The sequence below is a fragment of the Cebus imitator genome, unplaced genomic scaffold (genome assembly GCF_001604975.1).
Source record: "Cebus imitator isolate Cc_AM_T3 unplaced genomic scaffold, Cebus_imitator-1.0 Scaffold26, whole genome shotgun sequence".
Classification (NCBI taxonomy): Eukaryota; Metazoa; Chordata; class Mammalia; order Primates; family Cebidae; genus Cebus; species Cebus imitator.
The window spans coordinates 1,872,992-1,945,080 of NW_016107341.1; the positions used below are offsets into that span (position 1 = coordinate 1,872,992).

A 72,089-nucleotide genomic window follows, 5' to 3' on the forward strand; every position below is an offset into this window, starting at 1 on the left:
TATGTCCTGGGGCAGATTTTGTAAGCACTAAAGTTTTGGTTTGCTAAATCAGGAAAAGAATAAAACTCCATTGGCATTTTTACAGGTTTAAAGCCGTAAGACAAGCTGTTAATTTTTTTAAAGAAGAAAACACAGAACTATTTATCTGTCTTCATGTCTATTTCTATCTTATAACCATCAGTCTAATAATAGGTCAGTTATAGATGTCTAGATGTCTGATTTCTAAGGTAGTAATGTGCAGACATTGCAGATAGCTGGTACATAGCCAGTAGGAGGGGCAATCCCTATCATTACCAAAATCTGTCAATTAATTCTATTAAGTGATATTTACTTGTATGCTATGATGCTGTAGAAAGACTAGAAAAAGGTAATGCAGCAATTCAAAAGTCAAAAGTCACCAAATCAATCTAAAAATTCAAATGGAACTAGACTGTCAAGTGGGAATGCTAGAACTGGGGAAAGACTACCAGCTTTCTTAGAGTATGGAAGATCAAAGACAGAGGTTCACTTCAAAAATATTGATGCTATTATGAAGATGGATAATGACTAATTCTTCTATAAATCTAAAGACTTCGGAATAATTTAGGTTACTTTATTATAACTCCTTGTACTCAAGACAACTTTGAGTTTCCAACTGAGAGATTAGGTATCTCATTCGTCAGCAACTTACATTGCAGTCATCAGTTGGATAGGAGTAGTTACGTGCCACTTAGGGAGTCAAGGAATAGAGTAAGTAAGCCTCCATGGTCACTTTGTCATCATCTTCTAGCTGTAACAGCACATGAAATCAAACTACAAAGAAATGTATTTATAAATAGATAATTGTGCCTAAAAATGAAAAACTGCCTCCTTCATGAAGCCATACTGGTTTTATTTATTATTTTCTATTGTTTCCTGATAATTTAACCTTTGAGACAGCATCTGTATCCTAAAACTGACCCTTAGGTGTTTATGTTTATAAATATTCAGCAACTGGGTGGCCTATTATTGTGGGTTATGAAGTAAAAATCAAGAATTTGTAGATTCTTTGTCCTGTATATTTGTCACCATGGCCTTGGGCAAGTTGTTAAATGTCCATAATACTGAGTGATGCAAGTCATAATTCAAGGTGTTAAAAATTGAATGAGTAATGAAAATTTCTCGCTTTTAATATCTTATATTCTTTAAAGGTGGACATGCTGAAAGCCTTTCTCTTCTTTTGAGTTCAAAGAAAAATCTTTCAATACATAATATAATGAGATATTATTCTTTCCTTATTAGTGACAAGAAAACATATAATTCAGTGCCTATCATTATAATGGTTTAGGTTGAAGATAAAATTCTCAAAGGAAGACATAAAAATTTAAGCCTCTTTTCCCCCAATTTATAACAAAACCTTCTGGTTTTGTAATGGAATACTAATCTCAGTTTATGAAGGCTGTTGTGTTCTTGTATTTCTACATTTTTTTTTACCCTCAAACCCCAGTTAACAGTTTTACTGAAATAATTCCTGGCTATATTTGCTAAAATTATTTTTGTTGCTTAGATTTTACATTGAGTCAAATGGCAATAATGCCAACATTTCAGTAGGGATTAATAAAATTACAGGATTTATCTTCCATTGTCAAGAACTGTAGAGTATAAACCTTGGAAGACTGAATTGCCTTGCAGTGGAGCAGAGAAATGGGAGGTGGGGACAGATGTGAAAGGGGATGGAGGTGTGGCCTTTGCAACACTGATTGAATAACTTGCCAGGAACCATTTGTGAGTCAAGTTTTCACTGTTTTTATTTCATGCTTTCCTTTTTAACATTTTACATAATAATATCCTTGTGACATTATATTTATTCTCTTTAATTATAATCAGCATTATTTACATTTGCTCATTCTCAGAAATTGAAAGAAAAGAAAAATCCCACTTGTAGACATTAGAAACTTAACGCCATGTAACTATAGAGCTATTCTGTAAAACCAATGAACAATCAACCGAACCCCATAATCCTGTGTCTGAATGATTTTAATTATTCACTATTTTAAAATTTGTAAAAAAAAAAAAAAAGACTACATCTTGTTTGGTGAGTTTCCAAAGTATAAATGACTATTGTTATTTCTTTGCTTATTTCATGCTTAAATTCTAACAAGGACACTTGGAGTAATAAAAAATTCTTTTGCTAAAAGCACATTTGGATAAAAATATTTATAATTAACAGAGTTTTAAAATGGACCTTTGTGAAGTTATCTGCCTTCCAAAACTTGCAGTTTAGGTGATGCTCTGGTGTGCCAGCTAGCCTTGCCCTCTCTAAAGCAGACACCTAAGTAGCCCTGCAAAAATATCGAGAAAGGGTGCTAGATCTCCCTGGGTCCCATGTCAACTGTGAAATTCTTTCATTCATCTTCCATTCACCTGTTTGTGGAACTGTACTTGCATCATCAATGTAATTTCATAGCTTTAACAATGAACACTTTTGTAATTAATGAGCTCTATTCTTCACATTATTCCCTGTGTTTATGGCAGAAAATAGCTTGTTAGTCTCTGTTGAACTGTACTTGAAATTCTGCTTTAGCTATTGGGAAAACAGTGACAATGTCTGCTTTTCTAGAATATGACTATTACACGTGACATTAAATAAATTTGCTTTATGTGACCAGGTGGTGGTGATCAGATTCAGTCCTCCACTGCCAGGTCATTTGCCTACTATGTTTTAGAACCTTTTATAATTTGCCATTTGGTAACTAAGTCACTAAAGTGATATAATGTAAAGAGCAGAATCAAGGATTTGCATAGCCTTGACCAAATTACTTAAATCTCTGCTTCTGTCTCCTAATTTTTAAGATGAGAAATTTAAGATGGACATTGGGAAATATCCAACATCCTTATAATGCACCATATGTTTCATAGCTTTTGTTGGTATTTTGTATCCATGTTGTTTATGGGAGCACTTTGCTCCTTCTCTTACTTCTCCTTCCTTTCCATTTTCTTCTTCTATTCTTATTCATTTTAATCGCGCTTATGCCTATTTATATTACATGACATCATCAACGTTAATACAGGTTATTATCTTTGTATTTTGCAGATGTCCATTTATAACATGGCCTCCAAAAACTCATGTTTTTAATGTTACTTTAAAAAAATCCTTAGTGGGATACAGTTGATCATGATCTATACATTATTTATACATTATGTATACTAAATACTATACATTGTATACATTTTTCTTCAAAAAAGACCCAAACTTTTCAAAGAGGTCCTGGTTCAGAGACCTCCAACTACAGGAGGCTTAACTGATTAAGACTGATGTTACAGTGCTCTCAATTCTATCTTGGTGTTTGCTTTGAAGCCATGCTTTTCAAAGGGAACCCCCAGCCTAGGCTTGAACATGGAAAGCATACAAAGACAGCATTGCCACCAGGAGACACAGACTTCTCTGAGGATTTTGACTAAAGGACTTCCTGCTGGTTTTACTAAGACTTCCTTAGCCTGCTCAACTGTCTGGAAAGCTTTTATACAACTTTTTCTCCCTATCCTTCACTTAGGTCCCAAAACTCTTTCAGAAATTCTCTGTTTCCTCTCCATTTTTCTTCCACACAGGCTGTTCTCAAATAATACCCTCACACATTTAATCCCATCTTGGCATATGCTTCTCAGAAACCCTGGACAAACACAGGTCCCAAATGATAGAGATGAACAATTACCTCAATATTTAAAAACTAAAATATAGAATCTAAAGAACCATATACTTCAGAAGTATTGAGGTTAAATAAAATATAAAGACAAGGCAATCAACAAATAACAAACAGGTTTATACCCACCCTCCAAAATTTTCTTGTGTCCTCTCTGTGTGGAGGAAGAATTCACTATTTAATTCATTTCTACTGCAAGTCCTAGACCTGCATTGGTGCAATACATACACCATCTCAATGCTCATACCAACATCTTTTTGGCAAATAATAAAAAGTTAAACTCAGAGTGGCTAATGCTGAACATACACAGCTATGGAATGGAGTGGAAATCTGAAACTCAGTTGCAAACTCATTCTTAGTTCTTCACTCCACATTCTGTTGTGCGATGGTGGATTGCAAGATTAAGAAAATAGAATAGCTGCACATTTTTCATATTGTTTTGTTTCACATGGCTTGCTCTAACTCATGGTTGCTAAACAAAAAACAACAATCAAATTAATTTTGATGAGTGCATTTATGTCAAACCTAGTCCCCAGGGACTTGTTCTTTTGTGAAGGGTTGATTTTGTTTATTATTAAAAAGATATGTTTGTCCTCAGAAGGTAATATGGGACTACTGATATGTACAGGGATATATTTAGAATGCAAAATGAACTTGTTAGAATGAAATAAACTTAGAACAGCAAGATGAAGTTTAAATGAGAAAACATGTGGCCCTGATTTTGAGTTCAAAAGATAATTTTGTAAGTACAGGATGTGACTGCTCAAAGATGAGACCATTCTTCTTCTGAATGTAATATATGGGTTGGTCTTCTGGAATGACAAGAGTTCATGGAAAGGTCCAAGATGTTATATGACCACAATCTCAAAATGAGCCAACCGTGTTACTCTGATACCTAAAAAAAAAAAAAAAAAAATCTACTTTTTGACTGTGCTAATTTACATATTGCAGTATAAAAGAAAGTTAAACACACAGATCTGGAAGATGGTTCCTGGTTTTGGGCACCAATTTTAAGAGGAACTTTAATAAACGTCAGTGTTATGGAAAGCATGCTGAAACAATATCCTGGATTAGTGTTATGATTATCCATGCATTCTACAAATATTTAAGTGCACGCTATAAAACAGAACTGAGCTGGATAATGGGATGAAAAAATGATCCTTGCTTTCAAGGAGTTCAAGACTTACCACAGGCTATCTGTGCATTTAAGTAAAGAGAAAGTCTTACAGGAAAATGCAAGTTGCCTTCAAATATTTGAAAACATTTTGATAGGTAAGGTTTAACTTTTTTAAGCCTGGGTCTATTAAGGCTGGTTTCAGCGAAAGGAAACCAGACTCCTGAAAAACTGATGAGAAATTTTTATGCTCCCAATATGATACTTAAAATAATCCTTCCTCTTAGGCAAGAACGTCTAGCCCCCAATCATAAACACAAACATGGCAAATCCTACAGTAACCTTTGGCTTGGAGCTTGACTACCCTCTCTTCAGAGGAAGCGTGGTACCTATTGTACTGTCACTTTCTCTGAACACTGAGCTGGCAAGAGAGGACTTAATGTTATTATATTCCAGCCCCTAATCACTCTAGAAAATAAGTGAAGACTTCTAAAGGTCACCTTCCTAGAATCTGACATCCAGCCTGATACATTGCTTTGTACTGCTTCAGAGAATGGTAGGCAACAGATAACCCAAACACCTCTTTTCCTATAACTGTTACCTCTTTCCTATGAATACTGCCTCAGTGGGTCTGCTGAGCTGTTTGTCTTCTTTTCATCAGATGTATATAAAAAGAAATATGTTGCCTAATAAAAATTAAGCACTCAAAAATGTTTGTCAAATATGATATGTAGAAATTAAACTATAATCAGTGGGTAGAAGTTGCACCCAATACATTTTCACAGAAATAAGAGAGAATATTATAAAATTAGAAATAATAGACCAGGCTCAGTGGCTCATGTCTGCAATCCCAGCACTTTGGGAGGCCGAGGCAAGTGGGTCACCTGAGGTCATGAGTTCAAGACCAGCCTGACTAACAACGTGAAAACCTGTCTCTACTAAAAATACAAAAATTAGCTAGACTTGGTGGCAGGTGCCTGCAGTCCCAGCTATTCGGGAGGCTGAGACAGGAGAATTACTTGAACTTGGGATTGGAGGCTGCAGTGAGCTGAGACCTTGCCACTGCCCTCCAATCTGGGCAATGGAGTGAGACCCCATCAAAAAAAGGAAGAAAAAAGAGAGAGAGAGAAGGAAGGAAGGAAGGAAGGAAGGAAGGAAGGAAGGAAGGAAGGGAGGGAGGGAGGGAACAGAGAGAGAGAAAGAAAGAAAAAGAAAGAGAAAGAAAGAGAAAGAGGAAAGAAAGAAAGAAAAGAAAAAAGAAAAGAAAGAAAAGAAAGAAAGGAGGGAGGGAATCTCTCTTTAAATACTCATTTATAATAAAATAACAATAATAATCAACTTCATTCATTGTTTACTATTTTATAGTACCCCAAACAATATAGTTAAAGCAGTACAGCCAAACCTCAAATCTTAAAAGTCATGACTAAGGATTGTAAAAATACTTTGTTCATAAGGTGAAAAGCTATAAATGGCTTATTTCAAAAGAGAAAATGTTATTGTACCTATGAGACAAATAAGTAATCAAATTTTTGTGAAAAATGAATGGAAAAAAATATACCATCGTCTCTGATCCCATAGATTTCTCCTTTATTTGATATTTCCTTTTCTGAGGTACCTAAGCTGTATCTCCTAAATGTTTTAGCTAGGAAGCAGGAATCTAACGTGTAAGATAAAGTCATCTTTTTCTTTTTTTCACAGTAATTTTTCAAATAACATCTTAAAGTTCTAGAATGGAAAACTTTTTTTCAAATAAATTAAGTACCAACATTATCAGGTATTTACTCGCTTATTATAGTGTCTGGAAGAGGTAGTCACATGTACCTAGAGCTACTCTTTAATATGACAGAAACTTGGGAAAGTCAAATTTTGAATAATAAGTTTCCTTGATATGACATCTAAACATGTGATGCTTATAGAAATGTTTGAAATAAAATTCTCACTCTTTCTCCAAGGCTGGAGTACAGTGGCACTGCCTCAGCTCACCACAACTTTTGCTCTGGGTTCAAGCAATTCTGCTGCACTACAGGAACCCTAAGCCTATGTTTATAAACGACAACAGTCAGTGTAACACCATGTTGGTTCATCTTGAAACTCAGTTAAGTGGAGGGAGATTAAGGAAGCTCTTCTGTAATTGTGAAATGATAAAGTGTTAATGACACAAAATGTTGGCAAATTAGCCATTCGATTTAATACAATTTTTTTATGCTTCTGCTTATATAGATGCAAGCTTAGATATAACCATTAATTATTATCAATATTTCACAAAAGAAATACTCTATTTTTAATATAACAATTTTCCTTGAATCAATAATATGTCAAATACATGGTACGACACCAATTTTCAGTGTAAATTCAGAATCTGTTATTGTTTTTGGGCCTACTGAAAATTGAAAATGCTTTTCTTTGCTCTGGTTCCAAGTCTTTCAGGAAAGTATCTATAGGTAAGTGTGTACCTCAACAACAGCGATGACAATGAATCTTTCTTATTTCATGAGTTCACTTGATTTAAAAGTATTCAGGAAAAAGATCATTCAGAATGCCATTAGGAATCTTAATGAAAATAGACAGGTTCTGAGTAGTCTGCAAGTTATATATCTAGTTTCAGGAGATTTTTTTCATGAATGTATTATGTCAGAAACAGGTTAAAGATCATATTCATGCTTGGCTGTTGGTCGAACTGTTTCTTCTTGAATGATATTTACCTTTAATTTTGAATGCTGTCTACTATATAAAAAAAAAAAAAAACTAGCGTTTTAATCAGTTTAAGTATTTTGATAAATATAGTAACCATTGTATAACCTGCACACTTGTAAAGTATCACTTAAATTTCATTTTTTAAAATGTTTGCTAAACATGTTGCTAGAACATACTTGATGCATGAGACATTATCCCCAGTATAAATCCTCTCTGATCTTATTTTGCCAATAAAGCAAGCAAGCAAGCAAGCAAGCAAACAAACAAACAAAACCTGGAGCAGACTTTTAGGATAAAATAAAACATCAAATAGCACACATTTTCTTAATCTCTGGCACCTGTGGATAGGATGTCAATCCTAGTATTAAATCTTGAAGGGAAATTAGAGAGTTACTGGATAGAAATCAGTATTTTATTTCATTTAGATCATAATGTGACTTTATTTTAGGGTCTATTTCCTTACTATTTACTAGTATTCTGCCTTTGGGATAAAAATGGAATCTCATCTAAGTGTTTACTAATTTAAGTTCAACTATATTTATAAGGCAGCCATGCCAACTCAAGGTGGCCCTTAAATGTTTCAAATACAGAAATTACAGATATAAAATATTACAACTACTGATGCAGAACTTTCAAAAATGACCTGGAAACACTTACATTGAGTTTTATTTAGTAATAGATTTACTTTGAAAAAAAATACTGTTTGTGGCTTAAAACATTTGAGCTAGACTATTTTTAAAGCTTACAAAATAGTGATATAAATGCATCTCAGATTTTTTTTGAGTCCTAAAGAAGTTACCAACATGATGATTTCATACAGATATAAATATGCATGGCAAGTGACCCATACATGTGTGGCAGAAACACATATTTCCACATTGTGAAGCAATGAAAAACCTCACAAAGGTTATATAAATTTAAATCAATAAAACTATTTGCAGCACCTTTTTCTTTGTCTTAACTCATTCCAGCTTTGGCTCCTTCTTTGTCTTTGCTCAGCCTCTCTCTTCCTGAGAAATATGCATATAAAACCATTTTGGAAAGCAGATGCTAATAAACACACAAGTCTTAATTTCATGACACATGCCATATCTCCTCCATGGTAGGAACTTTCACTATTATCTGGAACCATTCCTTCAGCATTAAAACATGGCTAAGGATTTATCTCTTCAAAGAAACTTTGACAGAATAACCTAAGCAATTTAATTCACTCCAACAAAATTATCTTCCTTGAATCTAACCTAGTTATGTTTGTCTTTTGAACCTAATGAAAATATTTTATCAATATCCTTAAGCAAAAATCACCTATTCAATAACAACTTAAAAATAGGCTTATTACTTTTATGCAAGAAGGCCTCTTATATTAAACCTTGTTTTCAAAGCCCCAAATCCAGCTTCACTCTCCATTTGCTGAATTGTATGTGGCCCATTTGAAATTCCAAACTTACTCATCCTCCCCCATGGTGATATAAGCACTGGTCCAGTAAAGATTCCTGAATAGTGAAGTGTCAGTGACTGGTACTCTTCCCACTGCAGCACCAAGCCTTGATCCAAATATTTAAGTCATAGTTTTCTAGAGAGAGTCAAATACTGGAAATACCGTATACATATCTTAAATATAATGGGCAAGATACAGGACCGAGAATAACATTCACAGAACATGAGGTTCACATTTTTGGGGGAATAGAATCAAGTAGTTATGGAATCATGAGGAGTAAAACCTCTGACCTGATTGCCAGATATTCTAGGTATTTGCACTTCCATCTTCAAATTTGGAAGTGGGACTAAATACTTGATTATAGAATCAAAGACATAATAGACTCAGAGTTTTTGAAAACCAAACACTACCAACATTCTATGATCTTCTTGTAGTTTCTGTAATAAACATTAATCTACTAAGTTAACTAGTATTTTATCTAGAAATTTTATATTTCAGTACTTAAATAAATAAAAGCACCAAACCTATAGTGCAATACACATAGAATGTGGTACAATATGAAACATCATTAGAAAGAGACTGATGTATGTATGGTGAAATGAAAATTTTGATGAGATATCTTAAGTAAAAAGAAAAAAAAAAGATGTTCAAGATGTCATGTATAAAATTAGCATATGTTTATTAAATATAACATATAGAGATGAAATAAATATTAAAAATATATTCACAAAATTGTTAACATTAGATACTCTTAATAACATTAGTTTGAGTCACTAATAGTTTTAATTTTTTACTTCAGATATATTTTATTTCTTATATTTTTATTGTGTAAATTACTTTTTAATGATACACTAACCTTAAAAATATACTAAAATCAAAATATATTACTTAATAAACTCTTAAATATTAATAAAAATAGGAAATTCCTACATGCAATTGCTATCAATGTATTTCAAAATTTCATCTTCAGATATAAAATACCTTACTTTTAAAAATTATATAGAGTACTATTATTTATAAGTTCAGTCTAGATTGTTCTTCTCTTTTTCAGTTTGAATTTACGTGATATTTTCATGATCACGTGTAAAGCTTTTATATGCCCTTAGCGACATATGTCCTTAGGGGTAAGGGTGGAAAACCCTGCAACTACTATTTGTCAAATACAGTATTATGAATTAGCTGCCTGTCTGTGTCCGTCTCTTTCTCTCTCTCTAGCTTTCTGTTTCTCTCTCTGATTTTCACAGATACCCATAAAAACACACACACCAAATTTTCCTCCAAGAAATGGAGGAAAGACCATGTCAAAGGGACAGTTGAGAAGGAATTCACTTGTCTGACACCAGCCCATTCCCAAAATAATCCTGTTCTTAGCACTGGTCCTGGATTGCTAGTTAAAATATTTTCCTTCTAAGCACCTGGGTATTTTTCTGCCATTTGATCTAATTTGAGGCCTCTAAAATTTACCTTAATTGTTAATATTAAGCATTAGAAAGAACATAACCTAGTTCTTGATCCAGTTTCCGAAGAAAAGGATTATTTTCTGCAATGCAAATTTGCTATTATCCAACGAACAACTTCGAGACTGTAAATTTAAAGAGTGCTGCCTTTATCCATGTGTTAAAATAAAAATCACGTTGGAGACTCACCCCCCACCCACCATCAATTAATAGAGACCTGCTTATTTTATGTTTCACCTGTTTCAGTACAGATGATGGAAACTAGATCTGGCTAATTTACCCACAAAAAAAGGAACTTACTAATAGCTAGATTTAAATTTAAGAAGCAATGGATATTATCTACATTAAGATAATTTTCAAATACTAATGAGAGCTAAAAAGGAATACTTTCCTATGTTTGAACAGGAAGACTCAGACTTAATATTATGCCAATTCTCTTGAATTTAATCTAAAACTTCAATGCAACTTTCATAATTTATCAGTAAGAGTTCTCTTTAACTAAATTAGCAAATTATAAAGTTCACATGAAAAGTAAATAAACAGGCAAAAATATTTCTTAAGTAATTCTTCTGACCCAAAAGGGAAAAAAAATGCATTGACATGGGACTAACAGTACACATATTATGAATATTTTAATATCTGAATCCATGATTATGTATAATTAAACCTTAAAATTAGCAGAAAGCAAAAACATGAAGATGAGAATCCAACAGTTTTAGTGATAACCAATAGAGCTAAATAGTGATGTCTATTCCATCTCCATTCTCCCAAACACACACATTCAAAACACACAGTCTTGAAAACACTGTCCTTTCATTACATGCCATTTCATTTTCTATCCTTGAGAGTTTCTACCCTCGAGACTCTTCAGCTGAATAACGTTCTTTCAGGTGAGTTTCAAATACTGAACCACTAGCACATCTTAAAACTAAAACTACATGCAAAGACCTCAAGGAAGAATCAAGTATTGACGTCAGTTTCACTGCTGAAATTTACTGAAAAGAAAGACTATACATTGGATATAGAAGCTTTATTCATAAAAGCCTAAAACTTAACCCAGATGTTCATCAATAGAAGATCTCATAAACAAATCATAGTATATTTATACGGTGAACTAAACTCAGAGAAGCAAAGCAAAATAAAAATTTACTGGTAAATGAATGGATCTTAAAAACATAATTTTGAATAAAAGGAACAAAACACAGAAGAATATATGCTGTATGATTTCATTTAGACAAAATCCAAGAATACAGAAAACTCATCTATAGTAATAGAAATTACATAGCGATTTCTTAGTCATGGGACGTGGGGGGGGATTTTCTGAAAAGGGTCATGGGAGAACCTTCTGGAATGATGGAAAATCTCCATATCTTGATTTTGGGTGGTGGTTACACAAATATATACAATTGTCAAAACTGATCAAACTCAACACAAGCCATATAAAGTACATCACTTTAGACAAAAGAAAAGAGAAATCAAGCATAAAGCAAAATGGATGTGAATTATAATGTATATCCTTGGATAGCCAAAAAACCACATCTCTCTTTCCACTGAAATAATTCCAGTCTTACCTCTCCCTGTCCCTGTTTTGTGACCGTACCCATCATCCTACTTATCGCCTCCACCAGTACTGAAGCCTCTTTCGTTTATTTTACCATTTTCCTAGTGGTATGAAAAGCTCCTAATCATCAGAAGACAGTCTCAGATTTCAACTTAATGAACCCATAATCGTGTATAATTAAACCTTAAAATTAGCAGAAAGCAAAGACATGAAGATGAGAAACCAACATTTTTAGTTATAACCAATAGAGCTGTGGTGTCTATTCCATCCCCACTCTCCCAAACACACACAAACACACATATACACATAGTCTCTGCATTTGACTTCTTGATGAATCAACGAATTTGGGCTCTAAGGTTTAAATGAAGCAGAACCATATATATATTAATTGTTATTTCATAGCATACATTGGCCCTTATAAAATCCTTACCTCAAACGTTATTTTCTCCCAGTTAAAACCTTAGCCTCAAATAGATATTTACTGCTCTGTGCAGCCAGCTGCTTCTGAGTTTAGGTAAGGGTAGTAAGTCTCATGGACATTTTCTCATTTTTATGTGAAGTGACTCCCTTAGTAACAATGGTGTGAGAAATACAAGCCATATAAAAGAGAGCTCTACTAAGCCTATGGTACTAGCAGAGACATAAAAGATGAGGAAACCAAATCTAATTTCAGAATAGGTACTTTCTGTGGGTTAAATGTGTTTCCTAAAATTCATGTATTGAAAAATTAATCCCCAATGTCAGATAATTGGGAGAGGAAATTTTTTGAAATGTGTTTGCGCTATAAAATATCCACCCTCCTGAAGGGATTAATGCTGCTAACAAAAAGGCTGTTTGGAGTGGGTTCTCTATCTTCTGCCCCTTTGTAAGGAGCAGCCTTTCTCCCCAACAAAGGAAGCAGCAGCATTCAAAGCGTCATCTTGAAAGCAGAGACTAGGCCTATATCAGACACCAGATACTGGCACCTTGATATTGGACTTCCCAGTCTCCAGAACTGTGAGAAAATAAATTTCTGTTCTTCATACATTATATAGTCTTAGATATTTTGATATAGAAGCACAAAATGGACCAAGATAGTTTCCATTCACTACATTTCTTTTAATAATGTAAGAAATTCAGTGCAATCAATTTGCTACCACATAAATGTCTGGTCTGTGGATTGTAGAAACACTCTGGAGATCAATGATTTGTTTTAGCCAATTGAAAACTAGTCTCTTGGTCATGGTGAAAGCCATGTCTTTTTGATAAAGAGGACTCCAACCTGTAGAAAACATGTATATAATCTCCATCCCTAATGCTAGAACCACTTTCCTTAGGAACCTATTTAAAAACAATAAGTTACTTAGAGACAGAGGCTGATCAAAATGTATAGAGTAGATCATTATATTCACAATATAAAGGGCTTTACTACATCAAAGTGCTTTCCTACATACTATTAAAAATAAGTATTCCAATAAAGCACAACTAATCTCTTGACCCGAGCCCATCTTAAGAATTTTATCAATATATATTCTCTGAACTGTATTATCTTCAGTATTTCATTCTTACCCCTTCAAAGTTACTACACAACCTTTTGGCCAAGAATTGGTATAGATCCTGATCTCGGTTTTCTCTTTTCCAGGTAGTTCTTCATGTGAAGAGAAAGATAAATAGTGTTAATATATGTTGAAATAGATAGTATGATAGAGATCTAAGCAGTATGCTATGGTTTCAGAAGGAGAGAATATTGTAAGTAGGTGATTCTGATCATGCTGACTGGAAATGGCACTGTAAAGGGAATGGATAAGATTTCATAAGAAAACAATGGAGGAATGATGAAGAAAGAGTATAATCTAAGAACATGTCACTCTGTATAACAGATTATAAAATCTAAGTGGAGAAACTTTTATGCAATAGTCATATATTCTATATCGAAGAATTTGTGTTTGTTTTCTCACAAGCAGGTAGTCATCAGATGAGTTTGACTAGGGAACATTCCATCAGACTGACATTTCAGAAAGATGATTTTGATAGCACCATGAAGAATGGATTAAAAAGGGTGGTACAAAGAAGTGGAGATCAGTAAAAAAAGAAAAGAGAAAGTATTAAGATGCTGGAAGTAGAAATGGAAGTAAGATTTAGATGGGAAAAATTATAGATGTAGAATAAATAGAATTTGACAACCAATTAGACTAAGAGCTGAAAAAATAAATTGTAATAATTCTAAAAAGCTTTTCCTTATTCACCATCTCTTCTGGGAAACCCTGTGGAGCAGAAGTGTAGCAGAGGAGTAGCTATCATTCTGAAAGCCAGTAAGTTAACAAAAATGTATTTAGGCCCCTACGCCCCAGAAGAAAAGAACCAAATCTAATGGAGGGACAGTCCTTGTGAGTGATTCTGGGAAAAGTCAGGGCCTCTTGTTAGGTTAGTCTTTTGTTTGTGCTTTCTTACTAATCAAATCTGTTTCCTTTCCCCAGAACAGCTAACCACCACCACCACCACCACCACCACCACTGCCTGGTTCCCTGTCTTATTCCTATTTTCTCAGTGGTTGTTACTATTTTCTCAATGGTTGATTCCTGTATCCTTTCCTTTCAGCATTTCTGTTTTTATTCGTTTTTTTAAAAATAGGGTTATTTAATAATTCTATTCCACTTTCAGCATCCTATGCCTTTGAAGATATCTCTAAATATTCTCAAGTAAGGATGGCTGAGTTCTTCATATTAATTATTAATACTAAGCTGCCTAGGACTGAACTGAATTCTACCTGGCCTTCTGTGGATTTGATCCCTACCGTGACTCTAACCTTGAATAGGTCCTTTTGCCCAGATGGTGCTCCACAATCCTGCTGGGATTCCTGCCTTTTTCATTTCTCTAACTTAATTTTGCACTGACCATTTAACACCCAACCTGTTTTCTCCATAGTCAGAACACAGAGAGCTAGAGTATTACTGCCGTTCTCTAATGCTAACGCTGATGCCAACAGCTATCATAATAAAAAGAAGGAAAGTTATGGGAAGGGTTAAAGGTATTTCTGAATTAATTAAGTTACTGGTCACCTGATCTTAAGAAACTGGCAATGTGATTACTGTATATGCACTTTGTTCTTATACATTTATATTCTCTTACTGTGTAAAGAAATTTGCTCTGGAGAAATATTATGTTAAGCACCAACGTGGATCCATTATTGTAAAGCCAAACCATATATCATGTTATACAAGATTCTAGGTGGTTTTTATGATATCGCTTTTGAAATATTGATTAGCTTGTATTTCATTAAAGTTTCCATATGTATTTTTCTGAAAGTTAAAATTTACTTGTATTAATGTGGGTTTTGAATTTCAAAAAGATATCTAATGTTAAAAGCAGATAATTTTCACTATCTAGGTCTCAGTTTCTAGAATGAGAATTTGGACACAGTAAAATTTAAAGACGTTGATTGTTCTAGAACATTATAAATATGTGAAGATAATTTATTCATGTATATATATTTAAAGACACTCTATGTTACTTCCCTGGCTGTACCCCACCTTCATGCCTCCTTTTCAAAAAAAAAAAATTTAATTCAAAATATCATGGAAATTGTTATTTGGTTTAGGTGTACCCGTATGTGATACATTTTAAATTTAAAATGTTTTTCTTATTTTTAAGTGCATAATAACATTTACTGATTAAGTTAATATTCATGAATAATTCAAAAGAGTCAGTTCTACCTTTATCAAGTTAGAGATCCATTGTAATTTCCTCTGCCTCTACATCAATAGTATTTTATTATGATAATTAATATTCTTTATAAAGAGGTGGCTCTGTTCCATGGCACAAATCAGATCATTATCCTCTTTCAGTCTACAGAATCAACTTAGAGGAAATGAGATATGGGTCTTGTGTAAGACTTTCGAAAAAAAGTAAGAATGATATTCTATCATGCTCAATTATTTCAAGAATGTTTACCTCCTGCTGTGTAAAACCTAACAGCAATTTAGTTTTGCTTGGGTCAGTATGGGACGCCTTATTTGTTTAAGCTTCATTTAAAATCTAGCCTACAATACAAATGCCATATCATAAATTCTGTGGTTCATTGACTGAAAGCCATAATCATGCTCAAAAAGAAACATTGCTTTTCAATTAAACTATAGATTTTAGATAGCTATCCAAACTCATTTGCCACTCAGGGTGATTACATACTTTTAGCATCTTTATTCTTATTTTTGGTTTAGTGGAAGTTTATTTCTTAATAACCTTTACTCTTTTCTCAAACTGCTTCAGATATAACCCATTTTGATTAACAATTCCTCCCAAATTTATTCTCCCACATATGTTCATTGAAAGCTTTAGCGGTATCTAAATTAAGCTTGGCAGAAATAGAGACTTGCCATTTTTGCATGGCACATCCTGTGGGGTACTGATCTGAAGAAGGCAAATTGAAAATGAAAAAAGATTTGGTGTTATAAAGAAGGAGGCAAAAAATTGTTTGAAAATGGCATAATTGAAAAATATAATAACCTATGTTTATTTGTAATGCCTGAAGAATACCATGGTTTGCTTAATTGAAAATTGCAGACAATTCAAGGATACATACACCATACATGGATTACTGAATTTCAAAGTGCAATATGATAAAGTACATTCAGCCCTAAAAGTTGAGTTTACCAGAATTTAAAATCTTGATGATTCAGACAGTCCTTCATTATTTGTGTATTCGTGGCCTGCCAAGACATGCTCTCTCCCTCTCTAGCAAAAAAGAATGATTTTTTTTTTGTTTTTATGCAAGGGATGCAATGTATCTTGCAACATAAAGGAAGGGTTGGTTAGTAGGAGACAACTGTATGATTTGAAGAGTATTTGTTCTTTATTCCTGCTGCCCATCAGAAGATTCTGTATGTGATAGCTCAAGAGCAATCCAAGACACAGGCCAAAGACATCAGAGAGAGTCCATGTAAAAATCTATCAGTCCACAAATCATTCTTTTTCACTTGTTTTACCCAGTGGAAATCCATTAAAGGCTAGCAATTTATTTCAGTAGATGTATAGCCAGTACAACAAGTGAGAGAGTCCACAGAGATGTAGTTATCTGCTGGATCCCAGGAGCACATGTTTTTATGCCTTCTATAGCTCCTTTAGGACACATAGAGAATTCTTTTATCAAGATTAAAATGTAAAATTTACAGTGTTTACTCTCTTGGAGGTTATCACTATTTGTGAAATAGGACCTTCTGTGAATTCATTTAATCAACGTTGCAATTTTGTAACTTCTCCATGGAAATAGGTATAATATTTTGAAAATGTTTTACTGTGAAGTTTTCATTGTTCAGTAAATCAAACCTTCCTGGCAGTTCTAGCACTAAGATTAGGAAAGTAAGTTTATTGCCCCAAGAGGTAAGTAGTATCAACTACCTAGAACAAAAAGTAAATGAACAAATATAATTTGCAGACTACTGTTCTGAAACACAGGCATGATTAATTTTTCATATAAACCATAGGTTTTTTATAAACCATAGGTTTAGGAATATATAAAAACTGAATTTATATATATATATATATATATATATATATATAGAGAGAGAGAGAGAGAGAGAGAATATATATATAGAGAGAGAATATATATATATAGAGAGAGAAAATTTGAATATTTGTATATTTGAGTGTGTATGTGTGTGTGTGTTTAAAAGGAAGCCTGGCTAACATAAGCTAAAGTCTTGATGTAAACCTTGGGTATAGAGAATGTATACTGTGTATGACGGGAAATGTAAGAGAGAAGCTTTTCCTAAGCCCAGAAGACTAAGAAAAACAGAACATAGACTAGAATTAGATATGGTTGTCTGGTTTATTCTTTTCGTTTATGAATTTATTCATTTAACATTTATTTAGTGCCTACTAGCCATCAGTTAGCATGAAGATTTCTTCTGGTACAGCATTGATTGTAAAAACTCTTTAGTTTTAGGAAAAGCTCCTGGGGGAAGTATGTACAAAGAAAAAATAAAATACGTTTAAGAGAATCTTGGAGGAATGGGTTCTTAATCATTTCCCGGGTTATAAACTGAAAAATTGCAAATACATTTAGAGAAGAACTGCATGTAACTTCACAAGGTAGAATACTAGAAATGGTTGAGGTAAGGTCTGAGGCAAAAAGATCAAGATGTCATCTTAGTTAGAAAAAAATTGCAAAAGATTTTTATTTTTCAAAAACAGAGAGGAAATACAGGAAGCCTTCTCTCAATTCACACTGAATAGAAATGCTAAACAAGCTTTTTTTATTGTTTAATTTAATTTTGAAATTTTTTTAACTTAAATTTTAAAGCAACAAAGTATTATTTTGTTTTGTTTTTCAGTATGACAGTAAAAAAAAAAAAAAAGAGGAAGAAAAATCCACAAGGATAAATGAGAAGAAAAGCAAATAGCACATGGAACATCATAATGAAATGTGCCTAAGAGGCTTCGGTGTTAAAACCCATGTAGGAACTGACACTGAGGTCATGGGTCTAAGTAGTACATGAATCTGGAACTAATCTCTCAACCTAAAGCTAGGAACCATCTGTAAAATGAAGAATAACATCTCTATAACTTAGGGTACATCCAATTCATCTGGAAAACAACCCATTTCAATAAGGTCACTATCCAACATTATAAACCTTGAAAGGAAAAACAAATGTTAGAAAAATGTGCCAGTGAAAGCAATAAGAAAATTATAATCATACAACTTATAAAATTGATCAGAAAGAAAGGCAAAGATGTCAAAAAGTTTAAATAAATGAAGCAATCTAAGCAATAAACAAACAAGATTTAGAAATATCTACATCTGCAAAATATCAAAAACTTATAGAAATGAAAAATGTGTTATTGAAATAATTACATTAATAGAAAAATTGAACAATTTATAAGATTAAACTAAAGACAGAATTATTGTGTTGGAATATAGTTAATAAGAAATTAGTATACAGTTTAGCACGGATAAAGAAATGGTTAACAGATAAAGAAGTATGACTAAGCCATTCCAAAGGAGAATTGGAAAGAGAAGCTATTTATAAAGTGATACTTAAAAGCTTATAAAACATAAGTAAAACTTGAATCATCATATTTAACTAACAAACCAAACACTAAGAAAAATAAAGGCTATCCTCCCTCTCAGAAAGTTAGACTTCTTGTCAGCAAAAATACATGTCAGAAAACAATTAATATAACTTCCATTAATCATAGACAAACAAATTGGGTATATATTTTTTTTACTCACTAACACTAATTCAAATTTTTCAGATAAAATTAGTAACAAAAAACAAGTCAACTTATTTTTAAATACTTGAATGTGGTGTGCAAATTTTGTCCCTGCTTTTTGTCTCTATCCACTAATCTACCTTTAAAATGAGAATGTTCTATGTAGTTATTTGGGTGATAAACAGACAATGTTTACCTTATAGCCAGCCTTCCCAGGAGAATTCCAAGAAAAAGGAAGGAAGGAAGGAAGGAAGGAAGGAAGGAAGGAAGGAAGGAAGGAAGGAGGGAAGGAGGGAAGGAGGGAAGGAGGGGAGGAGGGGAGGAGGGAAGGAGGGAAGGAGGGAAGGAGGGAAGGAGGGGAGGAGGGAAGGAGGGAAGGAGGGAAGGAGGGAAGGAGGGGAGGAGGGGAGGAGGGGAGGAGAGAGGGAGGGAGGGAGGGAGGGAGGGAGGGAGGGAGGGAGGGAGGAGAGAGAAAGGAAGCAGAAAAGAAAAGAAAAAAAATTCTGTGCTTTATATTGATCAAATAAAATATTATTAAAAGATAATTAAGAAACTCTAAGCTTTCCTTAATCATAAGACATGACAGGGCTTTTTCATGAGGAGAGTGTAACTTGTATAAAGACATTTTGGTGTCAAAAGTATGCTGAATTAGGGAAACTAGGAATGTTTGCACATGGTTCTAGCAACAGGTGGCAGGCAGGTGAGCTATTATCAGCTAAAGTATAAAACTAAAAATGCTCTACATTCCAAGAAGCATTTAAGTGGCATAAGAGAGTAATGAAAATGTTCTGAGAGAAAACTAATCTGACTAGATTTTTAGTTTTGAAAAATCCTCCTGATAGACAATGAGGAGAATATTGGAAAGAGAAGATGCTGAAATCACAGGAGCCAGTTAGGATCTTTTCATGTTCAGGTGAAAATTTATGACTATTTTAAATAAGGAGTAAGTATGTGACTGGTCACAAAAGCTATCTTTTTAATGGTGGTATCTTGATAAACTTAATGATTCCTTAAAAGGGGTAAATAAGGGAAAAAGCTGATCACTATTTTCAAAGTTTTAGATTTCATGGGGAATTTAACTAAGTGCAGCATATGTGGGATGATCACACATGCTGATTTTCCAAGCACTCTTCCTCTACATGCATGCTGACTAGGTAATTATTAATAGAAGCCCTTTGAATTCACAAAAGTGCCCCAGATTGAATAATGAACTTTATGGTCACCTAGGTACACAGGAGTAAGTGGCTATTCATAGGTCACTTGAAAAGCTACTGCAGTTTTTGATATGATGAGTTTGTGATATCTACTCACTTTTACATGCCTGGGTTTTAGAGATATGTCTAAGCAGAAGATTTTGAAATTTTGGAGTTTAGAGTTAGGAAATATAGTCAACATGCAGAGACAAGGTAAATCCATTGGTAGAGATGATATTATTCAAGGATAAACGTTACATAAAACAAAAGAAGACACAGAAGTCTTCATTCTCATTATTATTAATTTAGACTCATGCATTGTTCCTAACAAATGGGGACCATTTGTCTTGTTTTGCTTTTGTTCTGTTTCTCAGAAGACATTGGAAAATATTCACTGATATTATGTGACCCTTTTCCTACCCTCATCTACTCTTGCCAAGAAATTCAGTGACTCTCAACTATTGAATTGGAAAGAGTTTCACAACATGGTCCAGTAAAGCTTAATGTGGGCTGACACACTCTTCAAAATAATATTTTGTCTGGAGGAAACTTGTGAAATAGTAGCTAATTGAACTGGGAAGGATATGAAATACATTCAATTCACTCATCTAGAATTACTCCCTTTATCAATTTGTAACAGAAATGTGGGCTTAGATATGGAAAATTGTTCTTCATATTTTGAATAGCTTACAATACTTAATACTGCAATGATCAATAAAATTAAACATTTATCAATATCACTTTGTTCTATATTTTACTTTCAACTCTACAATTTATTTTAATATTCTATTCAGCCTGTTGTTCACATAGGATTGTCTTCTTATCACAGCTAGAAAACAAAATTTTTTAAAAAGGAACATCTCTGGGTGTGTTGCTTCACCATTATGTTGATGAACTGTGGATGGTGTGGAATGGCAAAGAAAAACAGCTGTACAACTTCTTTGAGTTTCTGATTAATAATTTGTCATGTTCTAAGCCAAGAATCCAGAGAATCATATCATGTACAGGGTCACTAAAAGTTTTTAACATGATTTTTCTAAACAAAAGGAGCCTGCCAGGAATTAAGATAAATGGCCCAGGCTTCATACCTGAACTCAAAAAGTTTTCTTCACACACTTGAGAGGACTTATTCTGAGCCATCAAAAAAGTAAGACAGTAGGGGACATCTAAGGCTAATTATAGTTACTTATCATGAGTTAAATTGATACATTTGAGGGGTTGGACCTGAAGTACTTATGTTGAAGACTAGGAAGAATAAAGAAATACACAAACTGAAAATTTTAAATGAAAGATTTTGTGTGGGGTCTTCATTCTAAAGGCTCCTGTGCCACATAAAACTATGATCAAATAAATTTGTATGCTTCTTCTCCTGCAAAAGACAGATATTTTTACATGTGTGGTTAAGTCAGCTCTCAGAGAAAAGGCCTGTCAAGAAAGAGATTACCTTGCACTCAATTTTTAGACAGCACTCACCATCTTCACAGTGGATCCTTATTTTATAAATATGGAGTTAGTATTTTAACTTTTTTTTCTTTTTTTTAAAATTGTACTTTAGGTTCTGGGGTACATGTGCAGATCATGCAGGATTGTTGCATTGGTACATACATGGCAATGTGGTTTGCTGCCTCCATCCCCCTATCACCTATATCTGGCATTTCTCCCCATGTTATCCCTCCACAACCTCCCTACCCCCTGCTGTCCCTCCCCTAGTCCCCTGCAATAGACCCCAGTGTGTGATGCTCCCTTCCCTGTGTCCATGTGTTCTCATTGTTCAACACCTGCCTATGAGTGAAAGCATGTGGTGTTTGATTTTCTGTTCTTATGGCAGTTTGCTGAGAATTATGGTTTCCAGATTCATCCAAATCCCTACAGAGAACACGAGCTCATCATTTTTTATGGCTGTGTAGTATTCCACGGTGCATATGTGCCATGTTTTCCTTGTCCAGTCTATCACTGATGGGCATTTGGGCTGGTTTCAGGTCTTTGCTATTGTAAACAATGAACATATGTGTGCATGTGTCTTTGTAATAGAACGATTTATAATCCTTTGGGTATATACCCAGTAATGGGATTACTGGGCCAAATGGAATTTCTATTTCTATTTCTATGCAAGTCTATAAACATAATACACCACATAAACAGAAACAAAGACAAAAAGTACATGATCATCCCAATAGATGCAGAGAAGGCCTTCAGCAAAATTCAACAGCCTTTTATGCTAACAACTCTCAATAAACTAGGTATCAATGGAACATACCTCAAAATAATAAAAGCTATTTACAACAAACCCATAGCCAATATCATACTGAATGGGCAAAAACTGGTAGCATTCCCTTTGAAATCTGGCACTAGACAAGGATGCCCTCTTTCACCACTCCTATTCAGCATAGTATTGTAAGTTCTAGCCAAAGCAATCAGGCAAGAAAAAGAAATAAAGGGTATTCAATTAGGAAAGGAGGAAGTCAAATTGTCTCTATTTGCAGATGACAAGATTGTATATTTAGAAGACCCCATCCTCTCAACCCAAAATTTCCTTAAACTGATAAGCAAATTTAGCAAAGTCTCAGGATACAAAATCAATGTGCAGAAATCACAAGCATTCCTATATACCAATAACAGACTAAAATAGAACCAAATCAAGAGCAAACTCCCATTCACAATTGCTACAATGAAAATAAAATACCTAGGAATACAACTAACAAAGGATGTAAAGGACCTCTTCAAGTAGAACTAGGAACCACTGCTCAAGGTAATAAGAGAGGACACAAACAGATGGAAAAACAATCCATGCTATGGTTAAGAAGAATCAATATTGTGAAAATGGCCATACTGCCCAAAGTATTTTAACTTTTAATGAAGATTATATAATTATCATTTATAGAAGTCTAGAAAAGTCATTAACTGTAGGTCTCAATTTCTGCATCTGTAAAATAAACATCCTTGACATATTTGATGATGGTGGTGGAATGGAGTCCCCAGCATCTATGGGAAGTTGGATAAGAGTTGGCATGGCAAATTAATTTTATTATGGCAAAAATCTACTGAATTTTTATATGTACAATATTTATTAAGACGTAAGCATAAATTTAAAATGAGAATAATGCAAAATCAACTCCACAATTATTATAAAATTCCAAAACTGATATGTTCTATGAATGCCCTATATCCTCTATCACAATACTTACCTCTTTGATTTACTTCCAACATTCTTGAGATCATCATTTATAAAATATACATATGGAATATAAGCACTTGAATCAACCACATCGAATCATTTTATGCAAACAAAGTCATTTTGCATAAAAATAATTTATGTGTGTTTATCACTGTAGGTATAATAATGGATGCTATGCCTATGATCCTTCTAAACAAATGGAATATACTTGTTTTCACATAGTCCCATCTAAACTAAGACTTCCAGTCGAACAAGTGATGCAGGCTGGCTGTGTTTATCCTATCACTGTATATACTTTTTTGTAGAATTGTCACTTTACATATTGTCAATTCTTGTTTACTTTTTAGTCTGACTCACTAGGTGGTAAGCTTCTCAGAACCGTATTATTATTTTTCATTATTTGTTTAAGGTAGCCATTAAATTACTCTATCCAAGCATACTCTAAAGGAATTTTAAAAAGTTTTTTTTTAATTTGGTTTTCAAATTTTGCTTGTAAGTTAGAAAGCATTTTAAATAATGACTCTAATAATATATTTTAAAAATATTCTCTTTGTGAAAGTTATTCTGTAAAAAAGAAAAGAAAAGAAAAAAAAATTCCACAAAATAAAACAGTTGAAAGTGGTTCCTTTAGTCTTCTTCAACATTAAAAGGAGGTAAGTTCAATCAGATACAAAATGACGTTTTCTTTTGTGAAAGCTCTATGGAGATGTAGTACTTGGTCCAAGTGCCATATGTCATATTGGGAAAATAATTTGTTAACAAATATGCAGCTCCTTAAGGAAAACACCTGAAATAACATTGCTTTACACTGGCATAAAGGTAACCCCTCTGATTTTCTATAGGAACTGTTTTTCTACAAATTTAGCAGAAAAAAAAAAAAAAAGGTTAGGATAATGTTATTCACAGCTTAAGATATTCTGTCTTCATGTAAAGCAAATGGAAATAAGTGGGGTTCAGGTCAGAACAGTGATGAATATTAGCAAGCTAAAAAAAAACCACTTTACTTTTTTCTATTTGTAATAAGCAAAGTATTTTATCACTTTTTATAATTTTTAATAATATGATTTGGGTAAAAAATGTTGGAAAATGTTAGCCATGAAAATATTATGCTGATTTTTTTTCTACATTCATGTTTGTCAATCAAACACTGTCTTTTCAATTACCATAAGATTAAGAAGGCTAGAAATCATAATAAACTGAAATTCTTTAGTGAATTTTAGTTCGATTATCCTTCATTATGAGAGTAACTTCTGAAATATCTTTGATATTTCAGAATATTTGATAACTTCTGAATTTCCTCTGTTCTGCCAAATGAAAAGTTTAAATAGAATGAGAACTGCTAAAAGAGTTCTTTTAGCAGAATATATTGCTGTCTTGCAAAGAATGTGAACAGAACAGAACCTGCAAATAACCATATTTGATTAATGGATGAATTGATTAATACATCTGTTAGTGTCTTATCCAGAGATAAAACTTGTCATAATTAAGATATAAACATACATATCCTCCTTAATATGTATGTTGTTATTTTTTTTAATTGTACTTTAGGTTCTGGGGTACATGTGCAGAACATGCAGGATTGTTGCATAGGTACATGCATAGCAAGGTGGTTTCCTGCCTCCATACCCCCCATCACCTATATCTGGCATTTCACAACCTCCTCACCACTTGCTGTCCCTCTCAGACAGCAAGACCCAGTGTGTGATGCTCCCCTCCCTGTGTCCATGTGTTCTCATTGTTCAACACTGCCTATGAGTGAGAACATGTGGTGTTTGATTTTCTGTTCGTGTGGCAGTTTGCTGAGAATGATGGTTTCCAGATTCATCCATGTCCCTACAAAGGACACGAACTCATCATTTTTTATGACTGCATAGTATTCCATGATGTATATGTGCCACATCTTCCTTGTCCAGTCTATCATTGATGGATATTTGGGTTGGTTCCAGGTTTTTGCTATTGTAAACAGTGCTGCAATGAACATATGAGTGCATGTGTCTTCATAATAGAATGATTTATAATCCTTTGGGTATATATCTAGTAATGGGATTGCTGTGTCAGATAGAATTTCTATTTCTAGATCCTTAAGGAATCACCACCCTGTCTTCTGCAATAACTGAAATAATTTACACTTCCACCAACCGTGTAAAAGTGTTCCAGTTTCTCCACATCCTCTCCAGCATCTGTTGTGTCCAGATTTTTTATTGATCACCACTCTAACTGGCATGCGATGGCATCTCAGTGTGGTTTTGATTTGCATTTCTCTAATGACCCGTGATGATGAGCATTTTTTCATGTTTGTTGGCCTCATATATATCTTCTTTTGAAAAGTGTCCGTTCATATCCTTTGCCTACTTTTGAATGGGTTTTTTTTTCTTTTTTTCTTGTAAATCTGTTTTAGTTCTTTGTAGATTCTGGATATTAGCCCTTTGTCAGATGGGTAAAATGCAAAAAATTTTTCCCATTCTGTTGGTTGCCAGTTCACTCTAGTGATTCTTTCTTTTGCTGTACAGAAGCTTTGGAGGTTAATTAGATCCCATTTGTCTATTTTGGCTTTTGTTGCCAATGCTTTTGGTGTTTTAGTCATGAAGCCATTGCCTTTGCCTATGTCCTGAATGGTTTTGCCTAGGCTTTCTTCTAGGGTTTTTATGGTGTTAAGTCTTATGTTTAAATCTTTAATCCATCGGGAGTTAATTTTAGTGTAAGGTGTCAGGAAGGAGTACAAATATGTACATTATTATGAAGAGATTATACTCAGGATATAAGCTTTTGTCATGGGAAGTGCACATCATTAAAGGGTATACTTTGTGTGAGAGGAACAGAGAACTTTAAAACACATTTCTGAGATATGTTCTTATAACATTGTATTTGCATACATACATAAACTATTTCTCCCTAGGGGAAAAAAAGATTTTTTAAAATTACTGTGAACCTGAGTGATATTCATTATAATTAAGTTTTACAATTCATCATTTTTAACATCTTTAATATTCATAAACTACAGTTGTTATCCTTTTCTAAGATGATATATCTCCATGACTGATTAAGGTCCTTGAATGAAATAAAGACTTTTCAAAGGATATATAGCCAATTCCCCTTTTTCTGTGTGCAAATATTATTCAAATATTCCCTGAGGATTTTAAATATTTTCTCATGTATTTGTAGTTTTTCTTTCCTAGGCTTATATTTAATTTTGGATTTAATAATCTTTTGAAATTTTCTCAGTTAATTTTGTTCAGGGCACGTTTTGGAGTAAATAGATACTTGTTTATATATTTTTAAAAATGAATGTATTTTATGTACTAGTACTTTGATCACACAAATAATTGCAGCAAGTAAAATAGGGTGATGGGGACAGAAAAACAATCTCACATTTGAATCTTGTTTAAAGAGTACAAAAAGTCCTGGAAAGCATTTTATGCATTTGACATAGGAAAAGTCATCATAATTTGAAAGGTTATCTCATAAGCCTAACTTTCATATTGCATGTGCTGTACATTTTGATTTTTTAACTGTAGAAATAAAATGGCAATTGTTTTTCTTTTAAAGAATGCAAAATTGAAATATAAATTTTAGCAGAACAACAACTTAATTTTAGTCACCATGCAAGGAAGCCACTGGGGCTGTATAAACAACATGCTAAAAACCCAGTTAACCAAGCCAGAGCTGCACTTGTGGTTCAGTTCCTTTAATTTTCTCAAGTAGGGGATATATATATAATATACTGTGCATCATCAAAGGAAAAAGACAACTTAGTTTGGGAGTTAGAAAAACAATTTATATGGGCTTTTAGGCTTTACATATGTATATAAAAAATACCAACAAACACCTGACCATTATTTTTCCTTTTCACAAGAAATGGTATTTTTTACAATTAATGTTTATTCTGCAAGTATTTTTTGGATTTTTTCTATATTTTATTTATTTATACACAAAAAGAAATGAACTCATTCTTTAGCAAAACCCTAAATAGTAATATAATAAGTGTGAATTATAAAAGTTACTTTCTACACTAAATCATAAGATAATTTGTCTAGAGAATTGTCATTTGATTATACTATAAAGATATTATAAAATCAACTTATAAGACCTTAAGAAAATTAAAAGTCTAAGAAAAAGAGCTCCCTGTCAACTTGCCTCTAGCATTTCCAGGTATCAAGTGGTATCAGTGGAGCCTTCAAATTTAAAAGGACAGAGGAATAAAGAAGTAATACTAAAGATCACTCACACTAGCACCAAAATTTGGATCATACTAATATGTATGTGACCAATAGTAACTAAGAGCAACTGACTCAGCCCCAAAATGAACTGCCCAGTAAACTATTGTCATTACTGAAAATCTTCCCAATAGAATTTTATGTATTCAGATACTATATTAAGCCAGTACAGCTGTAGCTTAATCTTAGAGTAAGAGGGATTCAAGGATTCTCATAAAAAGAAAAGAGAAATCAGGTTCTGGTATAAGGTTGTGTCTCATGAAAGAGACAAATTGGCTCCCCTGGCCAATGAAACATTCTCTGGAGTGGCTGTTAGAGGGCCATGTAAATAGGCATTCAATTAAATAGGTGAGGTACCAAAGAGACTTGCTGTGACAGTTGTTACTGAGGCTGGGAAATGTGTAATCTATCCATAGGCAACATGTCCTCAGCCACCAGTCTGGGTTCCAAGTTAAGACTTGAGCAGGAGGACAGAGTTTTTCAGTTGACTGATAAGATCAACTAGAAAAATAGAGCTGCCCTACTAAGTTTGAGCTTCAGCTCTACCACTGGACTACAGAAAGCAGAATATCTAGCTAAAATTAAAAAAAAAGTATAGGTTAAAATGGAAGTTCAATTTTATGACTTATGAAAACATGGCATTCAGGGGCATTAAAAGAGAGCGATAGAACTTGTGCCAATATGAATGTTTGTGCTTCAGTTCTAATGAGTTATAGCATAACTCATCTGCTACAAGGAGGGCACCAGATCTCATGTGTTGTGGGGTATTATTTCTAAACCAACAGATATGCCAGCTATTACTGTTTCATGGCAAGTAAAATAATTTCTGTAACCCTTACCTTTCCTTCAATAAATATAAAATAGTAAAAACAATAATATCTTTTCTGTCTCATTGAGGACTGTTCAATGACACTCAACAAATGTTAACTCTCAATTGGCTTGGCACAGAAAATAGAGATCAATTCCTGACTTAAAGCAGGACTGTCTAGGGACTGGAGCTTGATTAAGCTCCACCTGATTGATACGGTACACATGAATGGATTAATCTAGTTTAAAGGAAACAAGGAAAGTGAAAGCAAGAGACTACAGAATAAGCTGAACATTATTTGTCACTAGACCCTTTCCATGAAGAAATGTTACTACTTCCCCTTCCACTGAGATAAGATCTGATGGTGTAGTACAGGCAGTGTGGTACTGAAGAACATGAAATACATGAATCAAAAAAGAGCAGAAGCTCAAATCAAGAAGGTTTGAAATTATTGACTGGTGGAGTCAGAGGAGAAAATACAGAATATAACTAGGTTATGTACCAAAAATAACAGAAAGATATCTCAAATTTTCACTTACATTGAGGTCTCAGAAAGGAAGATATTATCTGAGAGCTGAAAAAAAATCAATTCCATTAATAGTCAACAAAATGTATTAAAAATACACCATGTGCAAACCATGGTGATGTAAACGTGTAAAGAGTATGAAAAGAACACATTTTACTTTTGTCAAAATTTGCAAGAGCAAATGAAAAAAAAAAAATGTCTCTTGGGTAACAATGAGAGTGTTAAATGGAGCTAAATAGATGTGAAAGTACTCTGTCATACTAGGTGACATGAGACATGCAGGCCAAGCTGTTTGGGTCCCAAAAGATGCACAGCTGAGGGCAAAGAGAATAAAAAGAAATGCTTTAGAAAACAGATGGGAATAGTGGGATAGTATGATAAAGGAACCCATGCACGTGACAGAGGACAAACCATAAAAAAGGGGAAGTGGAATGGAGGATTAAAAATTTAGATTAAAGTTAAATATGTTTATTACTCCAAACCGTCTGGTTTTCAACATATTGCTTGAATATATGAAATTTAATATAAATCATAAAACATTTTACCATAAGACATGTAATGGCTTTCTATGGTTATTTTATTAATATGCTTTTGCCTCCGAGATTACTGAATTTATTTTAAAATGGAGGATTAGGGAGCCATGGTTAATTCTTTGCAAAAAACCGCCCCTTCATATAATCCAAAAGAATAAAAATCTGGCATATAGCTCTTTTAATTATGTACACATATTTTGATTAATAAGCGATCATAGTTGTCTTATAAACTGGGAAATGTATGTATCATAGGGTCTCAATACACTCCAAATTTCAAAGGTAAAAATCAGAATTCAATATTTTCTCAGCCAACACATGACACCCGCAGGCTTTGCTATCCACAAAAATGAACATTTTGCAAGCTCTATCCTTCTCTTAGATGCATTACTCATTATCCCTGTCTTACTTTCTCCTGATGGATGGTCCTAGGTCAAAATTGGGCATCAAATCAGTTGGGGGTGAGTCAACATCCCAATCAACACAAATTTACAACTTTTCCAGTGACTGCCTATGCATGCTGAGAGTCCTAAATAGTTGCTTTTACTTCCTACATACTTTAAAGTGACTTAAAGTGTGTTATCACAACACTATCAGTATCATGAATGCAAGATGTGTTTGTTTTAGTGAAGTACATACTTTGTAATGCTCTGAAGTATCTTAGGAATATTGTTGAAGACTTCAGTTCCTTCAGGCTCTCAGAATGACATGTACCTTGGCTGAACTTCTGAATACATTTGACATTTATCACTGTTTTACTGCATCCTTTTACTTTTGTTGGTTTCTCTCACAAGCATGATTTCACTTTGATCTTCCCATACTTTGTGCCCACATTGAAATTTATAGATTATAAGCCTCATTTTTTTCCTATAAAATAGCCTTGACAACTTTGTGCCAACATATTTCTCTTCTACATGCACGAAAGCTAACTCATACCAGGTATCTGATCCTCGTGTTTGTTTTCTTTTCAAATTTTTAAGAAAGTTTTTTTAATACTTCCTACCTAAAGCCATCTACTAAGAATGTAACAAAAACTACAATTTAAGTTTTCATTATCTATCCCAGAAATTCTGGACTTTCGACATCATGAGATTTACTAATAAGATTATTTTTTTCCTCACATTGAGCTACTTATTTAAAAAGTCAACAATTACTAGTCTTCCATCTCAACCCATCATCTTCAACAATCTATATATATTCCAGCCCACTCTCCATACACAAGGATAATTCATAGTGAGAGAAAATTGATTCTTTGACATTCAGATTCACCCCACTGACAATTTTCTAATCTCAATGATGGTTCCCATCTACTGATTTAGCTCTTTCTTTTTAATTCATTTTTTCTCCCTCCCTCTCTCCTTGGCTTCCTTTCTTTTTGCCTTTCTTCCTTCCTTCTCTCCTTGTTAAATATTTATTTATCATCTACTATGTTTTAGCCTCTAGGCTAAGTGCTTGTGATATAGAAATGAAGGAGGGTGTTGAACAATGAGAACATATGGACACAGGGAGGGGAGCACTACACACTGGGGTCAGTTGGGGGGAAATAGGGGAGGGACAGTGGGGTGTGGGGAGTTGGGGAGAGATAGCAAGGGGAGAGATGCCAGATGTAGGTGATGGGGAGGAAGGCAGCAAATCACACTGCCACGTGTGTACCTATGCAACAATCTTGCATGTTCTTCACATGTACCCCAAAACCTAAAATGCAATAAAATAAATTAAAAAAAAAAAGAAATGAAGACCCTAGAGTCCCATATCTGAGAAATTCCGCAGATATCACAGGCTATGGGGTAAGATTGGACAGGGAATGTCATACAAGAAAGAGCACATGACAGGAGGATTTTTAGCAGTACTCGTTGCCAGTTTCACTTAGCATTTGTGGCTATCTGGTAGGATAGCAGTCAATGGTGGCAGCTCCGTCAGCGGGGATGGTTACTAGTGAGCTTCTAGTGGTCAGTCTTTTCAGCAGCAGTGGCTTACAGCAATCACTTTGATACTCATGGAAGTGTTTCCCATGACTTGCTAACTTTCATCACGGGATTAATACAAAATTATCTTCTACAGAATAGCCTATGGCAGAATTCAATTCTTGGTGACTCTTTAAGTGGCAACCATGGTCTTAATCAGCTCTTCTAAAGAAGAGTTTCTTAAGCACTGATTTAAAGCACAACATAGCATAAGGGAGACATATCACTATGGAATCACACAATCACATTTGAAGGATTCACCTTAAATGTCACTCATTGTGCTCTTGACCTAAGGTGAATTCTCATAGTCTCAAGGGTTTTCTGATGATTCTGTTTCAACACACTCAATGAAAAAATAAATCACAGAGAATGCCACTCATCTTCATGCTCTGGAAAATCCAGTCCCCACATCTGAATCTTTCAAAAGCTGAGCCCCAAGAATTCAAGAACCTTTAGCAATTGTGTGTGGTAGGTGGAAATTTAGATTGCATAGAGAATGTGGGATTCTCTATGGAAGCAAATACTGACTAAACACTTGTTAAAATATTGCTTTTGAAATAAATACATATCAATATTAATGCTTCTCAGAAAGTACTAAGAATGAAATTGAAGATGAGATAGAAAGCAATAGGGCAATAATCAAATATTTAATAATAGGTTGGGCATGGTGGCACACAGCTGATTCTAGCACTTGAGGAGGCTGAAGCCAGTGGATCACTTGAGGTCAGGCATTTTAGTAGAGTCCAGTCTCTACTAAAAATGCAAAAGAACTAGCCAGGTATGGTGGTGGGCACATGTAATCCCAGCTACTCGGGAGGTTGAGGCAGGAGAATTGCTTGAACCCAGGAGGTGGAGATTGCAGCGAGCCAAGTTCATGCTATTGCACTCCAGCCTGGGTGACAGAGCAAGACTCCATCCCAAAACAAACAAACAAAAACCAAATATTCAATAATAAAAATAATAGCTACTATCCCTACCAATAGCACTCAACTGTATATAGATTACTTCATTCAAACCTCAAAACATCCTTACGAATCTAGAAAAATTATTATGACCATTTAACAATGACAAGCTTAGGCTTAGAATGGAATAATTGTACTAATTACTTGATAAATTTGTATGAAAGTATACTAGCAATCGTATTATGCCTGCACAGTTCTGGTATTTGACAAAAGTGCCAAATAATTTCATGTATCATTAGCTTCAGGAGCAGATTTTAAAAGTTATTTTCCATAACATTCTTCCAAATTTTAAGTAAGTGGTTTACAAATGGTATGTGGCCCACAAACTTTTTTATTGATCTATCACAAGATAAGCCAGAATGAGAGCAAGATACTATAAATGTTTATTGCAATGAGACGTTGCCCCCAAATCTGCCTGATCATTTATCTAGTAATTAATTTTTATCATGTTTTACAAAAGTTAAAACAGCAACAGCAACCAAGAACGTACTCCATAGATAACTTGAGAGGCACAGTCTTACTTAAGTTACACTTGAAAAATAAACTCAATTGAGGCTCTGATAACTCAAGTGTCAACTTACATACATAAAACTCATATAAGTGAGATATTTTCTTTGATATTTTTAGAGGGGAACTTAAATGTACTTTCAACATATAAGCTGTATTACTTCTGAAGTTTCTATATATGCAACATAAAGAAATTGAATCACATACTTTTAGGTTTTTTTGTCACTCTCTAATCTAATGAGTCTAAGACTTACAGACAGTGTAAGATAGAAGAAAATTGTTCTTGTTAGGAACCCCTGAAAAATTCAAAGAAAGTTTCTAGAGTCTCACATATTTACCATGATATCAGAACATCTGTCACACTTAGCATTCATTATGGTATTTTGTTGATTTGAGGGAAAATGTAAATTAATAGGCTATACATGGTAGAGACATATATTTATAAATTAGGTTTAAGACTCCTGATTTTTCTCATGCCTACTGTTCTTTTAAGATGAATTTATCTAATACCCCATTAAACACATGATGCTGACCATAAAAATGTAGAGAATATAATGTGCATCCATATTTCATTTACTCTTGGAATATAAATTGCTAAAGGAAAGGTGCAAGAATAATTAAAGAAATACCTCACCAATTGCAAGAGGTTCCTACAAAACTCAAGGTAAGAAAAGTCACTTTTGAAAAGATAAGACTAGAATTGCTAAATCTTGCATCTTTATCAACTTTATAAATATGTGGGAATATGATTTGTCAAAACATTACCACCCACTAAAAATTCTCGAAATTCTTTAAGACAAAACAAGAGCACTAGCATACAAAATTAAAGCCAGAATAAGTGAGAACATGCAGTGTTTGTTTTTCTGTTCCTGTGTCTGTTTGCTGAGGAAAATGTCTTCCAGCTTCATCCGTGTCCCTGCAAATGACATGATCTCATTCCTTTTTATGGCTACATAGTATTCCAAGGTGTATATGTACAACATTTTATTTATCCTGGATAAAGGGAGGGAAATAACATACAGTGGGGCCTGTTGAAGGAAGGGCTGGGGGAGAGAGAGCATTAGGATAAATAGCTAATGTATGCTGGGTTTAATACCTAGGTGATGGGTTGATAGGTGCCGCAAACAACCATAGTACACATTTACCTTTGTTTCCAAACCTGCACATCCTTGCACAAGTACTCCAGAACTAAAAATAATAATTAAAATTAAAAAAAGAGTCAGGATAAATTTCATTTTACTCAACTTATATTAAAATATTAAATTCCAATTAATTTTATTTCATTTATCACATTTATTCAAAATAAAATTTTAAAATTCCCCTCTCCTACAATTTTAACAAGCTATATATAATCTCACAGTTTTGACACAGAAAACACATATTTTATTCCATGGCTGAATGTCTATCAATAAATTCAATGGCTTTCTGATTTTATGATTCAGTTGCATAAGTTCCTGCTTCCCTACTTTGCACCTTCCACCATTTCCATCTACATACGTCTCTCTTACAAATGTTACAAATTTGCAAACCTAAGCCAGGTTTACTTTTTGTCATCTTCCTTCACTCTTTGAAAAATGGTGTGGTATACACTTCTACTTTTTTATGCTATCAGTATTTCAGATATTACCTTTTTGTGATCTTATTTTTTTTCTTGTTTTAATGATCTCCATGTATAGTGATTCAAAATTTACACAACATGCAAATATAAGCATCAGATTTCTCCCATGTGTTAAATAGGCGCAAATAAGAGAACTCTCTGCTATGAAATGATTATGTCATCTCAAAATTCATATGTTGAAGCCTGTTTCCCTTTGTGATGGTATCTGGAAATGGACTCTTTTAGGAGGTAATTAGGTCATGAGTGTGAAACCCTTAGGAATTGGATTAGTGCCCTTAGAAGAACACATGCAAGAGAGCTTGCTCTATCTCTTCCTGCTACCAACAGGTGAGGGTACAATGAGAGAACAGCCATTTACAAAAGAGAAAGAGGGCCTTGCACAAGAGCCCAATCATGCTGGAACCCTTGACCTCATGTTTCCAACCTCCAGAATTGTGATAAATGAATCTTTGATGTTTAAGGCACCCAATTTATACTATTCTAACAGCCCAAACTAAAACATTCTCATCACAATAATTCACGTAAGGGGAATCATAGTTGAAGAGAAATTTACCTTACTTCTTTTAGCAGTAAGAATTTACTACTAAATTTACTAAATTTAAAGAATTTACTACTTTTAGCAAGCTACAAAAATTTTGATTTTATTTATTTTCTTCATAGCCTTCCAGACAAAATTTATAAATGTCAAATATTAGGAGCTCAATTATCCATAGTATTGCATTTAAAATAAAGACATACAATAGACCATGGAAAAATGTTTTTACAGTTTCTATTTCTGTTTCTCGGGATCTTTTGGCAACTGAAATAATCAACAAATTCTATTCTGATCATGACAATTGGCCATGAGTGTCTAACATACTAATATATACATGATCTGAACTATATTGCTCTTTGTAAATACATACCTAAGTCCTCAAACTAAATCTGTGATTGATATTAAATTATTTTGCAATTTACATATGTGTACTCCCATGCTAAGGGCTACTAAGCGAGAGGTGGTTTATTGCCAGATAAAAATCATATGGCTCATCATATATATATATATATATATGTATATACCCTTCAGAAAAGTTTTAAACTTTAATATCAAAAACTGTCACTTTATCATTATTTAATAACCATTGGGAAATTTAATTATAACCTAAGCATTTTATGATGGAAAGTATTTGGTATCAATAAGTGCTTATGAAAACAAATGGAGTCATGTTGGTGGGAAACATTTACTGATACAGAGGATTCAAAATCTTCAACGACAGAAACATAATTAAATTAAACTTAGCAAATAGTTTTATATCTAGACAATAATTTCTAGCCCTGGAACACATTAAGAGGATGGCTGGAATAGCTCACTGTCTATTTTTTCAAAGGACATTGAAAGTGACAGAAATCCTGAAACATAACTTGGCTTCTTTTTAGATTGTAATAAAATAGAACTACCAGTGGCTCAGATATTTATTCAAGAGTATGTAGCTTCTGTTTCAGATTGTAGTTCTTTTCCTATCCTTGAACAGCCTGTTTAAAAAAAAAAAAACTTTATAAAAAAACAGAAGATTGCATTAAAATAAAAATCTCCATTTACAATTATTATTATTATTATTTCTTATATTAAATGTATGACTTCTATTATAAGTCAATAATAGAAGATATTTAGTCTTAGAGACACTAAGAATATATGGAGACTTTTAAGTTGCAAAACATTTGTCAGCTGAGGCCATTTAATACAGATTTAAGCAGGCTGGCTTTCTAAGCTTCCTAAGGAGAAATAATGTTTCAATGGATGTAAAACATGTGTTTTGGTGAAAAAAAAAAAATCACTCCTGTAATGAGGATGGTAAGTTTAGATCATGGAACCTACAAGTCAAAATTTGCTTAAGGTTTATTCAGTGTGCCAGTCATTACTGCACTTGCTTTTGTGGAATGCTAATTTGAGTTGCAAAGTGAATTATGTTTCCACTGATACAGTGACAGAGGACATGAGAGAATGTGTTTTGTCATGGATGGAGTGAAATCTAAGGATGTCCCTTCTCCAGAAATAAAATATGATCCTATCATAGGTCAAAAGAGTTTCTAAAATGGGGGGATACATGGGGAGGAAGGAAGGAAAGAGAACTAAGGGAAGTCCTCTGGCCTTCCAAAGTAAAGAGAGGTCAAATTTAAATTTCTTTGACACTCTTTAACAATCCAAGGTCTTTATTCTCCAAGGCAGTGGTCAAAATGAGGGGGAAAAAAATGGAAAAAGAATCCAGCTGCGGTATTCATTTTTAGCCCAAAGTAAATAATCATTGAGCAGAAGTTTCTTTTCCACATATTTCTGGTTTTCAACATATATACACATATAATGAAGAGCACGTGAAAGAAAGCATGGTGTAGCCCTCAGCGCTCAGGCCAACACCTCTGTGGTTCTGGATTCTGATCTAGGGGCCCTTGCTCACTGCTCACATGATAATATTAAAAATGACTAAAAATCACTTCTATATTTTACAGAACCTATTTTCACAAAACCCATGGAATATTTTAAGCAATAATTACTTAAAATATCTTATGGTTCAACATAGTTAACCTTACCCAAAACATCACTAACTACCTCAGCCCCTGGCAACTGTTGACATTTAAGTCTATGGCATTTACCAGGGGACAGAAAGTTTGTTATAGCTTGGCTCCTGCTCCATTCCTTCCATAATGGCTGCTTGATTTTTCTAGTCAGAGTTAAATAATTTAAATGATATTAGATCACCTCAAACAATTCTCTTAAACACAATATGGAATTATCTGGTTTTTATTCCTTCACATAGGTTCATTTAACGAATAGATTTGGCAACTTTTGTCTGTCAAGACCCAAGTTAGACCTTGATGATAAAGTAGTAAAGAAATAGATCTTTTGCCCTCAATACCCATAATAGATCACACATGTGTGTATGGGTATGCAGGGTGTGTGACTGTGTGTGTGTGTGTGTGTGTGTGTGTGTGTGTGTGTTTGTGTGTGTGAGAGAGAGAGAGAAAGACAGACAGAGACAGAGACAGAGAATGAAACTTAGAAGTGGGAAGAGTTAAATCATCACATTTATAATATATCATTTTAAGCCTTCGCAAGTACTGTTGAGGAAAAGTAAAATGTACAATGAAACATTATCTCATTTAAATCTTTTTATATCCTAGGTTGCATCAAGCACATACCTCCTATTGATGTTGTTTTGAATTGACACAGAGCAATTTTATCTTAGCAAACTTTTTTTATTTTGCATTTCTCTATTCCTCTTTAAGATGGCTTCCTGCACTTTCTTCTAGAAGCCAGTGTATCTGCTACTCATAGCCTCCCATCCTAGTGCTACACAGGACCTGAATATGAGTCCATACTCTGACTTTATCAACAAACTCAGGTCGTATTCCCTCCTTTGCTCCTGGTTGTGGTGATAAGAATTTTAGTCAATGACGTGATTTGCTAACTCCTTGTTAGCAATGGCTTAATTCTGTAAAAGTGATGGCAAAATCACCTTCAGGAAATACAAAGGCTTATGAGTAATATTTCAGGCAAAATGAAATCTTGATGTTCCCCTCAAAATAATAGGTCAGGGGAAATTGCCAATTCTGGTCCCAATTTGGCTAAACTTAAAATAATGAATTGTTCTTTTCTATGTAATCCTAGAATTACACCACTGAAAAACTCAATTTTCTTTGGTCTATTATCAGTTTTGTTAGGCATGTTTTCCATTTAAACCAAAGAAGATCCCATTTTGCAAGAACATTTATGTGTAGTTCTTTCTTCTTGGAGAAAAGTATTTTTGTCTGCACTGTAATTTGCATATTTAGTTTTTAAAAGTGAGTACTAGAACTTGATAGATTAGTTGACTGAAAGAACATTTATTGAGCACTGATTATTCTAATTTACATGCAAAATAATGATGTCTGAAATCCAGATGCTAGTGGCTGTGACACCTTATAAAGATATGCTGTGATGGATTTTCATTTTCCTATTTGAAACATGAGATATTTTACTGATGTTCCCTATGATTACTTTCAAATCTAATAGTCTACGCTCTATGACATTATAAGTTCTTTTTTAATCTGAGCCCCTATTACCAAGCTTAATGTATACATTCCTATACACATAAGCTTAAAAATTGAATATAGCTTTTGTGGCAATTATAACTAAGATTAGTATATAGAACCCCAAATCCAATTAATGTTCAAAGTGTAGCTTCTCTGCCTTTTGGCTAAGATCAAGTGTAGTATCTGTTCTTATCAGTTTAATATCTGATACGGCCTCTATCCGAGGACAATATATTAAATAGATTTTTGGAGCAGGGAGATGGAATAGGAGTTTGCTCCATCCACTCCATACATCGACCTAGTATTGCAGTACTTCCAGGAATGATGCACCCCCTCAAGGTGAAAATATTTTTTAATTTTCAAAAAAAATGTTCAAAGTAGATTTAGTATATTTTACTTTTCAATCCTCTTACATTCTCAAAGCCAAGGAATTAATTAAGGCATTCTACCATAATTAGAGGACTTACATAAAATAATTTAGTAAGTCCAATTTAGGGTTTGGAAGATAGTCTACCTTTGTAGACTAATGGCTTTTAATAAGATGTAAATTTCTTAAAGAAATGTAACACCTTTAATTTGGGAGTAGAGTAACAGAGAGAGCACAAATTAAATTTCTTATTTCCTGTTGTAGTTATGATTACTATCAGGAAAAATAGTGGTATTCGATAGTTATTCCTTAAAGAACTGCAGTTCCATAAAGAATACCAAGAAGCCCAGGGATCTAGACAATGTACACATCTCAGAAAAGACAGAGCCCAATTTTGCTCAAAAATAAAGACAGAGCAAGAACTGTGAAGATGAAGCCATCATTATTTTGCTTAAAATGAAACCTGTAATGATCTAACAAAATATTCATCACTGACAATTTTTTAGAGAGAAGTAATTTCTTAATATAAAACAAGTAGAATACCTGTTGTTTCCTTCAACTTATTCAACCAAAATTTTGGAAGGATATCTAATGATTATTTTCTTAATTTTATGTAATTAAAAATATTTTTGAAAATATTTGAATTAGAAATCCCAAGATTGAGAGTATTATTCAACTCAAAGAAAAAAATTAATATCTGCTGTGAAATAAGTACTTGGAATAGAAGATTAAATAATGCTTGGTGGGTTCCTTTGAGAAGCTGGTAATCTTGAGAGTAGAACTGACATAAATAGATATTTCAGCAAGACATTTTTGAGTCCTAAATTGGGATGTGAAATATAGGAAAGATGGCCTTTCATAGCTATGTGATTTTACATACATTGCTTAAATACTGGTACCTTCCTTCCTTTGTCTCTAAAATTGGGATGATACTAGTAACATCTACTTCATGGATTTGTTGCTGGGTTTAAATTAGTTAATACACATAATTTAAAAATTAAAGTACTAAGAATAGGGCTTGGTATACAAAATCACTCAATAAATGTTATTTATTGGTTCTCCTCAAGCCATAATTTATATAAGACAGCATGATGCCAGGGACTTAAGAAACACTCAGTAAACATTAACTAGTGTTATAGTCTATTATAGAAACACAGGATTGGGACTCTGTTAATAACCAAAGTCAAGATCACTTCCTTTATTTAAACACCCTAGACACATTTTTAGTAAACAATTATTTTAGCCCAAAGTAAATAATCATTGAGCTGAAGTTTCTTTTCCACATATTGCTGGCTTTCAACATACATAAACATAAAGAGCACATGAAAGAAAACATTCTTATGCAGCCATTATATTTTAATATAATTTTATTGTGAAAATACAAAACAAAGAAGAAATGGAACATTTTTTATGTATGTGTAACAGATTATTAATTTAAAAGTCCTGAAAGATTTAATGGTACAAATACTAGTTACAATACTCAAAACATCTCACTCACATTATGCTATTTTAAAAGTGAGCAAGAATATTTGGGAAATGGTGGAAAAGCCTTTTTCCAGAGGGCCTTGCTATGAATCTCACACTTAGACCTGAGGTCTCTGTACCTCGTCTAGTGAAAAAGGCTGATGTCAGACTCCCACTCGATTAATACGAAAAGCAAGGGATGGACTGGCTAGCAGCTAATGAATGAAGAAAGGAGTGGTTGCCTCAAGACTATCTCCTACATTCCCAGCCTTAGGTGAAATGAGGCTGAAAGTTATCCACCAATCAGATGCAAGTTAGGTTCAAGAGAGAGACAATGGGGCTATCTTAGATTCTGCCTGTTAGAGGAACCTGGAAGAGTGAGCTGGACTCAGCAGAAGGCACTGAAGTTTACCAGGAGGTTTGAAAGGAGTCAGTAACAAGCTAGGAAAGAGTGTGTCACCTCCATCAGGGTAACCACAGGAGAGTGGCCCACTTGTGAGTAATGTTAGAGGAACTATCTCTAAAGAACCTATGAACATGCCCCATTAGGGTCAATGTGCAGTAAGCATACGACGGTATAGGTCAGGTGAGGTCTCACCACTTTCCTCCCCAAACTGTCCTCAAACTCAGAGGAGGTTAAAACCCACAGGGGATGGGGAACAAGATAATTGAGAAAGAAGCATACCTTGCTCCCTTCTCTGCAGCAGGTATCTAGACAGAAATAGACTCTAAACAGAAGAGAGAAAGTAATTGCAACTTAGAATAGTTGGACAGTTTGGGATCACATGCAAGTGGACATTCTCATTCTGAAATGCAACTATATCTTGCAACTGAAATTGATTAAAATACTTATTTAGCTTAATAGTGATTAGAGAAATCATGAGATATTTTAGTTTTATTTATGTTTTCATTTAGGTGCAAGGGATAAAGTAAAATAAAATTTACTTTATTATTAAAAGTAAATGTTAACAATTATCTGCAGTGAACTGCAATTGACCAGATCTTGCTTTGTCCTCTCAGTCACTGACTTTGTGGAAGCCAGTTGTTTTCTCACCATTCTCTTTGGTTTTTGTTGTTGTTGTTTTTAAGATAGGGTCTCACTCTGTGCAGAGCATTCCAGCTTTGTGCTGGATTGCAGTGGAGCAATCGTGGCTCACTGCAACCTCTGCCTCTGAAGTTCAAGCAGTTCTCCCTCCTCAACCTCCCAAGTAGTTGGGACTACAAGTATGCAACACGATGCTTGCTAACTTTTATATTTTTTGTAGAGACGGGATTTCGCCATGTTGCCCAGGCTGGTCTCAAGCTCAAGCAATCTGCCACCTCAGCCTAGGAAGCCAGTATTTTAAAGCTCAAATACAAATAACAATATTTTTTAAGGGCAGGATTTTTAATATTAAAATTAAACATTTTAATATTATATTTTAATAGTAAATAATTTAATGTTAATATTTTAAATGTTAAAATTAAAAATTTTATTTTATTTTTTCCCCAAGCAAGAGAAATTTTTATTCAAATAATATTCAAGTATTTACTTTGAGGCAGAACATGTGCTAAGACCTCAGGATACAATAGAAAACAAGAAACAAAATATCTCATTCCTGCTCTCCTGGAACTTAGATTCACATACAGGAGGAAAGAAAAAATAAATAAATTGGTAAATAAACAGTTTAATGTCAGCTAATAGTACAATGATCAACATAATTCCTGAGTGATATGATTAGAGTGCAAGCCAGATACTGGAATAAACAAATTAGAGACAGAGGAAAAAAAAAAAAACTTCAAACTAACATAAAAAAAATAAATGCCTGAGAGGATGGATACCCCACTTCCCATGATGTGATTTTTATGTATTACCTGCCTGTATCAAAATATCTCATGTGCCCCATAAATATATATACATCTACTGGGTACACAAAAAATTAAACATGAAAAATTGAGAAATTGGCTAGACACGGTGGCTCACGCCTATAAATTCCAGCACTTTGGGAGGCTGAGGTGGGTGGACCGCCTTAGGTCATGAATTCAAGACCAGCCTGGCCAAAATGGTGAAACCCCTTCTTTACTAAAAATACAAAAATTAGCCAGGCATGGAGGCAGGTGCCTGTAATCCCAGCTACTTGGGAGGCTGAGGCAGGAAAATTGCTTGACCCAGGGGATGGAGGTTGCAGTGAGCAGAGTTTGCGCCATTGCACTCCAGCCATGGGCAGCAGAGTGAGATTCCATCTCAAAAAAAAATTGAAAATTTTAAAATAATTAAAACCATGAGTACAGCCTGATTTTGGCTGTTGGTGATGTTTTGAGAGAGGAATCACAGGGTTCAAGTGGATGTTCAGTAGAAGCAGCAGCAGGCCAAGATAGCCCACTTCACGGAGTATACAGAACATACAAAGCCCCAAAGATCAGGTGAGATAAAAGAGGGAGCACCCAAAAAAGGTAGAAGACTAAAAGTTTAAAAGGAAGCAGCAAAACCAAAGCATCATGTCTAGGAATAATAATAAGCGTGTAGTACGTATTACATTATGTGAAGAGAGAGTCAAAAGACCTCTTCTGTTAGTGCAGACAGAAAGAAGGAACTGCAGCCACCATAAACAGTACCAGGGAGCAAAACTGGGGACAGAACAATGACTGGCATAAACCTTTATAATCCCTTTAGACCCACAACGTGCTTTTGAATGAGTGAGATGTTTTGCTTAAAATATAATTCACAGTTGTAGTGTTTGTGTATTTTACCCTCAGTCATTATTACAAGTGAGTATAGTTTTAGTATGCTAATCAGAAAAATTCTATTTTGTTTAAAGCCTAAGTTTAAAATCCCCAAACTAATATCATTTGTAGGCAAACTATATGAATTCAAGTGGAACATAAAGTCCATATGGAATGTAATTTTGTTCCAAGCTGAGACCAACACTACTGTTGGCCTCTCTGCTTTTGCGCATGTGGAATAGAGGAAGGAGCTATTACACAGCTGCAGTAACAGAGAGCCAATCTCCACTGCTCCCACCCATACTAGGAAGGCCCAGAAAATGAACTGAAAAGTTTTCACAGAAAATGAGATGCATGTAGAGACAGAAAACACCGGTTAAACTTAACAGTTTATTCCCCGTTAACGGGTAAGGATAAATAATCTCTAAACCTTAGTCTCTCCTCATTTGTAGGGGAGGATGATAAAATTCGATTTATCTTAGATTGTATTCTAAACTAGAGATAAGCATTTAAATGAAAGCTAATTTCAGAGTTAATCCCAGAAAGCACTGGTTAGGAATAGGAGGTGAGAAAGGAAAGGGAATGAGCCAATAAAGCCTGTATTATGGAGCAGGTGACTGCTGTGGGCAGCTGAGGAACTCTAGGAAACCCCGTAGAACATTTGCAGAATTGTTCTTTTGCTTATAGATAAGGAACTGGACTATCTACTATTTCCTATTAGTCACTCCTTGAGAGCTACATCCAGGGTCATTACCTTCCTGCCTCTTCTGCCCTGTCCTACATATACCCATTATGGGGTTCTGGTGGCCAAAGAAAACCTTTAGGGACAGAGATAAGGATCCTACAGTAGAGCTTTCAGGAATTATGATGTCCAAGTAGAAATAGGTGGGACATCAACAGTGTCTGCCACAACTAATCATTAAGATCAAATAAACTATATCAAAATATTATGTTAACTATCAACTCAATATAAATTAATATCAAGTTGAGAGTAAATTGAAATAAATTATAACGTTCAGTCATTCAGCGAAAATGTAACTCTAATACCAGCATAGTTTGAATTATAGTAAAAAGAAATATACATTTAGAATTAGAAAACCTGGAATGTTTAAATCCTGGAATTTCTGTGAGCTCACCACTTCTCTAAGCTTATATGACTTTTTCTGTGTAAAGAGGTTATATTAACTCTTTTATGGTAAAAAATGAGCATATTAAATGAGGGGAGGATATTTCTAAGATACTAACATGAAGTAAATTTTCAAAAATTCTAAATTCTCTTCTCCACTTCCATCTTAAAGATTACTCTTATCTGAAGCTGCTCAAAATTTTCCATTTATTACTCCAGCTTACTAAAAATAAGTTGAATAATTTATTGAACTGGGTTGCATCTTGAAGCCACTGAAAATAAAAATAACATATTTATTTAACATTATGAATGCTTACTGTGAGCCAGGCACTGTCAAAAGCAGTGTGCTTAAGATAGCGAACAAAAGAAACCCCAAATCCCTGTTCTCAAAATATTGTGAAAAAATGATTGATTAAAGATTGTATACAAAGAAGGCCTTCTGATATATAACTTTCTACTTAATTATTATATTTTGATAGCATTATTATTTGAGTATCATTATTTAGATATTGTTCATATGAATTTCAAAATTGCTGTGGTGTTTGTTCATTACAGTGGTCTGATGTGTTTCAATAATGTAGAACATAGTCTTGATTTAAAAAGAAAAGAGAAAAATAATGAATACAAGGTCAATTTAATTTTTCAGGGCTAATTATCATTTTCAATGGAGTTTACTCAATAGTTCTATATGATTGAGCTTCTGAGCAATCATGTATTATGGTTTTATTAATAAGAATTAAAAATTACAAGGAAATGAGTAAATAGATCTTGGAGGTCCTTCCCAAATCTAAAATTCTATGAATTATGACTTGTAATTTAAATGGTAAGTTTAATAATAATACAAATATAAATGTAAACAATTAACTTACCTTGAATATGCTTGAAATAAGAGAATTCACAACACTTAACAAAGTGCTGCCTGAATCAAGTGGGTCTAAGTTGTTACTTTAGGATGGCTGCCTGGTTGGCAGGAAGTGATTTGGTCTTTTATGCAACACTACCAAAGCCAACACCCCATAGCTAATGTGTTGAAAGATAAATATTCTTAATGGGGAAAAAGTTACTAAACTTGGAAAATAATCCTTTGCTAGGTAACAGATTGCATTAAAAAGTAATTATAAATCACTTGGGAGGCAGATTCTACTATATATAAATATTGTAATGAACACCAACTCCTGAAAACACTTTGAATAAAGACCTATGCATAACCTAAGTGGAGCATGGCACAGGCTGATATCTGAGTACTGAGCGGGGAACTGACCCATCACAAGGGTTACTCAAATGTTTGGAATAAAATTGTAGTGGTTTTGCTTACTTAATATTTGAATAGTGCCTTAGTAATTTTGTGCCTTTATTTCACTAAAGGAAGCACTATACAAATGAATTAAGGAAATGACTCCCTTTAAGTTGGCTCAGTGATTTTCTCTAAGTCAATGCTTCATTAAGTACAGTTCATGTGACAACTATTTAAGTTTTACCTAATTAATTCTTTCATTTACATTAGCCTACATAATTCTACGTTTGGATTTTTAGTAAAAATAAATGTGGGTATTGCTTAAAGTATGATTTACTGGATACTAGTATTTAATGACAGCAACATATTTCTAAAACTTTAAGAGCTTTTCACTTACATATTTCAAAGTTCACTATCTCTATTCCCTGAAAGAAAATGTATATGTGTTTCCAGTGTCGACCATACACTTTTAAAATACCTCGTTAGATCTCAGAGGAATATTAGAGTACACTAACATAAGTGTCAAGAAGAAGGTAATGATGGATGGTGGATTAAGAAAACACTACTTTAGTGTCAATAATAACCACCATGCCCAAAAAGAAACTATACATTTCAAAGAATGCTTTGAAGGTTGGTAGTAACTCGTTAAAAGCTTGGTTTCAGATTTAATAAGCTCCATCATGTTCAACTCTTTCTCTCCCTTTTTCTTTTTTAAAGAAAATCAAGGGAACAAGCTTTTCCTTCTCAGTAAGTTTCTTAGAAGCTCAAATTTGAACTGCAGTTTCAAAGAACCCACATTTTAAAAGGTAATTCAGGATAAATATGACACCTAATTTAAAGGCATTCAGTTGGCTTCATGTCAGGTTGCATGCTGATTTTAGAGCTGTTTATTGAAATTTAAAGCTTGGGATGGATTTGTTCCATCAAACTGATACTATAAATAGGTCTTTAAATCCTGGCTACTTAATATGATGTGATTTTAATTCTGTTAATAGTTACATTTGGATGACGAGGTTTTGCTAACTTTGGACAATTTATACATCTTTCTCTGACTTTTAAAACTTTCAGACCTGTTTGGAGGAAGGAACAGGGCTGGGGAATTTGCACCATGCTTCTTTCGAATATTTTTTATTAGCTCAGTTGTATGTTTTCTACTGCTTTAGGGCCTAGGTTAATGATTATATGTGCAAGGAAAGGCAATCTAGTATAGTAATTGCCAAACTGTAGTCATTGCTGCCTATAATTCACCTTAAAAATAAGATGAGAAGCCTAAAATTTTTCTTAATCTTTCAGCAAGAAAGAGTACTTGTAAATAATAGGAGATAAGATGCGGAAGAAGGTGATGGAATCTCCTGACAGCTGAGTAGGAAAGGACCAACACATTAGTGATGTCCTCATTTGCTTACTCATTTAATATATTTTATGGACCTCCTTCCATCTGCTAAGAAATACGCTGAATGACAGGCCATTAAGAAAGGTGAATAAGGTAGGACTCTCCCCTCTAGGAAACTTCTGATAGAGTAGAGATGGAAAATGAGCCCTTAACATCCTGAGTACTTGAATGGAGAAGTCCCTTTAAGTTACAAGCAAGAAGCTGACAATACAGCAAGTGGATACTAACAATTACAACAGTTAAGCTTACCAAGCAAATGAAACACAGGTGTAGTTTTCAAAAATCTAACAACCTCTTCAGCATGTCACAAAGGAATTACACTCTACATAGTCCTTAGCATTAAAACAAGATTATGAAGACTGCCGACTGTCCCAGGCCTTCATCCTTCAGTTGCCTGGGTCATGAGGTGGCCCAGGTAACTGTGTAAGCCTTTGCTGTATCTTCAGGATATATACTAGCCTGATCACATCTGTGATTTTGGATTAGAACTTCTATATCTAGTGACATATGACCGAGGGAGAAAAAAAGAAAAGGTATGTTTAAGCCAGTAAGTACTGTTACTAAATAATGGAGAAACTTATTCATCACTATTTATTTATTACTAAAATATTAATGATTAGCAATATATATACAATAAATTCAAAGTTTTCTAAATGATAATATCACCTCATTTGAATTTGGATATGCTCTTTTGAGTATGAGGTAGCAGTTTAGGGTAAGGGGTATTAGCAAGAGTCATTGTAATGCACAATAGAAGTAGAAACCAGAGAATATAAAGGAATATGAGTTAAAAAAGTAATTACTCTTCCCGTAAGTATAGTTATGAAACAAAGAGGTAAGAATGGACTATATCTTGAAAGGCTGAGGGCTGGTAAAACTGAAAAAAAATGGACCAGAGAAGAATTAAAGTTGATGAACCACATTAGTTGTTATATTGATCCTTAACCATAATAAGTTAACTCAAATGTATTAGGCTGCCCATTCTAAAACCACTGAGCTTCTCTCTCTGTTTTCCTCTCTCTAATTAATCTTTTTAAATAGCTTTAAAAAATATGTGCAGGCATTGTGCTGTAAGTTGTGAGTCCTCTTTATACATTATCTCATTTAATGCTCTTAACGACCATGCAAAGTTGGTACCAAAATTGTTACTTTCCCACCTCCTGCTGCTATGCACACCCATACACACCACCACACATTTTAAAAACAGGAACTTGAAGCTTAGATAATCAGTTCTATAGCTAACACTTTATTTCACAAACAGCAGACATTAGAAGATACTTTCTACTGTTTCATAGCTAAGATAATGGGATGTGGGCTAAAACAAAATTAGATTCATCACATAAAGGAACAGAAGTAATATGTACTCTGGAGACACTTTTGAAGGATATGCAATTTTTCATTCCATTTATTGATTCAACAGCATGTTAGTAAATATTGACTATATCCAAAGTGGAATCCGGATGAGCTGTAAGAAATATAGTTAATAATTGACTTAGGATTTTAAAAATCAATTCCAACAATTGTGAAGTAGATTCTTTCACAAATAAAGATAAAATGATAGATTTTTTTTAAGGTATGCCATATAATTGACAGTAAATAAAATGTGTTCTTAAAAAGGTTTATGCCTTACAATTGTTGGTTAATTTTTATAAAGGAGGAAAGTGTATGAATATTCAAGGATCATATGTGGTTTCAGGTTCTTTATTTGTCCCAGAGTAAATCCCATGAAATTAAGTAAAACTTGACCTTTGATCCACTATTTCATAAAGAAGACAGTAAATATTCTAATGTTATATGATCCAACATTTGGTGTTCAGTAAATTGATTTATTTATGTTTCACAAGAAAGTCTTAGGAGAAAAATTTTATAGTGAATAAGCAATTATTCCAGTTTTTATTTAGCCTTTTATAATTTTCTAAAAAATAAATATTTTTGTTTGCCAAATAAAAAGCAAATGTAGTCAACAGTAAAGGATATATTAGTACAGGTTTATAGAGAGTTGTAAAACCTTACCCTTGCCAAATATCTTAACATTTAAAAATGTTGGTTTTAGTACTAAACTGAAATCAAATGAAATATATCTCACCTAATAGGGTTTTCAATGCTAACAATGTAATTCTTATGTTAGAAACCTCTCATTAATAGGTGTGATTCTTTAACATATTTGTTTCTTCCCTTCTCTTCAATAGTTTCAATTTATTTATATGGTAAAGTAATAAAACTAGTAAAATATACTGATAAAAAAAGTTTTCATAGCACATTTGAAAAACACAAACCAAAGCCTGATTCAAGCAAATGTCAATATGTGAAAGCTTTTTAACAGAACCTCCCTATTCACTAGGGACATTTGTATCAAAAATACATGAGTCCAAAGCTAATCCAATTAGTTGATGGAGAAGGCATAAGAATTACATAGAAAAACATTCCTTTACAGTCACAAATAGCTCCTCAGAGAGATGACACAAGAAATCAGCTTTTTGTCAAATTCTGTTTATGGACTCTCAGCTGCAGTAAAGAAAGACATAATACAAAAATGAATCAAAACAGAATGTGGCTATGTAGAATACAGGAGTACTAAGTGAATAAAATGTGTGGGAAAAGCTAATATGATTGGGGATCATATAATGTAAACTAAATAAAGAAGTAACATTGACTTGTTCCAGATATATACAGATGTGCTCAAGAACCCTAGACAGAAAGAAGTTCATAAACCATACATATTTCAATCCCCCAAGACATCTGCAGTCTAATATGCTGTTATTTAGCAATAAGGAATGCCCATAGTTACTATCCTATGCTTCTGCTTTAAATTGTGATTAAAGTGATATGAATTCCTTTCATCTTACCATTGTCGCCACAATTCTTCACCTTCAACTTACTTTGTATCTGTCTTGGAGAGCTGAAAAAAAATTATGAATTTTATCATGGCTATGGCAGGCACTGACATATTCTTTTCCCATTCTGGATTTAAAACAGAAAACAAAATAAAGCTAGCCTTTGTGGCCTGGAGTATTTAGTATACAACGCAACAAAAGTTCATAGAAAAGGTATTTCTTGTTCACAAATTTTACAGTCTCTTCACATCTGTGGTGGATTTTATCAGCAATGTCTGTTTGGAAATTCCTAAATGTCTGAAGCCAAGAGATTCAAAGGAAAAGTGTCATGAAACTAAATTTAAAAATTCTCTTATTTTTAAAAAATCATTTATTGGGAACACTTAAAGAAGATGTGGAAATGAAAGGTCTTGAAGTGAGATAGCATGTGATGAATTAGGACTTTCCTACAAAGAGCAGAACATCTTTTTTTTAAGTGTACTTTATTTCACTATAATGCTAATAAGAAATATTTTTAATTAGTCACATGTAACAAAATGTTCATATGCTTTGATGCAGTAATCCCAATAGATACATAATTTTTTTTATTGTACTTTAGGTTCTGGGGTACATGTGCAGATCATGCAGGATTGTTGCATAGGTACATACACGGCAAGGTGGCTTGCTGCCTCCATCCCCCCATCATCAATATTTGGCATTTCTCCCCATGTTATCCCTCCCCAAACTCCCCACCCCCTGCTGTCCCTCCCCTAACCTCCCCCAAAAGACCCCAGTGTGTGATGCTCCCTTCCCTGTGTCCATGTGTTCTCATTGTTCAACACTCACCTATGAGTGAGAACATGCGGTGTTTGATTTTCTGTTCTTGTGTCACTTAGCTGAGAATGATGGTTTCCAGATTCATCGATCTCCCTACAAAGGACACAAACTCATTGATTTTTATGGCTGCATAGTATTCCATGGTGTATATGTGCCACATTTTCTTTGTCCAGTCTATCATTAATGGGCATTTGGGTTGGTTCCTGGTCTTTGCTATTATAAACAGTGCTGCAATGAACATACGTGTGCATGTGTCTTTATGACACATGCATACATTTATAATCCTTTGGGTATGATTTATAATCCTTTGGGTATATACCCAGGAATGGGATTGCTGGGTCAAATGGAATTTCTATTTGTAGATACTTGAGGAATCGCCACACTGTCTTCCACAATGACTGAACTAATTTACACTCCCACCAACAGTGTAAAAGCATTCCTATTTCTCTACATCCTCTCCAGCATCTGTTGTCTCCAGATTTTTTAATGATCGCCATTCTAACTGGGATGAGATGGTATCTCAATGTGGTTTTGATTTGCATTTCTCTAAAGACCAGTAATGATGAGCATTTTTTCATATGTTCATTGGCTTCATTTATGTCTTCTTTTGAAAAGTGTCTGTTCATATCCTTTGCCTTACTTTTGAATGGGCTTATTTGTTTGTTTCTTGTAAATCTGTTTAGCTCTTTGTAGATTCTGGATATTAGCCCTTTGTCAGATGGATAGATTGCAAAAATTTTTTACCATTCTGTTGGTTGCCGGTTCACTTTAATGATTGTTTCTTTTGCTCTACAGAAGCTCTGGAGTTTAATTAGGTCCCATTTGTCTATTTTGGCTTTTGTTAATGCTTTTGGCATTTTAGTCATGAAGTCCTTGCCTATGCCTATGTCCTGAATGGTTTTGCCTAGGTTTTCTTCTACGGTTTTTATGGTGTTAGGTCTTATGTTTAAATATTTAATCCATCTGGAGTTAATTTTAGTGTAAGGTGTCAGGAAGGGGTCCAGGTTCGAGAAGAATATCTTAAGGGAATTTTTCCATCGCCAAGCAAGTATTGCTCATAAGCCTGTTCCCAGTTCCTGCCCATTTTCTCCAACAAGTGTTGCTATTTGATGCATATATTTTCTTTTCTGATTTCCATAATTCCTTTATCTCACCTGTACTTATCTTCTGCTTGGCTAAATACATATTAGAATGTTTATTCCCAATTACTTGCTTAAGCTACCATCCCTGTAAAAAGCACACAAACATATTTTAATTTTGTTTCTTCTGTTTTAAAGTCCCCTTTCCTCCTGCCTAGTCACTATGGAAAAACAGACTAGAATAAAGCTTTGAAAACAGTGCATATGTGTATGTTACTGAATGAGGAGGGGAGTAAGGAAGCAGAAAGAGAGGAAGAAGGTTCTCAAATGAACTTCTATTTATTTTCCGTGAATGTCTTATGTGATCTAGCTGCATTTCTGATTCATTCCCTTGATTCTGGTCTTAGAATGACATTTCATGAATCAACTGCTCGACCACAGTACTAGGACAACAATTTAAGAAATATTTTTCTTGTTGCTCAGTCAACCACATTTCTCAATACCTTCTTAACTTTCTAATATTCTTATAAGGTATGGAAACTTCAAGGTGAATTTAAAAGATTATCTTAGCTAAGACTGCATTGTTCTTCCACACTTTGTCTGCCCTAAGCTCTCACATCCCATAACTTAACTCATTATTCCAAACCTGATCTTTTTCTTGTTTTTCATAGTAATATAATTTCATTTTTCCAAGGTGTGTTCCATAGAGTACTAATGTTACTTGAGATTTTAACAGGCTGTTTGGAAAGAAAGTTGTGATAATATTAGCTTCCAAAATAATTTCAATAGATATGAACAAAAAATTAATGTTTTATAATACCTTCCTCTTATAAAAGCTGTACCCTATCGGTAAAGGACTAGAAGCCATATAAATTACCACATTGAAGTGTATGATCTGTTAACTTTGGATCTGTACATTGACCCAAAGGCAATGTGTTTCCATTAAATTTACATTGCTATTTGTTGTCTGTTAGATGAATGTTGTTCCGTTTTATGAGATATCAAAGTTACTATTTGATGTTTTATTGAAGCTTAGTGAAATTTACATATTACATTAACACATGTCCAATGGAAATAATTAAAGAAAGAAGAAAAGCAAAGACTTATAATCAGAATGTCTTCTGTTAAGTTTTGAACTCAGCCACTTATTCACTTTGTGGTCTTTTTCTATTTTTAATTTTTGTGAATAGATAGTAGGTATATATTTTATGGGGTACATGAGATGTTTAGATACAGACATGCAATGTGAAATAAGCACATCATGGAGAATGGGGTATCCATCCCTCAAACATTTATCATTTGAGTTACAAGCAATCCAATTATACTCTTCTAGTTATTTTCAAATGTACAGTTATTATTTATTATAGTACCCTATTGTGCTATCAAATAGTAGATCTTATTCATTCTTTCTTTTTTCTGTTATTTTGTACCACTTAACCATCCCTTCCTTCCCCTGCCCAACCCCCAACTACTTATCTTTCTACTCTCTATGTCTGTGAGTATCCATGAGTACAATTGTTTTGATTTTTATATCCCAAAAATAAGTGAGAATGTGTAATGTTTGCCTTTCTGTACCTGGCTTATTTCACTTAACCTCCAGTTCCGTCCATATTGTTGCAAATGACTGGATCTCACTCATTTTTATGGCTGAATAGTACTTAGCTTAGTGGTCTTAACCAAGCCATCTAACCATTTCTTAGACTTGTGAGCATAAGCAACTTATTGCCACAATATCTCATCTATAAAATGAAAACGAAAATAATAATAGCTATATGTTTATTAGGATCTATTGCAAGTAAAGTATTTAGCATTTTTCTTGATACATAATAAACTTTCAATAAAGAAAAAACTATTATTTTTAACACAGTGCAAAACAGTATTGTATGGACCAAAAAAAAAAAAATGAGTTACAAATGATCATTGTATGTTTCCAAAGAAGATAAAAGGAAATCTGTCAGATATTTGAAAAATTACCAGAATGCAACCTTGTATTCTGATTTCTTTATTCTGGACACCATTCATGGCATATAGTATGATTCCCAACTTGGGCTAAGAGAGGAGATTGGCAAATTTTCTCCCCATAAATCAATTGCAAAGCTGAAATAAGAGATGAAAACAACTATTTCCATGTTTTGGAAATAAAGCAAAGGCATACTATTATCAGAGACACATTTATAATTGATAAACTGCTAAAACTGAGATAAGAATAGTAAGAGTCCATGGCTTTCTGTCCTGGGTTTGCTCCCATTCCCACTCCTGGCTGAGTGGCCATGGAGGTTCTGATATGATGAGACAGTCCATGAGAACTGGCACTTTGCTTTTGTAGTCAAAGGAAGCCACTCGAATTGGAATAGTGAGCAATGACCACATTCAATTATATTATCAGCAGACATGACCACATTTGATTTATACCTGAAGCAAGTGTATTCTTGATTGAGTCTGTGTACATGCAAAGCGGAGACCTAAGAGGACTCAAACCAGCCATACACTCTCAGCCAACATTGAGGCTGCACACGTGTGTAGAGGGGACATAAAAGATTATGGTGGCATGGAAGCTAGCACAGACAAACATAGTCTGAACTTGAATACACTCTCCTACCCACATACAGACCCTTCAACAGAATGAAAATGTCTTATTGGCTCCAGATGTTTGGTACAAAATTTTTCTAATTATTGGCTGACAATTTTGCCAATTGTCAGGGGCAAATCCTAGAAAGCCAGATTTAAAAACAAAATGTTAAATGAAAACATCAGTGGCCACACACCAAGGAGGAGATAGATTTATCCAAAACTAGTTACTGAGCAAAGAAACAGACCAAATAAGAAACAAACCAGCAATAACAACCTTGCTGGGGAAGGGTGGCTGGCAGAATCTGAATCAGAGTAGCTACAATATATTATTTATATTATTTTAAAATTATGAGATATGCACAGAAATAGAAAAGTGTCACTCATACTCTGGGAAAAAAGAAATTATAGGATTGAGCATTGTCAGATGTTGGACTTAGCAGAAAAAAATTCAAAACAGCTATTAAAAATATGTTAAAAAAAGAAAAGGCAACCATGTTTAAAGAATTAAATGAACATATGATAACAGTAAATCAACAAATAACATTTCTTATTGAGAACATAGGAAGTATTTTTAAAAATAAAAATCCTAGAGATGAAATATTTTGCTACTTAAATGAAAAAGTCCTCAAAAGCAGTTTCAAGGTGGTGGAAGAAAGAATCACTGAAATTGATCAATTACAAAGATCTCATCTGAAGACCAAAGAAAAAAGAAAAATGATGAAAAATAAACATACTCCAGAGCCTGTTGGAAATGCAAAGGACCTAAAATAGCTGCACAATTTTGAGAAAGAACAAAGATAGAAGAGTTTTACTACCTCATTCAAAATATCTTATACAGCCATAGTAACAAAGACAGTGAACTATTGGTGGAACAATAAGACTGTTGATTAATTTAAGAGAATTGAGAGTCCAGGAGTAAATCCTTGTATTTATGGTTAATTGATTTTGACAGTTTTCCAAACAATTTAATGAGGAAATGATGATATTTCAACTAATGGTTGAATAGTTGAAGAGAACATTGACATTAAAAAGAAAATTTTGAAACATCAAAAATTAACTCAAAATGTGTCATAGACCCAAATGCAAGAGCTAAAATTATAAAACACTGAGAAGGAAAAATAAGAGAAAATCATTATGAATTTGGAGTAAGCAAAGTTCTTAGATGACACCAAAGACTTCATGCACAGATAGGTATAATTGATAAATTGGATTTTATCAAAACTAAAAATGATATTTTAGTAGATACCATTAAGAAAACGTAAAGATTTTCCACAGAGTGGGAAAAAAATATCTAAGTAAATATGAAATAAAACTTTTATTCTGGATATATAAAGAACACTTTTATATCAATAAGACAAAAAAATCAATTGCAGATATATAAAATATTTAAACAGACATTTCACTAAAGCAAGTACTCAGATGGGTAATAATCAACTTAAGGGATGTTGGACACCATTAGTAATCAAGAAAATGCAAATTAAACTATAATGAGATACCACTACACACGGACTGGGATCACTATACTAATAGCAAGTATGGAGAAGATGTGAAGACACTGGAGCCGTCATTCATTGTTTGTGGAAATACAAAATTTTGGAGTCACTTTTGAAAACAGTTTGGTAGTGTTTTAAGCATTTAAACATTTCACTCCTAGAATTTCACCGAAGTAAATTTTTAAAAGACTATACAGGCCAGGTGTGTTGGCTCATGCCTGTAATCCCAGCAATTTTAGAGGCCAAGGCAAGAGGATTTCTTGAGGCCAAGAGTTTGAGACAAGCCTGGGAACAAAGTGAGATCCCCTAATCTCTACCAAAAATGGAAAAAATTAGCTGGGCATGGTGGTAAACATTTGTACTCCAGGCTGCTCAGCAGACTGAGGCAGGAGGATCATTTGAGCCTAGAAGTTCAAGGTTGCAGTGACTTATGATCACACCACTGCATTCCAGCCTAGGTGACAGAGTGAGATCCTGTCTCTAAAAACATAATAATAAAATGAATAAAATTTATTTTTAAAATGTCTGTACAGACATGTACATGAGATGTTCATAGCAGCATTATTTATAATAGCTGAGACATGGAAACAATCCAAGTTTCTATCAGCAGAACAATGAATAAGACAAATGTGACATGTCCATAAAATGAAATGCTATTTGTTAATAAAAGGATGAACTACTGATACATGCTGCAGCAGGGTTGAATCTCAAAAACGTGCTAATTGAAAGAAGCCAAATGCAAAAGAATACACACTACATTATTCTATTTCTATAAAATGTCCAGGAAATGTAGATTCTCAGAAGCAGAAACATTAGTGTGATTCTAACTACACTAACTAGAAGCAGGGATTAGCTATGTGGAGGTGGCAGCACAACATGAAAGAACTTTTGAGAGGTGATAGGAAGGTTCTAAAACTGCATTGTGTTGGTGCTTGTGCAGCTCTACCCATTTACTGAAAGTCATTGTACATTTACAATAGGTGAATTTTATGGTATGTATATTATATAATATTTCAGTAAAGCTATTAAAAATAAGCCTTGCTTGATATATGTCTTTCTTGTCTTGCTTGATGCCATGGTGGTTTCTCTCTATGCCTTTGTGTAGTTTGCTTTCAGGCAACCTATATTTTATCATTAAAATCTATTGTAAATACTGAATCCAGCTTAATATTATTAAAACACTCATGAATTGTAGTATTTACTGGTATTATTCCTCTTCATCTATTCTGTATCATTTTCTCCTATACCCCAATTTTTTAAATGGTATACCAAACAACTAAGAACCTTCTTAAAATGTTTATCTTAAGACAGCAAAGCAGAGTGATGTTGCTTTAGCTCAGTCCCTTTGGATTTCTCATCTGGACATTTGAGAATTAGCCTTCTATTCCCCTGTTTCCAAACTCATCTTCCTCAGTTTCATTAATAGAGCAATATGATTTTTAAGAACATAATTCCAGTTAGATTATAAACTTCTTCATGGTTTTAGTAACTTCCTATACCTATTGCCTATTGCAGGTATTTTCTTTTTTCCTTTTTCATTGTCTTTCTTATTTGGTTTTCACTCTGGGCTCTACAGGCTATAGGTAAGATTTATAGATTTCAAGGCATTTTCACAAGCCTTGAAATTACATATATAAGGTTCATATATGCATATATAGGAGGAGACAGATTTTAGGGTTTCGTTGGATTCTAAAAAGGGCTAGTTTCCTGTAAAGGGTAAGAGATACTCTGTCTGAAGTCTCAGTTCCCTTGGCTGACATACAAGCCCACCTATCTGAATTCAAACTCTTCCCAACACCAACTTATCTCCTCTCTTTTTGTATCACCTGCTCCAAAAGAGAAGTACCATTTATAATGCCCAGAAAATACTCTTCTACTACTTGTCTTTCTGCATTTTTACAGGTTCTTCTCTCTGGCTATATTCATTTCTCCTATCTGTAAATATTTATTAAGGTTCTACTCTGAAAAAGTCCCACCAGTTCCACTAGTTTCTGAGGAAACTTATCTTTCCTGGCTTCTTGCATTGGACATTTTTTACGTGGTAAACTTTTACCCAAGCTTGAGAACATTTTCAGTTGCCAAGTTTTTTTTTTTTATGAAGTTTACATAATTCTACATATATATATATATATATGGCAATTATATATATGTATATAATTGTTTGTGCTCCTTTATTGTGCTGTCACTAAACTATAAATGAACCTTAGTTAAATCAATTCACCCTGTCCTGAAATTATTATATATGTAATATATAACACATATTATATATTATTGATTATATACATGTAGTTTCCTAATCTAGACCAGGAGGTCATGGAATGGAATAATTCAGTCTAGCTTAGTTTCCAGCCACATAGCAGACATTTCTAAATGAATATACAGGTAAATTCAGTGGCACTCTGGGTAAAAAAAAAATATAGTTCTGTTATCAGTTTATGAAGGAACAAAATTTTTTTTCAAGAGCAATGAAGTTTTAATGGGCTTCAATAGTCACCTCCTCAAAGATGTTCATGTCCCAATCCCTGGAACATGGGAATATGTTCTATTAAATGGCAAGAGAGTGTTAAATTGTAGATAAAATTAAGGTTTTTCATCAGTTGACCTTGCAATAGAGAGATTATCCTGGATTATCCAGGTGGGTCAAATGTAATCGCAATAGTCTTTAAATGAAAAAGAGAGAAACAGGAGATTCAGAACCAGGGAGGTGGCACTGAGGGAAAGACTCATCTAGCCATTTTAGCCTTGAAGATGAAGGAAAAAGCAAGCAGCCAAGGAATTCAGGTGGCTTCTAGAAGATGGAAAAGGCAAGAAAATGTATTTTCCTCTAGAGTTTCAGAAAAGGCACAGCTCTGTTGACACTTTTGTCCAGGAAGACGTATTTCAGACTTCAGACTTCTGGACTATAAAATTATAGCTAGATGTTGTTTTAAGCCACTACATTTGTGGTAGTTTGTTAGAGCAGCAGTAGAAACCTAACATAGGCCTTTCTGCGTTTATATGGGCTCTTCTCCCTGACTGTATTCATTCCTTCCATCTATAAATATTTATTGAGTTTCCACTCTGAAAAAGCCCTGCCAATTACTGAGGAAACTTACCCTTCTTGGCTTCCTGGATCTAACTCTCTCAGCTTGGTAAACTTTTACTTACACTTGAGATCATTTTCAATGGATTGATTAGTGTCTTCTCAAAAAATAAGTTCAAGTCCTAAATCCCAGTACTGCAGAATGTGACCTTACTTGGAAATACTACTGTTGTTGATGGGATTAGTTAAGATGAGGTCATACTAGACAAGGGTGAGTCTTTATTTCAATATGACTAGTATCCTTATAAGAAGAGAAAAGAGAGAAAGCAGCCATGTGACAATAGAAGAATGATGCATCTACAAGTCAAGGAACTCCAAGAATTGCTGGCACACACAAGAAGCTGGAAAAGGCAAGGAAGAAGTCTTCTCTACAGATTCCAGAGAGTGTATGGCCAAGATGACATCTTAATTTCAGACTTATAGCCCCCAGAATTGTAAGACAACAAATTTCTCTTTGTTAGCTATTCAGTTTGTGATTTATTGAAGCACCCTCAGGGAAACTAATACAAGTTCCCTTCTGCCTAAATTTCTTATTTCAGAGTGTCATTGACTGTTCAATAAACTTGTCTTTAAAACTCTCTCATGATCACTTATGAAAATTTGTTTTAACGTGTTATTCAGATTGTTGTGGCAATTGCTACATTTAACATAGCACAGATTAAAACACCCAAAATTTTGAGTTTGCAGCAAGCCAAAGAATGAACACACAAACAGATGACTTCACTCATGTGTCAATGAACTGTTTACATAAGCCCTACAAAACCATGCAAGAGGGAAACCAAGTGAAAGGAGATGGGTCTAATACTCTGTCTTAACACACATGAGTTCTGTTCTAGTGGAAAAACAGTAAATTCTAGTTTGATGAATAATTAGAGACATTGATGCATTTTATCAAAATTGAAACTAACAATTGGCAGCTTAATCTTAAAATAGACCTTCTTTTTTTAATTCCAAGTTGTCCCAAACTTTCATTTTGACAAAAAATGGTTTTGTAACTACTTCTGGATATTAGTATTTAATGTAAAGTTGATTAAATAATAGCAGCAATAACTCAATGAAGTAATCTTTCAAAACCACTGTATCCCCAGTGTTCACTCCTTCTAACTAGCATTTATTGTATATGATTTGTTTAGCAATTAATCATTAACTGCTTTGTACATGTCTTGTACTCAAGTCTTGTTTTTCATTTTTGAAAAGGCATATATCCCCATCAAAGTTAGCAATATCATGAAGGCAGTGAGTAATTCCTGTAATTTTTGTTAATGCCACCTTAACAACCCAAGCAATCCAGACAGTTACTCACACACCAATGATTCAAATTCTTTGTAAAATAATTCAGCTTTCACACCAGTATTGCATTGCTTTGAAAAGAATGTCTAAGTACAAGGAAAAACTATTATTTATAAAATGATAGGAGTAAATCCATTTCTGTTTCATGCCAATACATAAAATTAAAATTAGAGAAGGAATTTGCATTTCTTAATTTCATAGGTAGTCTAAAATATTTTATTGAAAATATTTTTTAAAACTGCTAGCTAAATGCTTTTCCAAAAAAATGAAATTTTAAAGATATGTTACTGTATTATAATAAATGAAAGTTACAGCTGCTGTAATGGAAAGGTACTATACAATAGTAAACCAGGCTTAGTAAGCCAGGCTTAAATTCACAGATTAATTAAGTTCTGTTAGTGATTATTTATTTTATTGATCTACTACTATATTTTCTTGAGTAGTATAATATGTTTTTAATATACATTTGCCAAGATTAAAACCATAGTACTACATTCATACTGAGTTAACATTAATTGGATAATATAGCAATTAAATATATATGTAGTTATAGATATTACTAATTTTATTTTCAAATTATGTGTTTAATTTTCTCATAAGAAACTGATAATTTGCATACCATATTAGTTTGCTAGGACTGTCTAACAAAGTACCACAGATCAGATTAGTTAAACAACAGATATTGGTCAGGCACAGTGTTCATACCTGTATTCCAAAATTTTGGGAGGCGGAGGTGGGCAGATCACGAGGTTAAGAACTATCTTGGCCAACGTGGTGAAACCCTTTCTCTACTAAAAACACAAAAATTAGCTTGGTGTGGTGGCGTGCACCTGTCATCCCAGCTACTTGGGAGACTCAGGCAGGAAAATTCCTTGAGCCTAGGAAGCGGAGATTGCAGTGAGCCGGGATTGTACCATTGTACCCCAGCCTGGGTGACAGAGCAAGACTCCATCTCAAACAAACAAACAAACAAACAAACAAACAAGTATTTATATTCTCACCATTCTGGAGACTAAAAGTCGAAGATGAGGTTTAGGTATAATTGGTTCCTTTTGAAGGCTATGGAAAGAATCAATTCCAGGCTTCTCCACTTGGCTTAGAGATGACTGTCTTCTCCGTGTCTTCCCATGTCTTCTTTCTATACAAATTTGTGTCCAAATTTCCTCTTCTCACAAGGACACCTGTCCAGTTGGATTCAGGCAAACCCTGATGATCTCATTTTAACTTAATTGCCTCTGTAAAGACCCTGTCTCCAAATACAGTCATGTTTGAGGGAAGTTAGGACTTCAAAATAAAATTTTTTCAACAAGGAACACAATTCACTCCATAACACACACAAAATTCACAAAACAATATTTAGGAGACTTCAAGTAGCTATAAGTTCTTTGAACTTCAAAAAAGCAACAATTTTTATGCTTGGTATACAGTGGCAGTTTTATTAATTCTGAGCATTTAGCTATTTTTTTTTGTACAAATTTAGTAGTTATGGAATAGTGAAAACTATGAGTACCACATTTGCAAAATCCTAATATAATAGTATTTAGGACAATAGATATGTTAATGAAGTTCATAATAAGAAGAGTTTATACAGTTTTATAATTTTTATACATCTTGGGTTTTCAGACTTTGAGATGAACCAATCAAGTTAAAAAGAGCCCCAAAGTCTGGTCTTAAAAGCAAAAGTAAACTGTTTCATACTGGGATGCAAGAGCCAACATTATCCAAGGCAACTATAGATGAAGAGCTGTAACTGTCAGTTTGGAGTTGGTTTTGGACTGTGACCAATCTCCAGCTTCATTCTGTTGCTCTAACATGTCAGTCACACCCAAGTGGAAGACACAGAATCTATGCCTAGAAGCATACTGCTGCCTCTGAGCTCTGATTGCCAGGCACACGGAGTTCCTTGATCTTCCAGAAATAACTATTAACCTTAATTTTTTAATGCTTGGAATTCTATTAGTAAATGTTTCTGATAAAACCAAAATATTTCTGGGAAATATCACATATTAGTTTCCAAATCTCGCATGAGATACATTATTTTGGTCATAGAACATTCTGGCCTGACAGAAATTTAATTTTTGTAAGAATAAGAGAGCAAGTAGATTGAGTGTCTGTAAAACAAGAGACTGAGTAAACATTTCCCTTTCTGTTTTTGTGGGGGAAAACAAAAAAGGAAGCTAAAATCACCCAACATAAAGGTAGAGGCTCAAAGATGTTCTGCTTTTTACTTCAAAATTCATAAAAGACTAAATACGTGTATTTAATATGCACATTTGTGTAAATATATATTAATAAAAAATGAGACAAATACAAATTATTAATCAGATAATAAGGAACAGTAAACCAAGGATAGAAATGTGAGGATTGTGTTATTTTGTAATTTGAGTTGATTTCAGAGAGCTTGAGATTGGAATATGGGGGAAGAAAGGGAAAAGTTTAGTTTCTTATAAGAAATAGTCCATGTTCAAAATTGTAAGATTTTTTTTTTAAATCAGAAATGTGCCTCATTGAAAAATCTGCATTTTAATCCCTCATATCCTCCTCAATCCTAGACTTTTCTTAAAATGTTTTTTTAAAAAATTGGTCTGAGCAGCTAACCCAATGCCTATGTTCAGATTTTGCACAATTTTATGAATGACAGTGTCCAGCAGAGCATGTCTATTTCACTACTACTTTGTATCCATACACCAAAGAAATTCCAGACATTTCATTACCTTCCACATTTTTTTAAGAGTTGAAATGTGAAAGTGAGATGGAAAGATGGACAGCTGAACAAGAGTAACCATAAAAGAAGAGGCACGCTAAACACAATAAACCTAATCTTGAACACAAATGCATACAGCTGTGCAGTTTTCAGGCCCCGGAGAACCTGTCTCTGTGTAATGTAATATGAAAGAAAAACATCTTTGTTCTTGGAAGCAACTTCTTCATTTCTTGTGCTTTCTTATTTAAATAATCTTAGATCGCAAGACGTAGGATACACTTAAAAGTACTTCCTCCTTTTCAATGACCTTTCAGCTCTGAAAGGCCAGGTGAAAAAAAGAAAAATATCAGGATGCCTATTTCTAACTCCAACTATTATCTTATGTGGAGAATGTCGTCTTCTCTGAGAGCCTATAAAAGCAAAAAGAAATGTATGCTCCAGAAGTCTCAATATAAATTACTGATATGTTAAAATATTTACAGTTTCATGGAAGAGTCCTTTATCTATTTAAATAAAGTTAAAGAGCACCTCATCCAGAAGATATTCAATGTTTATGAAATACATTAATGAGTGAATTAATTAGAATGTATTTTTTCTGCCACTTTAAAAATTTTATCTGAGATGGTTAATTAAGTACATGGAAAAAATGTGTATTTTCTAGGTGAATGAAGCATGAATGAATAAAACATTTAGGTTCTAAAAGTTTTTATATCAGAAATTTTAAGCTCTCATAAAACAAACTTATAGGTGGTGAATGGTCTAGAAGTTCAGCCTGCAATACACTGTTTAACTTAGTACATGTCCTGCCTGCTGTTCTAAGCAAATTCCAGTCATTGACCTCCATTTTTACCACTTTTCCTATCAGAAACTGAGTACCTGTTTGGAATATGAGAACACATGAAGCATTGATTATGACTGAACCTGGAATTCATTCCTTCCACCTCCATTTCTGAGCAACTAGAAAATAGAAGAGCCCCACTAAAAACCTCTAATCAAGGTCCTCAAATCCTTTGCATGCGAGCTCCAGCCAGGCAAGCCTATGAGACATGTTGAGGTGCTGATAGCCCATGTTCAGGAAAAAGAATGAGCTTTGGGTATTTCAAGAGTAGGGAGCTTCAGTCGTCACATAACAGGTTGAAATGGGATGCATGGATGGGGAAGGAATAGAGGTAGCTGATGTATTCTTGTGTTATTTAACATCTATCTTTATCTCACGTACCCGGGAAACAGCAGTGCTTACCAGAATGCTAATGACTCCTTTATTCTCTTTTATGAACCACAGGAATCGCCTTTCTCTATAGCTCACCACCCACGTGCAAAAAAATTTCTGCACTTCCCTCTCTAACAAAAAATTCAAACACACTTCTGCTTACCCTCTTGCCCTTTGATGTTTGAAGCAAACAAAAAAGCCTTAATTTGTTCTCCCAGGGTAAATAACAACTGAAAGTGAAGAAATAAAAGTAAAACTATGCCTGCCCTCCTGTTTTCCCAACTTAATTTTCCTGTAAACCTTCTAGGAACAAAGGAAAATAAAAGGTTACACATTGGTGCTGTTTGTCTTGTACACAAAATGCTAAAGGACTTTCATCTGCACATACGTGGAAAACCAACTGCAGTTAACATGGACATTTCCTCCAAGGGGCAGTAGTTAGAGGTCTGGATATGAAAAGCTGAGAAAGGCTGGAGGATGGACAGTGAGGGGGGAGGTTAGGGGCTGAGGATACCCTTAATACAAGGACAGTGGTGTGTACTTGAGGATGCTACTTCCCTATTTTTCCCACAACTTGGGCTACAAAAGTATTCCTCTTCCACCAAGCTTACAGCAAAGTAAGAAACAAAGAAGTAGGTCCAGTGACATTGATAAGAGGGGTGATAAGTAAGAGGAACTGCCAGGAAAAAAGGAGAAATCAATAGAAATAAATGTCAGCCCATCTGGAAGTAGAGTTTCAGTCCCTACTTAGCCTTTTCTGACTGCTAATGTTTATTACTGCATTTGTATAGCATGATGATTCAAATAAGCATTGTTCCTGATGGATCCGTTGTTATTTTACATTGATTATTAGTTCATGGAAAAGGAGAAGGTTATTATAAAGAAATTCTGTATTTAAAATGTCTGTAAATCATGTAAGTGAATATGCTAAAAAATACCCAGATAAATTATTAATGCCTTTTATATAGTACTGATGTAAAACCTGAGGTAAAGAATAATAAAGAGATTTTTTCAAAGAAGGGATGAGATTAGAATTCCTAAAATCTGTGTTTTCAAAATATGGCTATTATATAGTCCTCTTTAATTTGAAGTTTAAAATTGAGGCTAACATCTCTAAAAGCCCTGTTCACGTATAACAATAATGATAGAAAAATTTAAGTAAATTTTTAATATAAAAAAATTCAGAAACTCATAAATTATGCTATTTTGTTTGATTCCTACTAGTATTAAATAAATTTTAAATTAGCTTGCAAAATTATGAGCACATCACTGAAAAATATAGTAATTTGTCTTTATTATGAATTATTTTACCAAGAATAGCTGATGTTTCATAGAAACTGTTGAATGTAAATTTTTAATTAAAAAATAACCTGATACCATTATAGAAATCATCTAGAATCAAATCATAATTACCTAAACCCCTTGACTAATTAATTTTTCTGATAACAGACTGAAAGTTTTTACTTTAATTTTCTATGAGTGCTAGGCTTTCAAATTTATTTTATAAGTAATGTACATGAATGAAAACATCACACAGTGGCATTTGCAAAGGCATAACAAAATATAATTTGTAAAGCTATTTGTTCCTCATTTAACTTATTTCTCAAAAAAATTGAATTTTTATGTATTCTGCCATCACATTTACTTGCGATTTTCCAGTAATCTTCTAAGATCCTCCTTAAAAGTCTACAAGATTATGAGGCTAAGGATAGCTTTTCAGTTGTATTTAAAGGGATATTAATTCTCTGGAATCTGCATTTGTCTTTTTAAATGACAGCAGATTTGTCTCATGTGTGAAATCATAAATTTAAAAGTTAAAAGGCCTCTGAAGTGCACGACTAGCAGTTGTCCCTGGATGAGACTACTGACAATGGCAGCAGATGACAACCCTCAATACAATCATTGTCATGTATGTACACATGAAATTTATGGATAGACGTTTTAATTCTTCTCTTCTATGGTCGTTGTGGTTTGCCTTCTAGAAAAGAAGCAATTGTTATCAGTATGTAACTGAAGTTCCTAGGATGTGATTACATACTTAAGGCATGAAAAATTAGCAATGCTTTCAGCAGTCCTTAGGGACTAGCTTAGGCTTTATGAGTGATCAACAGTGTAACTATCCTGGTTATAATCCGCACATTACATTCCAGAGGAAAGGCATCACTGCACCCCTAGTTTTCTTAGTTATGACAACAGTGAAGACTTGTACTAATATTAACTGGACAACTGTATACAGATGTGTCATCTAAAACAGTTAACCCAAGGGGGTAAAAATGTGTCTTGGTCTTACTATTCATCCAGCAACAGCTGACAATTTGGCAGCAATCTGTGTTATGTTAAGACTTCCTAATATCCCTATTTGTACTGCTACTTGAGGAATCTTATGAGAGTAAAAAGCATGTTTTGCAGAATACATTATTAAAACAATTGTAAGATATACATCTGTCATTAAAAAAAAATTGTGATGATACCATGCATGCGTATATGAGGATTAAGAGGGAAAGAATTAATGCCTGGGTGAAAAGTTTTATACACGGCTGACATTTTTTTCACGAGTTTGAAATACATGTTTTTTCTCTGTAGAAGTGGTATCATACCTTTGCATTGCTTTTGTACATTTTTAAATAACTGACACAAATTTCAGAGATGTATTGCTTACTGCTTCCCTTAATAAGAAAAAAATACTATGGTAAATAGTCTAGCAAGCATAAAGAATAAAATAACTGGATGCTACATACAGCAATTTATAGTTTTATAGTTTATCTTTGGATAGTTTCAGTCTTCTGTATTTATTGGATCTGCCTGTGGAAAAGTCTGTTAATCTGATGGCCAACGTGTTTGCTCTGAGTCACTATTAAGGAACACTGATGTGAGCATTTTGTTGCGTTTTCCTGCTAACCACAACAGCATTTCAGAGTTGCATTTCACAGCTCCTTTCTTCATCTTTGGCATATATAAACTACTTGGAGATAACTAAATTTTAACTATTTTTCTATTTTGAAAGTAGTGTGTTGGATATAAAGCTTATTATTTAGTAAGTAAAATTTTGCCCTTGTTTTCTGTTTGTCAAGGTACAGTTTTCCCAAGTAGACAATCTTCAACATAAAATTATTTCATTATTCCCAGTCCAGTTAAAAAAAACACTAAAGAATATTCTTATAATAAGAATTATAAAGATCCAAATGATAAAAATATCATAGAAATTTAAGTTATAAGTATAATTGAAAAACAGTGCAAGATATTCATTTTAACTGAATTTTTATTTAGAAAATATATACATTTTAGATGTCATATAAACTTTTTATATAGGAAATAAATATAAGTTAAATAATTTATGTTTGGAAACTTTAGACACACAGAGCTATAAAAGGCTATGAAAATAAGCAAAGAAGCACCTACTCAATGAAACATATAATGAGAAAAGATTTTACTGTTTTATAACCCATATATGATTTTATCTCACTTTCTCGTGGATAGCACATCAACATCTTGTCTTTTCCTAACAGTCTAGGAAAGCAATGGACTGCACAGCAAACACTAGAGATAAACAGTAAAAACTGATTCATTGAACTACTTAAAAAAATGTTCTTTCCCTTATGTCTTAATGTTCCTGGTGATTTACTTCTCAAGATGTCTACTTCATATTGTTTTCATTGGATGATTGGAATAGAAGACCCTTTCACTGTTGTTTGCTTCACTGGAGTTGAGATGGAATGGTTCCAGTTGTGTAAACAGCTCTTGGTGATCTTCCAGCCTTCTTTCCAGTGCCCCATGGAGAGGGAGTTGATTAAGCAGGGCATGGTATGGGCAGGTGCTGCATACAATTCCTTCATAGTTTCACCATCCCCCTGTGGACCTCAACTGTGATTCTAGTCCTAGTTCTTTCATGAATTGGAACAACTAATCATAATTTACTTTGAGGTGATTTGGGTCATGTACACAAATTGCAGATAGAATTAAGTTAATAGAGTCTTTTTATTGTGTGCTTGGCCAAAGCCAGACCTCCTGAGAGGAAAGACTAATTGACTAGTCACCTCATGCATTTTTATGCCCACATAGACGTCCTTGAATATAAGCAATTACGAGTATCCAATTGACAGGGAATTAGGCTCTCCTGACTGAAATTTATCAACTGCAGAAGTTTATATATCTGATGTACTTTGTTTATTTGTTTTGTTTGTTTGTTTTTCATAGAAGGAATGTAGAGCTAAGGAGGGAAAATATTTCCATGACAAATGAATTATTTCCCAAATTACGTATGCCTTAAGACCCATGCATGTATACCTACTTTAGTAAATCTTATAAAGAGAGGTCTATGATGTCTTCTAAATATATTTGTACATTTATTTTTAAGAAATGATATTTTAGGGGAAAGAACTTTCAAATTTTTAATCTATAATAAAATATTTTGAAGGAACTAATTGCATATCACTTTTAAGTATGTCTACACAGTGGAAAAATGTCAATATGTCTGATGCAAATAGTTTTATGAACATGATTGTGACAACAGAAAAGCAACCAAAATTATTTGGGAAACTAACTTTAATATTTACTAAGCAATTTAACTTTCCTCTAACACATTGTGGATAGCATGTCAACATCCCAGCACTTGCCTTTTTCTAACAGCCTGGGGAAGCAATAGATTATGCAGCAAACATTAGAGATAACCTTATTTAAAACTGCTTAATGGAACTACGTAATATATAAATATATACATATATATGCACATATATATACACACATACATATATACAAACATACATATATATGTAATGTACACATATATGTTATATATACATATATGTATATATTATATATGTATGTATATACATGTATGCATATATGTATATATTATATATGTGTGTATGTATATACATGTATACATATATGTATATATTGTATGTATATAACAATACATATAACATATAAAACATATGTTATATAACATATATGACATATATGTGTATATATTATATATATGTATGTATATATAGCATATATATACATATATATATATATATATATATATATATATATACTTTCTTTTAGCCACTGTATTTCTGAATTTCATCCCACCTCTTTCTTTTGCTAGAACTACTGAATTTCCTTAGCCTCTGGTATTTAATTTTCTTCCATATTGCTTTTTGTTGTCCTTCTTCTTGTTTTGAGACGAACAGTCTCTCCCTTTCCAGGCTGGAGTGCAGTGGCGTGATCTCAGCTCACTGCAACCTCCAACTCCCTGGTTCAAGAGATTCTCCTGCCTCAGCCTCCCAAGTAGCTGGGATTACAGGCACGGTGCCATAACGCCCAGCTAACTTTTATATTTTTAGTAGAAACTGGATTTCACTACGTTGGCCAGGATGATCTTCATCTCCTGACTTCATGATCCTCCTGCCTTGGCCTGCCAAAGTGCCGGGATTAGAGGTGTGAGCCACAGCATCTGGCCTATATTGCACTTTTTAAGGAAACACTAAATCATAAGGTGAAAAAAATAAATATTATGCAATTTACTGCTTAATTAACTGTATATGCTCTGGAAGATATTTAGCATATACTACATTAAAAGTAGATTTCTAATATCACAAGGTCAATGGTTCTTAATTCTTCAATTACATGTCAGAATGTTCTGGAGAGAGATAATTCTATCATTTAAGATCAGATAATTTGTGAGGAGAACTCCTAGGTTTGAGTATTTTTTAAAACGTGAGTATTTTTTAAAAGCTACCTTTTTTCTAATGTGCAGCCAGATATAAAACCCATTTTTCTATTGAAACTAATACTTAATTGTTTACTACATACCACATATGGTATTAGGCATATTTCAAATTTTTTTGTTTTATCTAATTTTTAACTATCACCAAACATAGTGAAATTATTGAATCAATCAATCTTGAGAATCCAAAATATAGCTTTTCTAATTGCTTTGTAAAATCAGCTTATAACAAGTTGATTTGGCTCCTTAACCTCAGGAATGACAAGTTTTTTAAAATGGCTGGGTGTAGTGGTTGACACCTGTAATCCCAACAATTTGGAAGGCCGAGGCAGGAGAATCATTTGAGGTCAGGAGTTCTCGAGACCAGCCTGGCCAATATGGTGAAACCCCATCTCTACTAAAAATACAAAAATTAGCTGGGTGTCGTGGTGGGCACCTGTAATCCCAGCTACTCGGGAGATGGAGCATGAGAATTGTTTGCACCTGGGAGGCAGAGGTTGCAGTGAGCTGAGATTGCACCATTGCACTCCAGCCTGGCCACTCAGGTCAATAAATAGTAATTTGTCACCTACCCCGCAAAATTTGGATTTAATATACAAAAAAAAATTAAAATGAGATTTGTACATCAGAAAAGTTTACATTATTTTCAATTTTGCTTGAAGAGACTTCTCTTAATTTCTTTTCAATGAGTAGTGAAATTCTCTTGATGATTTTCCATGATAGAATCTTTCAGAAAAGATAGAGGTATGGACAAAGATAAAATTTAAATAAGGCAAATAAGCCTTTAGTTTTCTCTCCTAAAGAATATTCAAATTAAGCCTACTCTCATAATTCATTGCTAAATTTTTGCAATTTCTGTAGTACAATAGTTAATGCCATGTTTATGCATTGTCAATATATCAAATATTGAATTAAAATTTTAAACTGTATTATGTGCAATTTTACAATAGTATAGAAATTTAATGATACATTCTCTTTTTCTAAAATGATATGTTCATCTTACTGCAAAGATTATCAAAAAATCATGTAAGATTGTTCTCAGTAGCCATAAAAACTTGTTTAAATGTATTTATATATTACATATGTTATTACTAGCGTAAGAAAAAAATTTAACTTTTAACTAAATTATTTACATATATATAGCACTATTATGTAATGTAACACATATAATAGAGATAATAAATATATTAACACATGTAATGCATATTATATACATGGAGGCAATGTATTCAATATATCGTCTTAATATATATTAAAATATATATACTAATGCATATATAAGAATATTTTTTATCCAAATTGGGTGTATAAATCAGTTAGTATATTTCAAGTACAAAAATAGACTTTAGACACCAGTGTGTTTCTTTATAAGTTAATTCAACACACAAATTTAAACTATGCTCTCAGCTTGCTGAAGTTGTTTAGCCTTTCAGTATGCCAGACTTAACTTTTCTACTCTTAAAATGATGTAATTTTTGTGCATTTGAAGTGAATCAGGATTTTTGGACACTATTTATAAATTTGTACATTCTCCTACCCTAATAAAAGATATATATTCCCTTTTAATTTCTACTGCTAGAATTTGGAGCAAAAAACAGAGAGAATGTTAGATTTCCCATTCTTTATTATACTCTGGGCCAGAGACAGGCAATAGTATTATAAAGAAAATTTTTTAAAGGATGGTGAACATTTCAAAGGCAGGAGAACATTTCAACTTGTCTGAGATGTTAGAAATTTTCATAGCAAATCTTTTTTATAAAAGACATGTTTTATGAATCTTTCTGAATTTATAAGACTTTATGGTAGTGACTGGCCGAGTTGCAGGACGAGATTTTTCCAGTGGTCATTTACTATTACTTATTAGATAATGTGTTCTTTGGGTAGTCAAATTATTGCTCTAATTGTAAATAAATCAATACAACATAACCAGCTAGGAGTTATATGGCACTGGAAACCATCATTCTCAGCAAACTGACACAAGATCAGAAAACCAAAGACCGCCATGTTCTCACTCATATGTGGGTGTTGAACAATGAGAACACACGGGCACAGGGAGGGGAACATCACACACTGGGGTATGTTGGGGGTTCCGGGGGCTCGGGGAGGGGTAGCAGGAGGTGGGGAGGTTGGGGAAGGATAACACTGGGAGAAATGCCTGATGCAGGTGACGGGGACGGGGGGATGGTGGGGGTTGGGAATGGAGAAGCAAACCACCATGGCATGTGTGTACCTATGCAACAATTCTGTAAGATCTGCACATGCACCTCAGAACTTAAATTACAAAAAAAGAAAAAAAAATGACTAGTTTGAAAGGTCCCCCAGAGATCCTGATATGCCAGCATGGGGTGGGATAGG

At 33.8% G+C, this 72,089-nt stretch overlaps 1 long non-coding RNA gene and 1 other non-coding gene across 2 annotated transcripts; both read left to right on the forward strand.

Moving 5' to 3' along the window:
* The first annotated feature begins 20,455 nt into the window (after positions 1 to 20,455).
* LOC108300325 lies at positions 20,456 to 38,926 on the forward strand. The gene is made up of 3 exons (XR_001823346.2): positions 20,456 to 20,485; positions 22,100 to 22,107; positions 38,804 to 38,926. It is a non-coding gene; the product is annotated as an uncharacterized LOC108300325 (long non-coding RNA).
* Positions 38,800 to 38,990, forward strand: LOC119470293. Its single transcript, XR_005199173.1, has one exon. It is a non-coding gene; the product is annotated as a U2 spliceosomal RNA (small nuclear RNA).
* The last annotated feature ends 33,099 nt before the right edge of the window (positions 38,991 to 72,089 follow it).